This window comes from Podarcis tiliguerta (assembly GCF_965153285.1).
Source record: "Podarcis tiliguerta genome assembly, chromosome: 13".
Lineage (NCBI taxonomy): Eukaryota > Metazoa > Chordata > Lepidosauria > Squamata > Lacertidae > Podarcis > Podarcis tiliguerta.
The window spans coordinates 47,766,794-47,827,741 of NC_139546.1; the positions used below are offsets into that span (position 1 = coordinate 47,766,794).

The 60,948-nt window shown below is 48.7% G+C and overlaps 2 protein-coding genes across 2 annotated transcripts in view; both read left to right on the forward strand.

Annotated features, from left to right (window-relative positions):
* The window catches only part of CARMIL3 (capping protein regulator and myosin 1 linker 3), an 84,991-nt gene extending 70,868 nt beyond the window's left edge, over positions 1-14,123 (forward strand). Inside the window, exons 33-41 of the mRNA XM_083410027.1 lie at positions 355-685; positions 803-937; positions 1,835-1,901; positions 3,310-3,399; positions 5,104-5,237; positions 10,205-10,406; positions 11,567-11,677; positions 13,186-13,302; positions 13,417-14,123. Of these exons, the coding sequence (XP_083266153.1) occupies positions 355-685; positions 803-937; positions 1,835-1,901; positions 3,310-3,399; positions 5,104-5,237; positions 10,205-10,406; positions 11,567-11,677; positions 13,186-13,302; positions 13,417-13,547 (1,318 nt within the window). The 3' untranslated portion in view covers positions 13,548-14,123. The remainder of the gene's footprint in view (positions 1-354; positions 686-802; positions 938-1,834; positions 1,902-3,309; positions 3,400-5,103; positions 5,238-10,204; positions 10,407-11,566; positions 11,678-13,185; positions 13,303-13,416) is intronic.
* A 12,115-nt stretch (positions 14,124-26,238) lies between these two features.
* On the forward strand, positions 26,239-60,134 carry CPNE6 (copine 6). Its single transcript, XM_083410419.1, has 17 exons — positions 26,239-26,458; positions 32,377-32,537; positions 35,072-35,260; positions 37,069-37,143; positions 39,951-40,025; positions 41,209-41,292; positions 49,031-49,120; positions 50,315-50,413; positions 52,235-52,321; positions 53,912-53,971; positions 54,472-54,605; positions 54,681-54,735; positions 54,838-54,889; positions 55,971-56,104; positions 57,101-57,334; positions 58,101-58,274; positions 59,808-60,134. The coding sequence occupies exons 2-16, from the start codon at positions 32,385-32,387 to the stop codon at positions 58,221-58,223; spliced, it is 1,644 nt and encodes a 547-aa protein (XP_083266545.1). The 5' UTR covers positions 26,239-26,458; positions 32,377-32,384; the 3' UTR covers positions 58,224-58,274; positions 59,808-60,134.
* The last annotated feature ends 814 nt before the right edge of the window (positions 60,135-60,948 follow it).

A 60,948-nucleotide genomic window follows, 5' to 3' on the forward strand; every position in this document is an offset into this window, starting at 1 on the left:
TTTTTTTTTTGCTTTTTGTTGTTGTTTTTGTGTTTTTGTAACTTGTATTTTTTAGTTTTGTTCTGTATTATTTTTTGTGTAAAAACCTAATAAAATATTTATATAAAAAAACAAAAACAGAATTTGCAATCTAGACCCCCCAGACTCCCTTTTTATTGCGCCTCCACGATGGAGAATTTTGAAAGGTGCTAGTCCAGAGGGGCCCCATGGCTCTCCCCTCCGCAGCCACTGCAGCGCTCGAGAATCACAGCAGTGGATGGGACCCCGAGGGTCATCCAACCCAACTCCCCTGCAATGCAGGAATTGGAGCTGAGATTCCCCTCCCTCAGTTCCTCCGCCTTTTCCCTCTCGCAGGTACCCTCGGACGCCCAAGGGCTGTGGGGTGAGGCCGGGACCCTCCGACCCCCTCCCGCCCCTCCAGAAGAAGAGGAGGAGGGGCCTCTTCCACTTCCGCAAGCATCGCAGCATCAAGGGGGAGCGAGACCCTGAGGACCTGCCCCCCAGCCCTCCCCCGCCACCCACGGGTGGGGACGACCAGAAGCCCCCCCTGCGCCCCTCGGGCAGCCAAGAGGAGGAGAGGCGGCTGGGGCAGGGGGAGCTTCTGGGGGCGGCCGTGCCCCTTCCGGGAATGGGGGTCCACGGCCCCGGAAGTGGGGTGAAGGGTCTGCCCAGCAGGACTAGACAGGTAAAGGAAAGCTTTGCTCCCGGGAATGGCGGGAGGGTAGAAAGCAGGGGGCTGTCCAGGGAGTTCTTGCGTCTCATTTGCTCTGCTCTCTTCTCTCCCCGCCCACGCCGCAAAAAGAGCTCCAATCCTGACACGGGGAGGGCGGAGCCAGACTCCAAAGGGGCGGAGCTCCTGCAGCCGTCGCGGGTCCAAGGCGTGGCCCTGCCCGGAATGGGGCGCGCTAAGGGGTGGAGCCTGGATGCCAAGCTGGAGGTAATTGGTGGCTTACTGGGGAGGAGGCGGGGCTAGGCAAATTCGAGTTGTCAGTGGCTGCCGGCCACTTTAGCAACCTGAGGCTGTTTGCCTCTGAATGCCCAGTCCGCAGGAGAGGGAGAATGTCGCTGTTTCTATCAATATCATCAACTGGAAACCCCTTTGTGGGATTTTTGTGTGAAAACGGATCTCAGCACGTGATTATTGGGTTTGATGACTGGGAAAATACCGGTCTACAGGAAGTGGAATAGTGTTATAGTAAAATGAGGTCGCGGGCAGGATTCGAGATGAAAGCAGCAGAAGGAAAATGATAAAATAACTATAACAGAGAAAGTTTTTGTAATGGATACAGATATAAAGGTTTGGGAAGGAAAGGTTTGAGGAAAAACACTGTGGAGATGGGTACGGGAAGTCGTCTTGCGGAACAATGTAATTATTTGATATGAAGATTATTGTGAAAGCGTATGAAAAGATTAATAAAACAGTCTACAGAAAGTGGAGTAGTTGGATGTTGTCGTTGTCGTGGAGAAAATGTTTTGAATAATTCATTTTATGCAACAGACAGAATTGGAAGCCCTTTTTCTTTTCTTCTGTTTTCTTTCTTTCTTTCTCACCACTTCTCTTTTTTATCATTTCCCCCTTTTAAATCTGTCTGTCTCAAAAAGGCTTTATTAATAATAATAATAATAATAATAATAATAATAAGTAGTATGCAAAAAGGAGAGTTTCGCTGTTGCCCTGAAGTTCTGCTTGCGAACTTCCCATTGGGACCCCTGTTTGGCCGCTGTGAGAACAGGGATGCTGGACTTAGATGACCCCTCCCCTCCCCTTGGGCCTGATCCAGCCAGCGGCCTCCTCCAACATTCTTAACCCGCCTGCTTCCTCTTCCGGTTCTAGAGCGTGGACCTGGGGCGAGGAGGCAGCATGAGGGAGCAGCAGAGAAGGCGCTCTTCGGACGACTCAGGTTAGCATCCCATAACCCAACAACCCGTCTCCATCGGTCTTCGCTCCTTCCTCGCCCCCCTCCCACTGCCCCCCCCAAGCAAAACTCTTAATAAGATGCTATGAACTGGACCCAGCAAAAGACGCTTCCTTCTGCATCAGTCGGGACGTTTCATCCATCTTGAAATTTGCCTTGTTTCAATATTAACCCCCCCCCCAGTTCAGTTTTCTCGGGGCGCTTTAAATCCCAGGGGCACGATTCTGCCAAAATTAAGCCCTCTGGGGTCCTACCGAGCTCAGTGAGGGAGCTGAGCAGCCCATGGGGACTCAAAGGTGCGCAAACTAGGCTGAATTGTGCCCCAAGAATTTTAAAGTCTTGCTTGCAAAATAAATAAATGTGTGTACCCTTTCCCCCTTCCCCCCCAAAACGATCAAAACCACAGGTTTTAGAATGATCTGATTTATTATTATTATTTTGCACGGGGTGGTGGCGGTGGAATTCTTTGAACAACTTGAAGAACTGGGGAGGGGATGTACCGTATTTTTCGCTCCATAAGACGCACCTGACCATAAGACGCACCTAGTTTTTAGAGGGGGAATGCAAGGGGGGGGGGGATTCTTTAAGGGGAGCGCTGAGCAGAGCCTGTATGCATCCCAGGCTCTGCTCAGCACTCCCTTTCACAGCCCGTCACTAATGGGTAGCCCTTCTCCCTCCTCAGGGAAAAGCCCCCAAGAGCCGCACACACGCTCTTGGGGGCTTTTCCGGGCAGTAGGGGAAGGGACAGAGCGTGGCTAAGCCAGAAGCTAGAACAGCAAGAGGGAGCGCAGTGATCCCTCTCGCTGCTCTGGCTTCTGGGATAGCTGTGCAGCCATAAGGTGCACACACATTTCCCCTTACTTTTTAGGAGGGGAAAAGTGTGTCTTATAGAGCAAAAAATACGGTACAGTGGTGCCCCGCAAGACGAATGCCTCGCAAGACGGAAAACCCGCTAGACGAAAGGGTTTTCCATTTTGGAGGTGCTTCGCAAGACGAATTTCCCTATGGGCTTGCTTCGCAAGATGAAAATTGACGAAAATTTTTGAGTTTTTTTTCCGCTCCAAAACCCCTTTTTCTGAAGCGCTAAGCTGCTAAAAGCATTTTAGCAGCTAAACCGCTAATCCCTTAAGCCTTTAATAGGCGTTAATAGCCCTTAAAATGCCAATAGCGCTAATAGCGCTACTCCATCAATGGGCTTGCTTCGCAAGACGAAAAAACCGAAAGACGAAAAGACTCGCGGAACGGATTCTTTTCGTCTTGCGAGGCACCACTGTATTTGGATCTAGAATACCTACAACTGCAATTTTGGCCCCATGTTTTAAGTGTGTGCGTGCAGGACTGCGGCTCTGGCTGAGATAGAAAAATGGACTTTTCTGCTTTCTGAACCCCACAGGGCAAGCGGGGTGGAGGCCTCACCCCCCACTGCAGAGCACCAAGCCAAGCTTTGCCACCATCCGCCGGGCAGAAGCCAGCTGGGACATAGGTGGGCATGTGAGGTTTTGTGAGTTTCCTGGGTAAGGTCACTGCCGACGGCTCAGATGTGATGCTCTTCGATGTGATGCTTGGTTCTTGTTTTAGGGAGCCGCCATCACCCTGTCCCCTAAAACAAGCCGCTCCCTCGTCCAGAGCCACCTTAGCCCAGGTCTCCTGTGTCGTGTTTGTATCTACAGGTGAAACCTGGAAAATTAGAATATCGTGGGAAAGTTCATTTATTTCAGTAATTCAACTTAAAAGGTGAAACTAATATATGAGATAGACTCATGACATGCAAAGCGAGATATGTCAAGCCTTTCAGGCCAATCAAGCACAGTACAGTGGTACCTCGCAAGACGAATGCCTCTCAAGACGAAAAACTCGCAAGACGAAAGAGTTTTTCGTTTTCTGAGTTGCTTCGCAAGACAGATTTCCCTATGGGCTTGCTTCGCAAGACGAAAACGTCTTGCGCCTTTTTTTTTAAACCGCCAATGCATTCCTATGGGAAACCGTCAATACACAGTGGTGCTTCGCAAGACAAAAAAATTCACAAGACGAAAAAACTCGCAGAACGAATTAATTTCGTCTTGCGAGGCACCACTGTAATCCCATAGGCATTGAACCAGGTTTTGGTACTTTTGGCAGTGTGGGCCAAAGTCCTGCTGGAAAATGAAATCAGCATCCCCATAAAGCTCATCTGCGGAAGGAAGCATGAATTCTCCAAAATCCCCTGGTGGATGGATGCGTTGACCCTGGACTTAATGAAGCACGGTGGACCAACACCAGCTGATGACATGGCTCCCCAAATCAACACAGACTGTGGAAACTTCACATTGGGCTTCAAGCATCTGGCATTGTGTGCCTCCCCATTCTTCCTCCAGACTCTGGGTCCTTGTGGTTTCCAAATGAGATGCAAAAGCTGCTCTCATCAGAAAAGAGATTTGGGGAGCCATGTCATCAGCTGCATGCTTCTACTTCTCAGAGGTCCAATATTGCTCTATTTGCAATCCTTGTTTTGCTTCATTTACTATTCTAATTTTCTGAGATTGTTAGTTTGGGGTTTTCATCAGCTGTACCCCATAATCATCACAATTATAACAAATAAAGGCTTGACATATCTCGCTTTGCATGTCATGAGTCTATCTCATATATTAGTTTCACCTTTTAAGTTGAATTACTGAAATAAATGAACTTTTCCATGATAATTAATTTCCCAAGTTTCACCTGTATATTTACAGCATTAATTCCCCGTTCTTCAGCTAAAAAGACTCTCAGTGCGGCTCTAAGGCAGCCCCTTCCCTCAGGCGCGCAGTCTCTTAAAAAGACACAGCAAGCGAGGAAAGGCGGGTGCGGAGGAAGGAGGAAAAAGCAAGCCGAAGCACAAATCCTTAAGTGTCAGCCAATTCAGTTAGCCAATGCCAGCAGCTATCTTACCCCTTGATGAAAAGCAGTTCCTCCATTTCCCAGGAGCAGAACTGGCAGCCCTGAATCAGAATTCATGGAATCATAAGTTGTAGAGTTGGAAGGGAACTCTGAGGGTCATCTAGCTCAACCCTCTGCAAAGCAGGAATCAACAAGGCAGGGCAGATCCTGCCACCAGATTCTCTCCCCCCCCCCCCGATATCCCATTACGCTTCTACTAGGTAGAAGGAAATATTTTTTAAAAAAGGATTTGCCCCATGATTCTCATTTCCCTACTCCTGGTCGCCAACAGCTGAAGAAAGCTCGCCGAGGGAGAGCAGAGGACAGGAGCCCCTCAGAGACACCCCCCCAGAAGAAACGGACGAAAGGGCCGTTGCCGTGGCAACACCGACCTCCGAAAAGGACCGGCCGACACCGCCAGCCAAGGCAAGCAGCCCTGCTGAACAATGTAACACAACACGATGGCCAATAATAACGGCACTAAACGCTGTTTATAGACCAATACAAATGATCAGAAATACAGCCAAGGTCTCTCAGTCTTCTTCCCCAGTCACGGTAGAATAATTCAAAATTCGATATATACATAATCTGTCGCCAAATATCGCGGGAACGGAGTTTCCAGATAACCAATCTGTTTCGTTCAATGCTTCATCAGCCAATCTTGATCAATTCTTCGTCAGCCAGACTTGTAAGAATTAATATGAGAAGGATGCAGTTCAATTTGGTTTGGACTCAGTCTGACCCTTATGTTTCCCTCCCCTTATGGTTTTGATCTATGCGCTACATTTAAAATGAGGCTGCATTTTAAATTGCATTTTAACCTGTATTTAAAATTGGGTTTCCCCCCCTTATTACGTTTCTACTGTAATTTTACTGGTGTTAGCCGCCCTGAGGGGAGGGCGGGGTATAAAATTATTATTATTATTATTATTATTATTATTATTATTATTAACAACCTGAAATTGCAATATACATGCGATGAAACCTGCGTCTGAATAAAATAAAATGCATAATACAATATGTACAACTAAAATACATACCCAGTCTTACATGTAAACAAATATAAACGCTGTGGAAAATACGCTCTGAATCAGTGTTCATATGATACTGTAGTCACTGATGCTAGTATAAAGTTGTAAAGAACATAATATAGTTAGCCACAGGTGAAACTAATATACTGTACGGGGAAATTAAAGACACAGCACAACATTAACAGCAAGGATGCCTGACAGCCAGACGAAAACAGTTGAAAACAGTCCCCTCTGGGAGAGTGAAAACTGCAGGTGAACTGGACCTTTAGTACTAATTTTCTCTCTTTGCCTCCCCGCCCCCCGCCCCCAATTCAGTTGGGTTTTTGCAGAACCAAGCGAGAATGAGTTGGCTCTGCCGCTAGTTTGGCGCCATCTACTGTTGGCTTCCCTCCCTTCCCCCTTGTCGTTTAGTCGTGACCCCATGGACCAGAGCACGCCAGGCACTCCTGTCTTCCACTGCCTCCCGCAGTTTGCTCAAACTCATATTAGTAGCTTCGAGAACACTGTCCCACCATCTCGTCCTCTGTTGTCCCCTTCTCCTTGTGCCCTCCATCTTTCCCAACATCAGGGTCTTTTCCAGGGAGTCTTCTCTTCTCATGAGGTGGCCAAAGTATTGGATCCTCAGCTTCAGGATCTGTCCTTCTAGTGAGCACTCAGGGCTGATTTCCTTCAGAATGGAGAGGTTTGATCTTCTTGCAGTCCATGGGACTCTCAAGAGTCTCCTCCAGCACCAGAATTCAAAAGCATCAATTCTTCGGCGATCAGCCTTCTTTATGGTCCAGCTCTCACTTCCATACATCACTACTGGGAAAACCATAGCTTTAACTATACAGACCTTTGTTGGCAAGGTGATGTCTCTGCTTTTTAAGATGCTATCTAGGTTTGTCATTGCTTTCCTCCCAAGAAGTAGGCGTCTCTTAATTTCGTGGCTGCTGTCACCATCTGCAGTGATCATGGAGCCCAAGAAAGTAAAATCTCTCACTGCCTCCATTTCCTCCCCTTCTATTTGCCAGGAGGTGATGGGACCAGTGGCCATGATCTTAGTTTTTTTGATGTTGAGCTTCAGACCATATTTTGCACTCTCCTCTTTCACCCTCATTAAAAGGATATTTAATTCCTCCTCACTTTCTGCCATCAAGGGTGTGTCATCTGTATATCTGAGGTTGTTGATATTTCTTCCGGCAATCTTAATTCCGGCTAGGGATTCATCCAGCCCAGCCTTTCGCATGATGAATTCTGCATATAAGTTAAATAAGCAGGGAGACAATATACAGCCTTGTCGTACTCCTTTCCCAATTTTGAAGCAATCAGTTGTTCCATATCCAGTTCTAACTGTAGCTTCTTGTCCCACATAGAGATTTCTCAGGAGACAGATGAGGTGATCAGGCACTCCCATTTCTTTAAGAACTTGCCATAGTTTGCTGTGGTCGACACAGTCGACGGGCTTTTGCATAGTCAATGAAGCAGAAGTAGATGTCTTTCTGGAACTCTCTAGCTCTCTCCATAATCCAGCGCATGTTTGCAATTTGGTCTCTGGTTCCTCTGCCTCTTCTAAATCCAGCTTGCACTTCTGGGAGTTCTCGGTCTGCATACTGCTGTTGGCTTCCCTCCTTTCCCCCTTACCAATCTCAAATTGCGAGCAGGCAATTTCTTTGCTCTCATCTCAAGCCACATTGCGCTCTTCGTTTAAGCACACCTCCCTTGCGAGGGGGGTCACAGGCAAAACTAAACCTTGGTGCCTGGTGCAGACAGCGTTTCTGCACCATCTCTATTTTCTTTTATCCATTTTACCTCCTTGACTCTTTAGAGCCTATCGACTTCCTTCCCTCTCGCCTCATGGCTTTCAAAATTAACTTTTATGTCATTGCCTTTTTGTACGTTTCCCAATTCTGATTGCACTCATTGCTTAATACAGTGGTACCTCGGGTTAAGAACTTAATTCGTTCCGGAGGTCCGTTCTTAACCTGAAACTGTTCTTAACCGGAAGCACCACTTTAGCTAATGGGGCCTCCTGCTGCCGCCGTGCTATTTCTGTTCTCATCCTGAAGCAAAGTTATTAACCTGAGGTACTATTTCTGGGTTAGTGGAGTCTGTAACCTGAAGTGTCTGTAACCCGAGGTACCCCTATAACTCAAAATTTAATTAAATATAGAAAGGTAGAAAACTTCTCCTTACAAGTCTTCGGATAACCCTGAAAGTGATGTTAATTGCTTACAATAATCTTTCAGATATCGTATAAATTTACCCCAGTCCTTTTGGAATACAGTGGTGCCCCGCAAGACGAATGCCTCGCAAGACGGAAAACCCGCTAGACGAAAGGGTTTTCCGTTTTGGTGGTGCTTCGCAGGACGAATTTGCTATGGGCTTGCTTCGCAAGACGAAAATGTCTTGCGATTCCTGGGTTTTTTTTCCGCTCCCCACCCCCTTTTTCTAAGGCACTAAGCTGCTAATAGCCTTTTAGCAGCTAATCCGCTAATCCTTTAAGCTGCTAATAGCCGCTAATAGCCGCTAAACCGCTAATAGCGCTAATCCGCTAATAGGGTTGCTTCGCAAGACGAAAAAACCGCTAGACGAAGAGAGTCACGGAACGGATTCTTTTCGTCTTGCGAGGCACCACTGTACTTGATCATGTTGGTTTCGGATTTTTTCTGTCAGCTTCGCCAGTTCTGCAAAGTCCATCGTCTTCATCTGCCGCTCTTCTTTCGTTGGTCCTTCTTGTTGTTTCCATTTTGGGGCTAAAATAATTCTTGCCGCAGTTGTTGCATACATAAACAGTCTTTTATTTTCCCTTGGTACCTCTTCACACACTATACCCAATAAAAAGGCTTCTGGTTTTTAAACAAAAGTATTTTTAAATATTTTCTTTAACTCGTTATATACCATTTCCCAGAAAGCCTTTACCTCCTTGCAAGCCCACTACATGTGGTAGAAGATACCTTCCCTTTCTTTACATTTCCGACACGCATTGCTTCTCATCTTGTACATTTTAGCAAGTTTAGCTGGTCTTAAATACCATCATTTTCATAACATTTTCTTTAAGTGCACTGCATGCAGTAAAATCAATACTTTCCTTCCACAAAGACCATTGCTATTTTCGGGACGGATTCAGTCACATATCGGCTGACTCAGGTTGCATCATGAGGGTTGACTGGGAGCTGCTGCACAACGAACTCAAGAAATTGGGCTTCTTCTATTTTTGCTATGAGGAAAGTAACAGGGGAAACGCAGGGCAAAAGTGTGGCATGCCAAAGCAAGTCCTTCTCACCTCCCCATGGAGGAATTATGACAAACGCCCTTTAAACAGCCCATCTAACTTCCCAGCAGATCAATCAAGACTGACACTCAGCAAATTGGTCCCCTAGAAACACTCAGAAAAGTTTTGAGTGAAACATATGTCAGCAAAACTCACCCAACTGAAGCTGGTCCCGGCCTGCCAGATGCTGGACTACAATTCCCATCATCCCCTGACCATCGGCCATGTGGGCTGCTGGGGGTAAAACAACAACTGCAGGGGGACAGATTTCACCAGCCCCGCTTAGGAGGCTGAAAGGAACATCTCACAAATTTAAACAGGCCTTTGGCTGATGGACGTCTGATGCCCTTTCAAATGTGTTGTGGAAGGCAAGATTATTGAGTTGCCTTTGTTTTTATTACATATTCTGTTTTTCCCCCCCATACAGTCATACCTCGTGTTGCGTTTGCTTCAGGTTGAGCGTTTTCTGCTTCCTGGGGCGACCTGGAAGCACTGGAAAGGGTTACTTCCGGGTTTCACCGCTTGCGCATTCGCAGATGCTCAAAATGACATCACGTGCATGCACAGAAGCGGCGAATCGTGACCTGCGCATGCACAGACGTGGGTTGCGTTCTGCTCATGTTGCGAACGGGGCTCCGGAACGGATCCTGTTCGCAACCAGAGGTACCACTGTATTGTAATTTTTATGTTGTGAACCGCCCAGAGATCTACACGTAGAGGGCAGAATAATAATAATAATAATAATAATAATAATAATAATAATAATCAGTGCCTTTCCCGCCCCCGGTGGTACACAGGGCTACGCATACCCCTAAACACTTTGTGAACCTTTGTACTTTTGTCCATTTACTGTATTCATTTTTCCCCAATTTGAAATATAAAATGGTGATTTTCTTGAGTCAAAATGAAAGTACCCCTAAACATTTTTGAAGGGAAAAAGCAATAATAATAATAATAATAATAATAATAATAATAATTCCTTACATTGACCCTGCTGAGATTGTTAGAATCCCCTGCAGGCTTTTGCGTAACACAGAACTCTTCTGCAATATACACTTCTGACAATAAGATCTGTTTGACTCTACGATTCTCCTTTATTTTTTTGGCAGCAATTCAGGGATCTCCCGCCCGCCCCTCGGCCTCCCAAGCCCGTCGCCCTCCCCCGGGGCCGGAAGCCCCCCAGCCAGCCCGAGAGGAGCCGCAGCAACGAGGAAGCAGGCGGCGCAGGAGGAGGGGCAGTCCCGGAGGAAACACGTACGTCCCCCCCAATTGCCCAACCCCGACGCAGAGCCGAGGAGCGGGAGAACGAAGGTGACGTGAGACTGGGACGGCAGGACCCGACCGGGCCTTGTTCTCTCCCCTGGGAGTGTCTGGCGGAAGGAACTCCTTCTGGGGGCCACAGATTCTGCTTGGTCCGTGGCTGTTTCCCTCCATGCCATAAAGTGGGCTCTTGCGAACATCTCTCCAGGGTTTTTCAGCCCTACCTGGAAATGCCGTCAGGGGCTGGACCTGGGGCCTTCTTCCTGAAAAGCAGCCACCGAGCTGCAGCCCTTTCCCAAAAGTTTTTGGAGCAGCAGTGTGGGGCAGTGGTTAGAGCAGTGGTTCTCAAAGGGCGTGGCGCCGGAGAGGACGGCGAGCGTGGCAGAAAGATTCAAGGACAATCACGTAAACGTTTGCCGATCAGAAGGTCGGCAGTTCCAATCCCCGCGACGGGGTGAGCTCCCGTTGCTCGGTCCCTGCTCCTGCCAACCTAGCAGTTCGAAAGCACGTCAAAGTGCAAGTAGATAAATAGGTACCACTCCAGCAGGAAGGTAAACGGCGTTTCCGTGCACTGCTCTGGTTCTCCAGAAGCGGCTTAGTCATGCTGGCCACATGACCCAGAAGCTGTACGCCGGCTCCCTCGGCCAGTAAAGCGAGATGAACGCCGCAACCCCACAACTAGACCTAATGGTCAGGGGTCCACCTGTGTCCCTCTTTTAAATGCCTTTAGTATCAAAATATTTTGTTTTTATTGTTTGCAGAATACGGATAGATACTTTTTCCAAATGAGAGCAGGAGAGTACCGAGTGATAGCGGAGGACGATACCAGCTGCGTTGTGGTTTTTTTGTGGGGTTTTTTTGTCATGTGGCCAGCAGGACTAAGCCGCTTCTGGCAAACCAGAGCAGTGCACAGAAACGCCGTTTACCTTCCCGCCGGAGCGGTACCTATTGATCTACTTGCACTTTGACGTGCTTTCGAACTGCTAGGTTGGCAGGAGCAGGGACCGAGCAACGGGAGCTCACCCCGTCGCGGGGATTCGAACCGCCGACCGTCTGATCGGCAAGTCCTAGGCTCTGTGGTTTAACCCACAGCGCCACCTGCGCCCCTCTTTTAAATGCCGCAAGCTGGCCCAATTCCCTCCCTTGCGCGGCAGAGATGGTGGACAGGAGACGCAAGGCTTGCTGACCCTCCCGTTTTTTTCCCCTTCCAGGGGACCCTGAGGTGGGAAGGAAGGCAGCCCCCCTCAAACCAAAGAGGACGCGCCGGGCGCAGTCGTGCGACAAGCTGGAGTCGGATCGGGGCCGAAACCCAGGCTCTGGAGGTGAAGCCCTTCTTCCTACACGCACGGCTCCTACTCCCTGGCATGGGACCTGGAAGGGGAGCGGGGGGGAGCTAAAAGGGGGGGCTGCACATTCCCCCGCTGCCTGCCTGTTGCTTCCGCTGGGCTGCAAACACACCAGGCGCTTAAAGGACATTTAGAGGATGACTATTTGCCCCCCCCAAGCATCCGGCAGAGGCCATTGGAGATTGAGGCCCTTCCACCGAGAGTAGGAAAGCAAGAACGCTCTCGTCGGCTTGCTTTCCCTTGCCAGATACACTGCCCTTGAAACTGGAGGCTCGATTTTGGTGCCAGGGTAGCTGCGGAGAGGCCTTTTCCTTTCCCTCTGTGCTCAGCTCACAACGTACCCATTTGAAGCCCCCTGAGACAGGACCGGGAGAAGGGGTCAGATGCAGGCCAAAGCGGGGTCCAAACTTGCCCACTTCTCATGGGGGCCAAATGGGCACCCCCAATGGGAAGGCGACCAACAAGGCCCAAGCGCAACAGCAGTGCTGCCCCCCGCAAGCCCAGAGAGGCAGGAGTCAAATTGGGGGTGTGTGGGTACAGTGGGAGGGAACCCAGTATGTCCATGGGCTAGTCATTGGGGAGCAGGGCAGCGTGGTGCTGTGGTTAGAGCGCTGGACTAAGGCCTGGGAGAGAGCAGGGTTCGAATCCGTACTCTCAACCTAATCTCGCGGGGTTGTTGTGGCAACAAAATGGGAAGGAGGAGAACAATACAGGCTGCCGCCTTGAGCTCCTTGGATGAAAGTTGGGATATTATTAATGATGATTTTATTATTTAATGTGCTGCCCATCACACTGGGTTTCCCCAGCCACTCTGGGCGGCTTCCAGCAAAATATTAAAACACCGTAAAACATCAAATATTAAAAACTTCCCTAGACAGTCGTACCTCATGTTACGTCCACTTCATGTTACGTTCTTCAAGGTTACGTCCTGCAGTGACCCGGAAGTACCGGAAAGGGTTACTTCCGGGTTTCGCCACTCGCGCATGCGCAGAAGCGCAAAATGACATCACGTGCATGCGCAGAAGTGGAGAATCGCAACCCGCACGTGCGCAGATGCGCCGCTGCGGGTTGCGTTCTTTTCATGTTGCGAACGGGCCTCCGGAACGGATCCTGTTCACAACCAGAGGTACCATTGTATAGATCTATATCATCATCATCATTATTATTATTCCTCCCTAGCTTGCATGAATCCTTCCTTGAGGACACTTTAAATTATTTTTAAAGTGTTGCGACATCTCACGTGCCAGTGGCGGACTTTAGGCTCTCCCATATTGGTGGTGCCCTGTGCAACGCTAAAACACCCCGCCTCTCGCACTCCATTCCACAGACCGGCCGTGGCGCCCCCGCAGCACAGCCCATCTGACCCCGCTACCCGAAAACCTCCTCTGCTCACGCGCAGAACGCTTGGGCCCCACGGCTAACTTCCTCTCGTCTCTCCCTTTCTCCCCGTCCTCCTTCCCCACCTTCCTTCCCCCCCCCACCAGGTGCCAGCGACACCCCCCTGCCTGACCCCCCTCCCGCCCCCCCTGAATGCGGCCTGCACAGCTGGAACGCCCGCCCCGCTGTTTCCCACCCTCTCCTTCCTCCGGACCGGACCGCCGGTAAGATTCCAGCGCCTTCCTTTGCCCCGTAGCGTGGGGGCCGAGGAAAACGATTCACGCTCGGTTTTTTCTTCCCCCCCCTGCCCCACTCCTCTCCCCCCTGCAACTTTACAGCTCCCTCTTTCTTCAGGAACTCCCGAATCTGGGACAGAATGATGGACAGAAGATCCCTCGACGTCGCCGCAACCGCCGCCGGAAGCTGCGATGCCCTTCTATCTCCTGGTGGAACGAGTGAAGAAACATGAGAGAGGGGGGCAGAGGTTTGGGGGGGTCCTCCTCCCGCTGCCCTCAGCTCTCCCCCTCCCTCAGAAGAGGGGCTGACCTCCCGTCCCAGAGAAACTGTCCGTCGGGACCTGTTGGGTCTCCAGTGCTGCTGACCCCCTGACCCCAACCACCCTTCCTCCTTCCCCGCCCTCCTCCGTTTGTGCCTGTATCCTTCCCTCGCTTCTGGGTCGGAGCCACCCCCCCGACCCTCATGCCCCAGAGGGACTAGGGACACCGCCGCCACCCCTTTTGAAAATCGGGGGGGTGGGGGTGAGAGAGAGAAAAGCCACAATGAACCACCCCCTGCCCCCTACTGCTCCCTTTCACCCATAATACTTGGGGTGTTGTCGAAACTTGGGTGAAATATGCACCATTTTTCCCTGGCCCCCCCAACGCCTTTGCTGCCCCCCCTCCAAAGTCCTCTCCATAATCTGCCGGCCCCTCGCATTTCGCGCCTCCTCCCCTCCTCCCCTCCATTCTTACCGTTCTATTTTAAGCTTGTACAAAAGGGATAGAGAAAGAGAATCATAATAAATTATATATGGAAAGAAATAAAAGTGAGAAGCTTGTCGGGTGTTGCTGGGGCGTCCTGCCTGCTTTGGGGAATGCGCCGGGAAGGAAAAAGACCCCCCTAAAATTGTAGTGTTGGAAAAAGACCGCGAGGAATCGTTCACCCAACGTGGGGCCGCGAGTCCGAGTTTAATATCCCTGCCCCCTTGTCACCTACAGAGGCTTTCGCAAGTCCAGTGGGCAGGTCGATAATTTGAGTTTACTTCCTTTTGAGCAGGGGTGGGTCACTATGCCAAATTCAGTTTCTCGTGGAATTGTCGAGTCGGAAAGGGTCCCGGGGTCATCTAGTCCAACCCCCTAAAATGCAGGACTTACAGCTGAATCGTTCTTGGCCGGTGACTATCCAACCTCTCTCTAAAAACCTCCGGTGAAGGAGAGTCCCCCACCTTTGCAGGTTCTCTCAGTTTTGCATTTTTCAGCCCCCCCCCCATTTTTGCACCTGTTTGCAATTTATATACTTTTTAAAAAATTCTCACGCCCTCAGTCTTTTTGTGCAAATTTCTCCTACTGTTCTATATGCAACTTGGCCTTTTGGCAAGGCGATTCGCCCTGATACGTTGCCTTTTCGTCTGCTTCCACGGAGCTGCGCATTGACAGGCACGCTTTTGCCCTGGTGCACACACATCTTTGTACGCCTCGCTTGGCCAGAGAACGGCGTTGCAAAATTCGGACCGGTGCAAATTTCAAAGGTTCCCTGTATGTCGCTTCGCACGTTGTTCTGGTGTCCTTGAGATGCAAACTGAATCAAAGGCCTCTACTTTTGAGCAAGGTCTGTCACCGCTGATTAAATGGCTATTGAGCTAACTTGGGGGTGAAAAGCCTGCACTGAAAATTCTGCCTACCCCAGTTTCCTTTTTCCAAGATAAGAAGAGCCCTGCAGGATCGGGGCCTGTGGCCCATCTAGTGGTAAGCCTGCAATCAGGATTCGAACACAAGACCGCTCTCCAGCCACTGGCATTCAGAAGCATCTCTGGCCCTGAGTGCGAGTCCTTGTGTTTACAAGAGGAGAAACGCTTTCTTTCGTCTGCGAATAATTATATAAAGTTCTATCGTGTCGCTGCTTACTCTCCTATTCTCCAAACTAAAACATGGAGGAAAACTCTGGCCAAAAGCAATCGGACACTGGGGGGGGGGGGCTCATCCCTGAGCCTCCTTAGTGGCAGCAGTCAGAAAATAAGGCATATTTTGCTGCCTCTGTTGATTCCTTCTTGTGCCGTCCAGCACAGCTTTTCTGGGTATCATAGAATCATAGAGTTGGAAGAGACCACAAGGGCCATCGAGTCCAACCCCCTGCCAAGCAGGAAACACCATCAGAGCACTCCTGACATATGGTTGTCAAGCCTCTGCTTAAAGACCTCCGAAGAATGAGACTCCACCACACTCCTTGGCAGCAAATTCCACTGTCGAACAGCTCTTACTGTCAGGAAGTTCTTCCTAATGTTTAGGTGGAATCTTCTTTCAGTCCAGCCCGAAGGACGATGAGAAAATTGCTTTCTTGACTGTGCTGTCACGGCAGCTGAATCCACCTCACACCCATCAAGTAAGACCAAAAAAAATATTTACAAGTTCCTGGTTTCCCAGGCCTGGTTAATCCCACCTCTTTGTCCCGACCAATAACCTAATCCATTCCTGGATGGTTTGCTGTTGTCCACAGGATTATACTTGTCTGGCACCCATTTGCCAGGATGCCAGTGATTATCTCTTATGCTGCTGTGTACATAATCCTATGTTTCAGGGATTATGGTTGTCTTTTTCCAGTTCCCCAAGTCCCCCCTTCGGTAGCCATCTTTTCCCTGAGTCAAAGAACTGCTGGAAATTGTGTGGTGTCATGCATTACGTGGTGCTTTGAGGAGACATTGTATGTGAACAAACGGGGGTGGGTACACACTGCGTGCTGGAGGGGCAACCCCCCCCTCCAATCATTATAAAAATTCCTGTAACAATGTGACCAGAGGAAATAGCTTTGAAAACGAGAAGGGCGGTAATACAAAGTGAGGAAAAAGTTTTTCCCCTCTAGGTCAATGGTCCCGCTAGCTAGGGATGATGGGAATTGTAGTCCAACGACAGTTTGAGACCCAAGGCTGGGAAACCCTGATCTAGGCTCTAGATCTGGAAGAGATTGATGCACTGAGAGGGACTCACATCCAGTGCCCCCATTCCGCCCCCTTGCCTCCTAGCACTCCCCCCAGTAATGCCACTGTCCCCCGGGATAGGTTGGGGGTCGCACTGCCCACTTTCGGAAATTGTAAACTGCCCCCAGCTCTGTAGGTCTAGGGTTGCCATGTGTCCTCTTTTTTCCAGGACAGGTCCTCTTTTCCAGGCTAAATTTATTTCTGGGTGGGTTTTTTATGTATACATATTTGCCAAAATGTTTTTGGCTATACTTTCTGGGTAAGACCTAGACATAACTGGTGGTTGAAGACTTGCTTTCCTCTCCTCTTCTCCTGCCCCCCTCAGCAATATATCGCAGCTTCTATCGCCTACATATTGTAAAGGTAAAGGGACCCCTGACTCTTAGGTCCAGTCGTGGCCGACTCTGGGGTTGGGGCGCTCATCTCGCTTTATTGGCCGAGGGAGCCGGCGTACAGCTTCCAGGTCATGTGGCCAGCATGACTAAGCCGCTTCTGGCGAACCAGAGCGGCGCTCGGAAATGCCCTTTACCTTCCCGCCAGAGCGGTACCTATTGATCTATTTGCACTTTGACGTGCTTTCAAACTGCTAGGTTGGCAGGAGCAGGGACCGAGCAACGGGAGCTCACCCCGTCGCGGGAATTCAAACTGCCGACCTTCTGATCGGCAAGCCCTAGTCTCTGTGGTTTAACCCACTGCGCCACCCACGTCCCTTCCTTTGCAGATAAAAAAAGGTAAAGGGACCCCTGACCATTAGGTCCAGTTGTGGCCGACTCTGGGGTTGCTGCGCTCATCTCGCTTTATTGGTCGAGGGAGCTGGCATACAGCTTCCGGGTCATGTGGCCAGCATGACTAAGCCACTTCTGGCGAACCAGAACAGTGAACGGAAATGCCGTATACCTTCCCACCAGAGTGGTACCTATTTATCTACTTGCACTTTGACATGCTTTCGAACTGCTAAGTTGGCAGGAGCAGGGACTGAGCAACGGGAGCTCACCCCGTCGCGGGGATTCGAACCGCCGACCTTCTGATTGGCAAGCCCTAGGCTCTGTGGTTTAACCCACAGCGCCACCCGCGTCCCTTAATTCATACCTAATTCAGCAGGGACCCAGAGACCAACCCCTCCCCCCAAATTTGGCATTTGATTAAACATCACGGTGCCCATTGCTGAGTGCATGGGTGGGTGCAGCTAACAGGCCCCAAAGAAGAGCACCCTTCCCCAATCTGGTGCCCTTGAGATTACTGGGGTTGCAGCTCCTTCCAGCCCCAAACTTCTGGAATACTCTGAGCTTGGGAAGGCTGGTTGAGAGATAAACAACATGATTGCAATACTGCCAAATGGCCAGCAGGTGGCAGGAGCGGTATTGTTAAAAGGAAGGCATAGTCCTGTCTGAGAATTTGTTCTGCATTCTTCCTTTCAGGTTTTTTCTCTCCCTCTCTCTCTTTGAGATCTCTTCTTTTCCACTTTTTTCTTTCTCTCTCTCCTTCTGCTCCACTTACTCTTAAACATGTTCTCTCATGGGACCCTCAGGCCATCACGGAGCAGAGAAAATGGCCTCAGACGATCTCAGTACAGGCCCATATTGCATACTCTGGCCGGCAGTCACTCTCTCCAAATCTACCTGCAAACTGATTCTTTGAACAGAGGGACAGTTTCCGTTCTCTCCGTGTCTCTTGGTTCCAGCATTAAGCCCAGTTCTCCACATTATGGCGGCAATTTACAAATTCTCTTCTAAAAACTCCTCACAAAAATTCTTCAGCCTTTTTGTGCAGATTTCTTCTGGTAACCCCATTTTTTCGTATGTAGCTTTGACTAAGGGACACATTGTACAGGCAATTTCTCCTAACAGAATGCATTTTTTCTATTTTATTTTCTTCAGTGCGTTCATTATTTTATGCTCTCATTCCAATATATTCATTTTGCAAACCCTTGTTGGCTGGAAACTGCACAGCAAATTTTGGATAAGTGCGGATTTTGAAGGAAGGCTGCGTTTTGGAGAGTGCAAATTGGATCAATTTGGCTTTAAATGCAAACTTTCTGTGGAGGAGGCACACAAAGAAGGGCCTCAGAAGATGATCACAGAGTCCCGGTCGGTTCATATGGAAAGAAGCAGTCCTTGAGGTATTGTGGTCCTGAGCCATTTAAGGCTTTATAGGTCAAAACCAGCACTTTGAATTGGCCCTGGAAACTAACTGGCAGCCAGTGTGGTCTGACCAGGATTGGTGCAAAATGCTCAAACTGTCTTGCTCCGGTGAGCTGCAAAATTTTGCACCAGCTGAAGTTTCCAAACCTCCTTCGGAGGCAGCACTTTGTATAACACATTTCAGTCATCTAACCTAGAGGTTACCAGAACGTAGGTGACAGACATTAGACTATCCTTTGTTATAACGTAATTTTTTATTGAATTTTCAAAAATTTAACATATATACTTTAATACATAATAAATTTGTCTTTTTGCGAGTTCCTACCCCATTTTCCAGTGTTTTAATTCCCCCCACTGCTGCACAATGCCTTATTTTCCTTATCCCGACACATCAATACTTATTTTCTAATTCCTTCCGTTGCTCATATTTCAAATCCTGCTCTCAAGTCCATCACGCTATAGCAGGGGTCAGCGAACTTTTTCAGCAGGGGGCCGGTCCACTGTCCCTCAGACCTTGTGGGGGGCCGGACTATATTTTGAACGGAAAAAATGAACGAATTTCTATGCCCCACAAATAACCCAGAGATGCATTTTAAATAAAAGGACACATTCTACTCATGTAAAAACATGCTGATTCCCAGACCGTCCATGGGCCGGATTGAGAAGGCGATTGGGCCAGACCGGCCCCCGGGCCTTAGTTTGCCTACCCATGATCTATAAAGGTAAAGGTAAAGGTACCCCTGCCCTTATGGGCCAGTCGTGTCCGACTCTAGGGTTGTGCGCTCATCTCGCTCAAGAGGCCGGGAGCCAGCGCTGCCGGAGACACTTCCGGGTGACGTGGCCAGCGTGACGAAGCGGCATCTGGCGAGCCAGCACCAGCGCCGCACATGGAAACACCGTTTACCTTCCCGCTATAAAGTGGTACCTATTTATCTACTTGCACTTAGGGGTGCTTTCGAACTGCTAGGTGGGCAGGAGCTGGGACCGAACGACGGGAGCTCACCCCGTCGCGGGGATTCGAACCGCCAACCTTGCGATCAGCAACTCCTAGGCACTGAGGTTTTACCCACAGTGCCACCTGCGTCCCATGATCTATAGCATTTCCTTAAATAGTCCAAAAAGGTCTTCCATTCCTCCACAAAGCACTCATTGTTCGATTCTCTTATTTTAGCTGTTAACTTCGGCCATTTTGCAGAGTCCAGCACCTGACTTATGTGTTCTTCTTTCTCGGGCACCTATTCTTCCTTCGATTTTTTGTGCATTGAGAATCCTAGAAGCTGTTGTTACATGCACAAAGAAGTTAGGCTATCCTGATTGAAATGGGACACTCTTGCAACAATCCCTTCCCAATCACCAACCTCAACTATCTGGGTACTTTTTTCCCCAGATAGGCAGATATTTTGCCGCTGGAGCAGAGTGACCCCCCCCCTCCCTCTCCAAACTCAAGTTGCATAATATCTAAGGCAGGCCAAGTTATTTTGGCACTGGGACGCCAGTCATTCCCCCAAGTGCCTGTCTCACTCCCAGGTGGGGGGAAAATACAAATACAGCAATAATTAGCAATTTGCTGCCTTTTGCTTTCAGAGGTCTCAAACCATCTGCCTGGGGTGGCTGCTTCACTCATAGAGACGGCCCTAAAAAATCAACATATATATCATTCCTGCCAGATTTCCTAGGCTCAGGGGCAAAATCTCAGCCCCCAAAACTCTCCATTTAGGTCTTTGGACTCTCCCCACCCTCTAGCCTCTCTCCTCAGGCCATGCCCCCTCACCGATCCAGCTTCACACTGTCCCTGACCATTTTTTCACATGGCCAAAGTGTTCTCGAAGCTACGAACATGAGTTTGACCAAATTGCGGGAGGCAGTGGAAGACAGGAGTCCTGGCATGCTCTGGTCCAGGGGGTCACGAAGAGTCGGACACGACTAAACGACTCAACAACAACATGCTGAAACTGTAAGCCAGCAGCAAGTTTGCCCATGGCCCCTTTAAGAGCAGCTTAATTTGGGACACCCTATGGCACAGGAAAAGGGATGTGCGTGGTGCTGTGGGTTAAGCCACAGAGCCTAGGACTTGCCGATCAGAAGGTCGGCGGTTCGAATCCCCACGACGGGGTGAGCTCCCGTTGCTCGGTCCCTGCTCCTGCCAATCTAGCAGTTCGAAAGCATGAAGTGCAAGTAGATAAATAGGTACCACTCCGGCGGGAAGGTAAACAGCGTTTCCGTGCGCTGCTCTGGTTTGCCAGAAGTGGCTTAGTCCTGCTGGCCACATGACCCGGAAGCTGTACGCCGGCTCCCTCGGCCAATAAAGCGAGATGAGCGCCGCAACCCTAGAGTCGGCCACGACTGGACCTAATGGTCAGGGGTCCCTTTACCTTATGGCACAGGAAGTAGCTTTGGCGGCTTAAGGGGTTTTTGTTGTGGTCCTGGCAAATTTGGGACGATTGAGGGCTTGGTCACTGCTGTATAACAGTCCCTTTGAACCAATCGGAACAAATGTGCAGCTATTATGCAGCCTCTGTGATATAATTCAGCAAGCAGATCAGGGCGAACGCTCAATAAATAGGTCATTTGTTTGGGCCAGGCCACAGCCGCGAGCGAGCTTTTGAATTTTTCAAGACCCTTCTGAAACTGGAGGTGGAACAACATGAGAGCGTACAATGAGCGTGCTGGATCAGGCCAAGGACCCATCTAGTCCAGCATCCTGTTCTCGCGGTAGGCAGCTGGATATTCCAGCGGGAAAGTCGCCAGCAGGATCCGACCACAGGAACCAGTGCCGGATTTACGTATAAGCTAAACAAGCTATAGCTTAGGGCCCCACTCTCTTGGGGGCCCCCAAAAAATTTAAAGGAAAAAAACTGGATGTACATTTCCAAAATATAAGATAAAAAAACAAATAATATAAAACCTACATACAGCAACAGTCTTTTGTGTTGTGTAGGCTCCTGTGATGTAAGTCATGGGCCCCACCTGCTAGCCTGCTCCCTAAAATATCACTGGTTTGCTCCTTTCTATACACAGTGGTACCTTGGTTCTCAAACTTAATCCGTTTCGGAAGTCTGTTCCAAAACCAAAGCGTTCCAAAACCAAGGTGTGCTTTCCTCTAGAAAGTTATTGCCAAATGCCAATGCGTTTGCATTATTAAGTTTGTTATGAATAAAAAATAATTTTAAGTTGGTGCTTAATAATTATTTTACTATTAATATACTTCTTCTTAATTGTTTTTCACTATTAATACACTTCTTCTTAATTGTTTTTCACTATTAATATACTTCTTCTTAATTGTATTTCAGTTCAACAATTAGTTTGATAAAATACATATTTTGTTATGAGCAAATGGCTTTAGATTCTTGTTAGGTCCATAAATGACCATATAGCATATATTCAACACAAAAAAACAGTGGCAATTTGTTGTCAGCAAAGGACAGCTGGACATATAAAGGGCCCCATTACCTTCAGTAGCTGAGGGCCTCATCAAACCTAAATCCGGCCCTGACAGGAACCATGTCTCCTCCTGAGGTTTGCAGCAGCTGTGATTCAGAAGCATCTGAATTTGATTTTGTAGAGGTGCAAAGTAAGACTCTGAACACAAGGCTCTTGTTTTCCTTCTGCTTGCCCTGTCTCCTGCCAGCTTCAAAACCAAGAGCAGGGTGTTAGGCCCTTCTAGATAAAGATAATAATAATAATAATAATAATAATAATAATAATAATAATTTTTATTTATACCCCGCCCTCCCCAGCCAAGGCCGGGCTCAGGGCGGCTAACAAGCAATAATAAAAACAAGTTGTGAATGATTTACAACTTAAAAACGAAATTAAAATACAACATTAGAATATTGAAACATTAAAATATTAAAATGTAGCCTCATCGCAGGAGGAGAGAGGAAAAGAAAAAGAGAGGGAGGGAATCAAATTGGCTCCAAGCCAAAGGCCAGGCGGAACAACCCTGTCTTACAGGCCCTGCGGAAAGAAATCAGATCCTGCAGGGCCCTGGTCTCATGAGGCAGAGCGTTCCACCAGGCTGGAGCCAGAGTTGAAAAGGCCCTGGCTCTGGTTGAAGCCAATCTAACTTCCTTAGGGCCTGGGACCACTAGGGTGTTGCTATTTATGGACCTTGAGGCTCTCCGTGGGGCATACCGGGAGAGGCGGTCCCGTAGGTATGAGGGTCCTAGGCCGTGAAGGGCTTTAAAGGTCAAAACCAGCACCTTAAATCTGACCCTGTACTCCACCGGGAGCCAGTGCAGCTGGAAAAGCACTGGGTGAATGTGCTCCCATGGCAGATATGCTCAGGAAACCATAAGTTGTCCTGCAAGAGGTTCATGAATGCCGGAGACCCTGTCTCGCAGCACTCGAACCCGGGTCACCGAATGAAGCTGAGCGTCAGAAGGTTTGGGACAAATAAAAGAAAGCGCTTTTTCACATGCAGTGACTAGGGTAGAGCAGGAGACTCTTAATCTCAGGGTTGTGGGTTCGAGTCCTCCCTTCTCCCCTTCCCCACCAATGTGATGTCACAGCATTAAAAGCTTCCTTAAACAGGGCTGCCTTCAGATATCTTCTAAAACTCAGCTAGTTGTTTATTTCCTTGACATCTGGTGGGAGGGTGTTCCACAGGGCGGGTGCCACCACCGAGAAGGCCCCCTGCCTGGTTCCCTGTAACTTGGCTTCTTGCAGGGAGGGAAGTGCCAGAAGGCCCTTGGAGCTGGACCTCAGTGTCCAGGCAGAACAATGGGGGTGGAGACGCTCAATGAGGCTTTGAGACCCATCGGCTGCCCTCACCTGGCTTAGCTGGCCGCTTGAAGCTGTTTCCCAGGGTGTGGCCACTGTCACATGCTGGCAGCTTCTAGAAACCACAGGTGAGAGCTGAGTGGGGACCAAAGGCAGGCAAACCACCCCAGAACAAGCATGACATGTCCCCCACTACAGGGACTACCCCTCCCCTAACACCCCATATACCCCATATATGTGAGGTTGTTGTTGTTGTTGTTGTTGTTGTTTTCTTCTTCTTCTTCTTCTTCCTCCTCCTCCTCCTCCTCCTCCTCTTCTTCTTCCTCTTCTTCTTCCTCCTCCTCTTCTTCTTCTTCTTCCTTTTCTTCTTCTTCTTCTTCTTCTTCTTCTTCTTCTTCTTCTTCCTCTTCTTCTTCCTCTTCTTCTTCTTCCCCTTCTTCTTCTTCCTCTTTTTCCTCTTCTTCTTCCTCTTCTTCTTCCTCTTCTTCTTCCCCCTCTTCTTCTTCTTCTTCTTCTTCCCCTTCTTCCTCTTCTTCTTCTTCCTCCTCCTCCTCCTCCTCCTCCTCTTCTTCTTCTTCCTCCTCTTCTTCCTCTTCTTCTTCCCCTTCCTCTTCTTCCTCCTCCTCCTCTTCTTCCTCTTCTTCTTCTTCCTCTTCTTCTTCTTCCTCCTTTTGTTCCTCCTCCTCCTCCTCCTCCTCCTCCTCTTCTTAGAATCATAGAATCATAGAGTTGGAAGAGACCACAAGGGCCATCGAGTCCAACCCCCTGCCAAGCAGGAAACACCATCAGAGCACTCCTGACATATGGTTGTAAAGCCTCTGCTTAAAGACCACCAAAGAAGGAGACTCCACCACACTCCTTGGCAGCAAATTCTTCTTCCTCTTCTTCTTCCCCTTCTTATTCTTTCTCTTCTTCCTCTTCCTCTTTTTCTTCTTCTTCTTCCTCTTCCTCTTCTTCTTCTTCCTCTTTTTCTTCTTCTTCTTCCTTTTCTTCTTCCTCTTCTTCCTCTTCTTCTTCCTCTTTTTCTTCTTCTTCCTCTTCCTCCTCTTCTTCTTCTTCCTCTTCTTCTTCCTCCTCCTCCTCCTCCTCCTCCTCTTCTTCTTCTTCTTCTTCTTCCTTTTCTTCTTCTTCCTCTTCTTCCTCTTCCTCTTCCTCTTCCTCTTTCCCCAACATGCCACTTCTTCACACCAATTGCCAATTTTCATGCCTGCCCCCCCCCCCCAGTCTGGGGTCGCTCCTTGTGGAGTTCCTCGCTACCCCTTTTTGCCTTAACCCTCCTGAACAATTAGGTATTGTCGGCAAACTTGGCTCCCTCGCAGCTCACCCCTGGCTCTGGATTATTTATGAACAAATTAAAAAGCACAGGCCCCATTTCCTATCCTTGGGGGAGCCTCTCCTTTCTACGTCCGTCCATGGGGAAAAAAAACTCCATTTATTCCTGCTCTCACTGCTTCCTGCTGCTTAACAAATTACTGATCCACAAATGGAGCTTCTTCTTTTACCCCACGAATGCAAGAGTTTGCTCAGGAGTATTTGCTAAGGGACGTAATTGAATTTTCCTGCGAGATGTATTATGTTCCGAATTCGATTCGCTGTCAGAAGCGGACCCATCGCTCCGACCTGCGTGGAAGAACCTTCCCCCTGCTGTTTTCATTGCTATCCCCTGCTATCCTGGCAGCAATTTATCAGCACAGCACGGCGGGGAGGTCTGTTCTCCAAAGTTAGATTAATGCTCAGCCTGCCAGCTGCGCCTAGGTGCTCGGAGACTTTGTAATGAAAGCAACTTTATTAGCTCAGCCCAGCGTTTTTTTTGTGTGGGATCGCCTCAGATATATGGAAACGCAAATCTGAAACAATCCCATTCCAGAAAAAATATGTGTGCCGTTAAAAAGTCTTTTGTCCCTATTGTCTTTTGTCATGGGATGACCTAATGATCTACTATTAGAGAGAAAAAAACTATTATTATTATTATTATTACCACCTTCCTGTCCAAGGTCACTCAGGGAGCTGCATGGCAAGGTGGGGTTTTGAACCCTGCTCCCCCAGGTCCCTTGTCTGACACTCTAACCACTAGACCACACTGCCTCTCCTCTTTATGTCCGTTCCCTGCACAGCGTTACGGATCTCCAGCGGGTGCCGTCAGGCTAAGGACTTTGGGGAATAAATCTGCAGTCCCACTCAGCAGAATGAGCAGAACCCCCCCCCCAACACAGCAGGGCAGCTGTCCTGCCATATTGTGATATGAGGAGGGCTGGGGGGGTGGGGAGGGGGGAACCGGATTCAGTTAGCATTTAAAGGCAACCCTACACCCAATCCCGCTTCCCCGAACAACACACAGACCGAATACATACAGTTGTCCTTCAGAATTGGCACCCCTCTGGGTTTTGCAACGCTGTTCTCCATACAGCCCGGTAAATGTGCACAAAAGTGCATTTATTAGGATAAAGCATTCATTTTTTAAAAAAATGCATGCGTTAGTGAAAATAACATAATCGAAATGCATCCCATTTGGGAAGGGGAATGCTATGCAAAAGGGAAAAAAAGTATATAACGGGCAAAATTGCATAATAGAATTGGGAAACATTTGCACAAAGATGCTGAGTTTTCACAAGGACTTAAACAACAACAACAAACAAAGAAACCCAGAAATCCTGATGTGGAAACGTGAAGAACTGAATTTACGATTGGGGAAATGGGGGAGGAGGAAAAGCTGAGGACGAGCCAAAAATTGGCAGATCAACTCTCTCCCGGGACGCAAGTCAAGCGATATCACCTTAGAAGCACAGACACACATCAAGACTGTGATGTCCGGAGCCTAAAAGCACCCAAATGTTTCACTGCTTGATCGTTTCTGTCTCCCCTTATATATATATCTATTTCCCCTGCGTCTTTAGAACAATTTTGTGCGGTTTTTTTTCCCACACCGGAACGGCCAAGACGGCGCGGAGCGTCCCAAGCCCAGATCTTTTCCGCCCAGAAGTGCCTCTGATCTTTCCGCCCGCCTTGCGGAGCCAGAGGTGTCCCATCGCCGCTGCCACCGCCAGGCATGGCTCTGAGTGAGTGTGTGGCCTCCCCCTCCCTTACACTGCGGAGTCTAGGAAGGGGGAGGAGCCAGAGAAAGACATGGGATGGAGGGAACGTGACAGCAGCAGAAAAAGAGAGAGAGAGCGCGCACGAGACGGCAGGAGGAGCGAGGAGGTGGAGGGGAAGACGACAGAGCCACAACAAGGACTTGCCGGGGAGAGAAGAGCCGCTCAGCAGGAGAGGAAGGAAAGGAAGACAGCAGCCCAGAGGACCTCCTTCCATCCTCCGCAGCCTTCTGCCAAGGTAACAACTGCCTCCTTCTGTCTCAGCCAGCCCTGCAGTGGTACCCAAGAAAAGCCATTTCCCCCGCCCACGAGGGATGCTCCGGGAGCTGTCCCTGGTGCTGAAAGGATGCTCCGCAGCGCACTGCCCTGTCTGTGCGGGTGCTGCTGCTGCTGCTGCGACGCGTTTGGCAGAGTTGTGGGATGTTGCGCGTGTCCCGGGACCCCTCCCCCAGGAAGGGGTGCCCCTCGGGTGGGGAGGAACCCCTTCCCACGTAGGAGTCCCTGTGGCTGCGTGTCTCTTTTCACGGGGCTGTGCCTGGTTATCTGGGATCGTGGCGCCTTCCCTGCCCCACGCCTCCAGCCACGAGTCAGGTCATGCGTCGCGCAGCTGCCTTGCGCCCCCGTGTCTCGTGCGCCCGCCTGGGGCCAGTGACGTATGTCACAAACTTGAGCACCGCCCTTGGCATGTTTCTGCACCTTTCCCTCTGTGTTGGTGTTGCGCGAGCCCGTCCCTGTCCTGCGTGTGTCTGGCACTGCGATCCTGTCCATCTTTAGGAGATCCTAACCATGTGCGTTACGCATGCCCTCTCGCCTTGCAGGGCAGGGCTCAGCTGTGTTGCTGCCCTGGGTGTGGCAGAACCGAGCCCTGCCTAGGCTTGCTCGCCCCTTTTCCGAGTCCCTCTCCTTGCCCACGGAAAGATTATGAAAACAGCCCCTCCCCTCTCCTCCCTCCCTGTGTCCCGGTCTCTTTCGGTGCTGCGTGGAACTGCACTTAGTTCTTCCCAGTCTCCAGGCAAACCTTTCAGGATCACCCAGAGATTCGAAAGCAGGAGTTTGCAGGCAAAACTTTATTTAACTTAGACAATGGCCCTGAACTCAGGTCGGGTTTTGCAAAAATTATATTGATATATGAAAAGTATTAGACAGATTCTGGGAGGGTTCATAATCCTTCTCCTGGAAGAGTGAAAAAAATGGAGCCTCCACATTCAGTCGCAGTAGAGCTCTAGAGACAGACAACAACAAAATGCAGGGGGTTATTGCCACCTTTCTGGCCTGCTTGGGAGCACCTGGGATGGCTGGGTGTCCCCTTCAGCAGGATCAGAAAAGGGGTCCTACTTTGTGCCTTCCTTGGGTGCATGTTGGTGTCGTGCTTTGTGACAACACTGCACAGCTACAAGGGATGTCTGTTTCGCATTTTGTCAGGTCTCTTCCTCGTGTGTGTGTGTGCTTTATGTCGTTCCTCCTTTCTGATGTGGGTCCTTGTGATTTTGGGGGTCTCCGCTGACCACACCTGCTCTGCCCCCTTCCCCCGTGGCCACGTGGCTTCTCCCCACCTCCCACCGTGGCCTCCCTCTGCTTCTCAGAGACATACCGCCCCTTATTCCAATTGCTTGGTGTGGACCCGTCTCCCACGGTTTCGTCCAATCCTTGCCTTTTCAGCCGCACAACAATCCAAGCTGAGAGGCGGCATCCGCCCCAGTGAACGAGGATTTGAACCCGAGTCTTTCTGGACCCGGTTCGGCCTTGATCCACTCTGTCAAACTGCCGTCCGGTTTTGCACAGGTGTTGGTCTTATACACAGTGTGTGTGTGTGTAGTTTTCTTCCGTGTGGGCTGGTGAATTTCACTGCATCTCTCCACATTCTGAGGTGTGTGGCTTGCCCATAGTTATTCTCCCAGTTGATCCTCAGCTTGTGTTACACTCAAGTCTCTAGTCCTCTTGGTGCCTCTGCATAGGGTGTGCCTGGACTTCGAATTGTGCAGTCCCAGCACCTTAGACGTCGCCTCCTTCAGACCATCAGTTGTCAGTCACCTTGTGTGTTCCTCAACAGTGCTGGTGGGGTTGTCACATACCCTCAATCTATCATGTCCTTTGGGGAAAGGCAGTAGCTCCGTGGAGAGCAGAAGGTCGCAGGTTCATTCCCTGGCCTTTCCAGGAAGATTTGGGAGATGTTCTCTGCCCAAAACCCCAGAGAGCTGCTGGAAATCAGTGTAGACAGTATGGGGCTAGATGGACCAATAGTCTGAATCAGGAGAAGGCAATTTCCTATGTAGCTATCACACTTCGCTGTGTAATCTTTGCTTGCCCCGGGCTGTGTGTACTCTACCCACAAATAGGAGTTCCTTGGTCTACAAAGTGTACAAAGTAAGTCAAGTGACGTTTCATGGCATTAACCTAGATTTCATCATTAGAGGTGCATGAGTGCAAGCTTCGGGGTTCCACAGAGCTCTTTGGCAAGGGGATACTGGGGTAGGGAATTGATTCTCCATGCAACGCTGAGATTTACTGATGGCATTGACTGCCGCAAGCTGTTGTGCTGGCCTTGGAAATGGGATTTTTCCAATGATTGCATCAATGGAAATTAGCTGGGACGGCTAAGAGATTGTTATGCATTGGGGGGCAGCTGTGGTGGACAATTATAGGCCGTCTCCCTCTGTCAGGCCAGGCTCATGAGCTGCCCAGCAACACCTGACAGGCCTCTGGACCAATCGGGAGGAGCCTTTCCATTCTCATGAACTCAGCCTGACAAAGCGTTCTGTGGCCCTCCGAAGCTTGCATACCCAGACCCTAACAGAAACAGTTCCAATTGCAGCTACAATTTCCAGCTTTTAGTCTGCTGTGCTACACGCCTCATCTCTTGGTCCTTGAACTCTTTAGACGCGGTGCCATTTGGATGTGTCTTGAGAACATTTGCCTCCTTGCAACAAACTTGGTGGGTTGCCAGACTCTCCTCTCTGCATGGGCTGGGGCTGCCCTGTTCCTGTTAGGTTTCCAAAAAAATCTCCCTGGTGCTGTTGAGTTAGGCAGAACCTTCAAAGCCAAAAGTGGTCCAAGTTCCTTGGCAACTGAGCATCCATATGTTCCACACCAGCACAGCCTCTAAGAGTAGCAGATTGTGGAATTGCCACAGCACTGAAACTGCCCCCAAACAAGTCTTTTCGTTCCAGACACGCTGATCCTCAAAAACTGCAATTGTCTTGTGTCTCTCGATGAGAAACTGCTCTGATTCTGCCTCTGTTCGGGCAACAGAGCATAGGCTGAGCTCTGCAGTTGAATCAGGCCAAAGGCCCACCTATCCCAGAATCCTTTTCTCACAGTGGCTGGCTTGAAGTCTATATGGAAGACCCGCAAGCACAACAGCCATCTCCCCTCCTGCGTTTCCCAGCAACTGGCATTCAGAGACTTCTCCTCCAGGAATTTGTCTAAATTCCTCTTTTAAAGCAATCCAACATGGCGGCCCTTGCTGCTTCATGTGGCAGTGGGTTCCACCGCTTATGCTCTGTGTGAAGAAGGAATTCCTTTTGTTGTCCCGCTCAGCTTCCTTTGAGGACGCCCATGGGTTTCTACTCTTGTGGAAGAGGAAGAAAAAACTCTTTTCCTTTGCTTTCTCCACACTGTGCAGAAGTTTGAACATCTCATATCCCTTGCTTGCCATTCCCCCCCCCCCAAAAAAAACCTATATATATATAAAAAACCCCACCCAAATGTTGTAACCTTTGCTCAGAGGGAAATCGACATTGCTTAAGGAGGTGGGGACTGGCAAGCAGTTCTGGCCGTCTGCTCGGATCGTTCAGAGACACGACAATTTCCTCTTCACCCTGAGGAGTCGTGCCAGAACAGGGACTCATGCAGAGGTGGACAGAGGTGCTCCCCTGTTTTCCCCCTCAGACATTTTACAGAACGAAGTGGGGCTTTGCACCGCTCTCAGCTCAACTTCCTTGGGGTATCTGAGTTTGGAGCAAGCACCCGAGCTCCTGGTCTCTGAGGGCCTGGTCCAATGCTGTAACTGCTATGCACACTGCTGCACAAATGCACCCAAACCACACTGCGGCCTGAAATGAGTCGAGAGAGCCAGTGTGGAAGAACAACAGTGTCGTTTGGTGTAATGGTTAGAGCGTTGAACTACGACTCGGGAGACCAGGGTTCAGACCTGCACTCTGCCGTGAAACTCACTGGGTGACCTTGGCCATTCCCTTCCTCTCAGTCTCACCTACCTCGCAGGGCTGTTGTGGGGGGTCAAATGAGGAGACCGATGCACACCGCCTTGAGAAAAAGGTGGGATATCAGTGCAATAAATTATAACAATAATCCAAGAGTGCCGTGCTACTTTAAATTCTTCGTCAGCCACTGTCGTGCTAGGAAGGGGTTTTGAACTGGGCGGAGATCTCTCTCTTGTACACCAAATCGGTGTGCAGTCAGCCATGTGGTACAGCACACACCCCCCCCCCCAAAATACACAGACACCAAAATCTTCATGCATTTGGAAAAGCAGGACAGGGGGAGGAGGAGCTGAGCAGGAAGAAGAGGCAGCGAGCCAGGAAATGACATTTTTTCGTGCAGCCGAGGTTCCCTTATCACAGAACCTGAGCACTGTAGCAAAGCGCTGGTCCCCGGCGCATCAATGCGCCTCGCAGCGTCCGTAAAACCTTTTCCAGGAAATACTCAGTGGGCACAATTCCCCCTTCTTTCTTTTCTGCTGAGCCTGGCTGCGGTGCCTCAGTGCAGGCTCCGAGCAAGCTTTGCTGGATCAGACCCAAGGCCTGCTTGGTTCAGCTTCCTGTTCCCCACAGCGGACAGCCGAGCATGACAGGGAGGCGACGGCACCCCTCCGCTGTTCTGCACCGTTCAGGAATAGAATGCTTCTAAACCTGGGGCTTCCATCTGACCAGCTGTCCCACTAGCCACCAAGTCTTCGTGTTGTTATGAATGTGTGTGTATTGCTTTTACAAATGCAAAGGTCTACGGCGGCCCTTGAAACTAGACCCACGGCGTCTGCTCAGATGTCCCTCTCGCCCCCCCCCGCCCCCCCGTGGCTCTCTGCTCCTCCCCACACAGGCTGGAGCCTCTCGCTTTGACCTGACTCAGGTCCCTAGTGGGAGCCAAACCAGCCGTCCAGGCCGCAGTGTAATAAATCAGGGCTAGAGCTGACTCAGCACCCTTTGCTCCCAGAAGCTCCCCTGCCAGTTTGGAACGTGTCAATATATATTTTCCTCCCAAAATTCTGCATCCAGAGCAGGGCGGATGGTGAAGGGAGGGGGGCAGACTGGGGGAACGGGGCGGGAATCTCCATAACACCCCCCACACACCCCGACTTGAAAACCTAGAAGCTTCTTTTCAGTGCCATTTTTCTGCTCAGACTTCTGAGCATGCACAGAGCCCCATCGGCGTTGCCAAATCCGCCTCAGGAGAAATTATTTGATTCTCACCCCCACAGGCCACCACCTATGTTTGACTCACAGCACCCCCTCCTTTTAGCACCCCCTCAGATTGGACCTCCGTCCCCCTCAGAGACTCTCATATGCAACTTCAACCCTCCTTTTTTGGCAAAAAACCCACCATTTTTTGATTGCCCACACCTCTGAAGAGCCCTGGCACTGCCCGAAACAGAATTTTGAGGCACTTGGATGAAAAATGCTTTCTCTGAACTTTTACCTCGGTTTGTTGTTGTTTTTTTGCTGGGGTTCCCAAAGGCATCTGTTTTCTGCCTCGAAAGCTCAGCTGTGGGGAAGGATTTTGAACAGAAGTGGAAAGGCCTTTCTGAGGGAGCAGGTGAAGGGCCCGTTTCTCTCACTGGGGAGGAACTGAGGAGTGTTCCTCCCCACCCCACAAGCCAGGAATATATTTTGGGGGACAGATTAGGTGGAAGATATTTCCAGATTGACACGAGCCCCCTTTTTCGCTCGATTCTAAAAAACTGACCTCTGCCATTCTGGCTGTGTGCAATTGACTGTTTGGCTCTCCCATGAGAATCTGGACATTTTCCATTCCTCTCCTTTCTTGTTGTCCTATTCCTTCGCTCGGACCTCTCCCAGTTCCATCCATTCTTTCCCACCCACCCAGCTCCCTGTTCCGTTAAGCAATATCCTTCTGCTTGTGTCCGCCCGCCAATCTCTTCCCCTTCTGCCCTTATTCCTTCGACCCCTTGACCCCACTCAGGACCCGCCATGTCGGAAGGGGTCGACTCTCAGCCCGTGGCGCTGGGCGCCAGCCGAGTGGAGCTCAGAGTTTCCTGTTGGAGCCTGTTGGAGCGCGAAGATGCCACCAAACCCGACCCATGCCTGGTTCTTCACCAGCTCAGCACTGGACAATGGAGCGAGGTAAGAGCGCCGCTTTCGACTGGGCTGATGACCTCTGAGGGTCCCTATTTTCTTTTTAAAAATCATTTCTATTGATTTTCCAATCATAATAATCCAATTAAAATAAAAAACTAAGATAAAAAAGACCAAATTATAATCCAAATAAAAAACTAAGATTAAAAAAAGACCAAATTATAATCCAAATTATAATTATTGATTTTTTGGAGCTCCCCACAGCCTGGACCTCTGAAGCATATTTCCACATCTCAGTTCTGTCTCTCCCATATTTTCCACATCTCGATTTTAAGCTTTAAAATTCTCCGTCCCTGGCTCCACGATTCTCAATCATGTCAAACATCATATATCCTTTCACCCGTCGAATACAGCTTTATTTGTATATACATATTTTTCCGACTGCCTTTTTACCAGCGCAGCCACCTCTGACTCCATCTCAATCCGGGATGTTGTCCAAGTCTGTTATATGAAGTTTAATGGCGCAGCAACTCCCAATCATTAATTGTCCAAACCTTCCTTTTGAGCTTTAATGAACCAGTACCTTCCACGTTCAATTGTTGAGCAAAACTGCTTGCAATATTGCAGTGTAAATAAACTGCATTCCACAAATATCAGTCATTTGGCGATCGATCAGCCTCCAGAGGCTGATTGAGGGTCCCTATTTTTCAGGGACGTCCCTGATTTAGAGAAGCCGTCCCGGTTTCTAATTTGATCCCGGAATGTCCCGCTTTCCCTTAGGATGTCCCTGTTTTCCTTGGAGGGTATGGAGCTATCTGACCCCTGAGCCGTCGGAAGGCAAACTAGTACAGAGAAGGTTTTTTGAAATGCTTAATGTTTTATTAGTATGTTTTTTTATATATTGGGAGCTGCCCAGAAGCTGGTTGGGGCAACCCAGCAAGACGTGTGGGGTATAAATAGTAAAATTATCATGATGGAAGGGGACGCCCCTATTTTCGTCAGAGAAATGTATGTGATGAGTGGGAACTGTAACACTTTGTTGCAGTGCGCAGGGCTTCGTGTTTAGACATCTCTCTGTGCTTAAGGTTTCCCTCCCCCTTAATATTATCTGCAAACCTTGTGGGGTTTCCCCCAGATTCCCAATTCTGGCTATTGGTCACAGAATCATACAGTGGGAAGGGACCCTCAAAGGGCATCTAGTCTGACCCGCTGCCATGCCGGAATCCTTTTTGCCCAAACATGGGGCTTGAACCCACGACCCTGAGATTAAGAGTCACATGATCTACCGACTGAGCTATCACAGAGTGCGATGCTTTCGTTGAGATTCCTGCATTGCAGCGGGTCAGAGTAGATGAGCCCCGGGGTTCCCTTCCATCTCTGCAATTCTATGATTTACAATTCCTCACCTGTGCGTGGCTGATGTTTCCGTTTGCCTACGCATAAACTCCACACACGTCCACTCCGATCTGCAGATCAGGCACTTTTGCAAGCCCCACAAAGCATTTATTCCGTGGCTGCAGGAATGCCACGAGTACCAACAGTAATAATATTGATTCGGAAGCTGCAGCTGGCGCAGAATGCTTCAGCACAATTGCTGACAGGAGCGAGGCCTTGTCAGCATACAGCACCTGTGCTCAGAGATCTGCCACTGGTAGCCGATTTTGCTACTTAGCCAAGTTCAAAGGGTTACTTTTAGGATATAAAACCCCTGAGATTACAGGTGAAACATCAGACCTGTTTTGCACCTGTCAGATTTTAGTGTGGCAGCACCTGTACTTCGGAACTCCTTGCCACTTGATATCCCGCAGGTGCCTTCCCTCAACTCTCTTCGGCACCTGCTAAAAACATTTTTGTTTCAGCAAGCCTACCCGGATATTTAGAATGCTGGTGTGTGTTTTAATCTGATTTTAATTTTTTAAAAGGTTTTTTTAAATAGTTTTAAACTGTTTTCGCAGAGAAGTTTGTTGTTTTCGTAAACTGCTTTGAGGCGTGTGGTTTTTTTCAACGATCAAGCAGTGTACAAATATTATGAAATTAATAAAAATAATAATATTATCAGCAGCATCTTGACCTTCTGTTTATAAAGCACTCTGAGCAGATTTCATCAGAAAGAAAACCACAACAGCACAAAGTACAGATTTAAAACATTGCTGTCTGAAAGCAGGAATTGATTTGTAAATATCCCTTTTGATCCTTTTTCACCCATTATGATTATATCTGTAATATCAGCGATTTGAAAAATGGCAACACAGCCATTTTCAAGAAGAGCATAGGGAGGAAGTTGATTAGCTATTGGGATAAAATGTACCCATGGATGAGTATTTAAGTGAACATTTTAGTACTGGGGAGAGGTAATAGATAGTTAACTCTTATAGCAGTTTTATTATTTTATTGCTTTTAAAAGCTGCCTTGAACTCCTTGGAGGAAAGATGACACAAACAGGGAATAAACAGGGAATAAATTCAAGTTAAATCAGTTCAAAACGGCAGCTGAATCTCATGAGCTAGAGCTCATCTAGTCCAACCCGCTGCAAAACCTCCTCCCGAAACTCCCTCCTTCCCCCTTTCTGCCTCTCCTCCCAGGTGGGGCGCTCCGAGGTCCTCCGCGGCTCCCAAAACCCCGTCTTTGGTCATGTCTTTGCCCTGGACTACTTCTTCGAAGAGATGCAGATATTGAGGTTCGACGTTTTCGACGCCGATGGAGAGAGCGCAGAAGACGTGGGGTCCGAAACGGGGGTACTCCTGGGCACCATCGAGTGCACCTTAGGCCAGGTAAGGCTAGTTTGACCCCATGGGGGGGGGTAAACCTTTCTCTCGCTGTATTTTTGGGAAATAGAGGCCCAAATGTCAATTTATTAGGATTTCTCCAAAGGGTTGTGGGTGGGTGGGGAAGGGACAGTAGGAGCAGCAATGTCATCTGCCCGGGGGGCAGCACTCGAGAAACTCATGGGCTTTGCTTGCTCCGGCAACCAAATGCGGCGATAACGAGGCTTTCAAGTTTCGCGGCGTGGTTTGCTCGTTTCACTTTCAAATAGGCAGCGTAGTTTCGTGCAGCCGAGGCACAATCTACGTGCCCGAGGTTTTGAGAACGCCAATAGTTAAAGAGCTGGTTTTCAAAACGTGTGTAAAATTTAATCATTTCACTATTTTGGAGCTAGTATAAATGATCGAAATAGTGTTCGATATGTTGGAGCAGAGGCTTCAACAGGGGTTTGACTTGTTTTCCGTTTCGTTTAAAGCTTTCCGCTTTTCCTTTAGTTGCTAAACACAGATAATCCATTTCCTGTTCTGAAATTCCCAATTCCCTTTCTGTATAAACAGTTACTAGGTTCCACTTATTTATACTAAAAAAAAATTATACTAATCTCCTCTTCCTAAGTGTGGCTGTTTGCCGAACAATATTTAAGTGTCCCAATACCTCCCTTACTAAAATCTGATCTATTAGGCTTCTGGTCTCCCCAAGCCTTTGGATAAAGGATTCCTGCTGGATTTATGATGCCCAAAGCTTGATCTTGCTGACTTCCTTCTAAATAGTTTAAACATTGGGGGGGGGGGGGCAGCTAATGTAATGTCCAGCTGATTACCTAGAATAAACCCAGAAAGCTTTCAGCATGTTTAAACTCTTCTTGGGAATGTGGCTTGTATTTTTATGAACCGCCCTGAGATCTGCGGATGATGGGCGGCGTACAGATTTAATAAATAACAATAATAACAATTGCCCTTAGGCCCCGGATGAAGTGCAGTTGGTTAGTCACTCATGAAGACTAGAAATTTGTTGGATCACTTTTTAAAAAGGAAAGTGGAAATTTCCAGGGAGCTCAATCGTATGCTAGGTTTTGAACTCTGGGCAAGTTTTCTTGCCATATGCATGGGCTTGTTTGTGGACCTGTTTATTGAGCGTTCATCCAGATTTGCTTGTACGACATTTGCAGGCACGTCAGATGATGCCAGCTATTCATTAATCCCACAGTTTCCAATGCATTTTCCCATCACTTTCGTTACTGCAAGAAGTCTGACGGTGGGATATTAATATTAATGTTAACCAATATTAATTCTACAAGCTGAATTTGTTGGTATACAATCCGTGTCTCACCTGAAAACAGCAACAGTCTGGAAACCCCTGTAATTTGGGACACGGAGACTCTTTCCACCTCCCTTTTCATTCTTTATTCTCCCTCCTTTCCTTTCTCGTCTCCTTCTTTCCTTCCTTCCTTCCTTCCTTCCTTCTCTCTCTCTCTCTCTCTCTCTTTCTCTTTCTCTTTCCCTCCTTCCTTCTACCGTCCTTCCTTCCCTCTCTCTTTCTCCCCTTCTCTTCATCAGCCGATGTGGATTTTAATTTGTTTAGTGTTTTTAACTTCGATGTTTTAACGCATTACGAATCTTTCCTGGTTTTATGGTTTTTATCTTTTTCCGTAAACCGCTTTGGCCTAGCGGTGTATACATTTTAAACAAGCAAACTGGCAAATAAACATGTCCCTCTCTTCCTTCCCCTGAAGCACAGTTAATTCTCTGCTTTTCTTCCCTCCTTCCTCGCCTGCCTGCCTGCCTGCCTGCCTGTGACTCAACTGCCGGCTCCCCAGATTGTCTCCCAAACCAAGGTCACAAAGCAGCTGCAGCTGACAAGTGGAGAGATTGTGGAGAAGTCAACCATCACGGTACAGAAATCGGTCGGTCGGGGTGTGTGGATGGGATGGGAGGAGGATGGGAGAGCCTTTTGAGGGACAAAGAAGGACAAAGACACTCAAAGGACAGGCAGGAGACAAAGAGCCAGGAGGGAGCCTCTTTTCTGTGTCTAAACGTCAGCCTTGGAATCTGCGGGACGCAAGAGCGCTCCTGAGCATGCACAGAGTACAATTGGCTACCTGGAGTCCGCTGGGGTTAGAATGATAGAATCACAGGTTTGTAGAGTTCGAAGTGATCTCAAGATTCATCTAATCCAACCTTGCAGGGGTGTTGTGAAGGAGATTGGACCAGAACACTCGGGAAATGCCGAATGATGAATGCCTTGCCCTTCCTTTTCCAAGGACCTGGTTTTTTAAAATAATAATAATTTTTTATTTATACCCCGCCCTTCCCAGTTCAAAAAGACCAGGCTCAGGGTGGCTAACAACAAATTTAAAACACTTAATTGATGCAACAAAAAACAGCATAAAATACAGTATAAAGCGTAAGTAACAATAAACTCAGAATTCAAAAATCCATTTAGGGGGGGGAATCCATCCAATAAACATTAGATGATCACCAGGGCTAGCTGGCTAAATTAGTCCTATTTGGGCCAGCGAGGAGACCAGGGGAGAATTAGCTGTGGGATCCCAGAGCGGGTAATCTTCATAAAAAGGGGAGGGAAGGAAGGGGAATAAAAGATCAGGCTAAGTTCAAATTGAAAGCCAGATGGAATAGCTCTGTCTTACAGGCCCTGCGGAAGGAAGTTAAATCCTGCAGGGCCCTGGTCTCATGGGACAGAGCATTCCACCAGGTCGGAGCCATCACTGAAAAGGCCCTGGCCCTGGTGGAGGATAATCTGACTTCCTTAGGGCCCCGGACCTCTAAACTATGATTACTCATGGACCTTAAGGTCCTCTGCAGGGCAGACCAGGAGAGGCGGTCCCGTAAATACGAGGGCCCTAATCCACAAAGGGCTTTAAAGGTCAAACCCAGCACCTTAAACCTGACCCGATACTCCACCGGGAGCCAGTGCAACTGGTAAAGCACTGGGTGAATATGCTCCCATGGCAGGGACCCCGTGAGGAGCCTCGCTGCAGCATTCTGCACCCTCCTGTCGAGAAACTAGGCACTTCAAAGCCAACGCAGGAACCTGCTTTATCCTGAACCAGACCACCAGACCATTTAGCTCAATGTTGGACACACTGTCGTGACAGCAGGATTTTTGGCAGGAGTCTGTCCCAGCCCTGCCTGCCGCTGCTGTTGGTTTTCGAACCCGGGACCCCCTGCATTCAAGGCAGAGGTTCTACCCTTTAGCTACAGCAGTTTCTCTCCCCTCAGGAGGCCCAGGGAGCTAAACCTCCTTGTTCCAGCGCACCAGGAGGGTTGCGCTTCCTATTGTGGGCCTGGCCAGCACATCTGCAGTCGCCAGGCAGAACATTCCCATCGCCTCTCGTCCCCTCAGACACCAGCTTCACCGGTGCAAGTCCTCCCAGTTTATCTATTGCACATTTAAACCCTATATTTTAATGTTTCGATGGGTTTTCTTTACTGCGTATTTTAATTATGGGTGTCCCAGGCGTAGTCAGAGGGACGCAGGTGGCGCTGTGGGTTAAACCACAGAGCCTAGGACTTGCTGATCAGAAGGTCGGTGGTTCGAATCCCTGAGACGGGGTGAGCTCCCGTTGCTCGGTCCCTGCTCCTGCCAACCTAGCAGTTCGAAAGCACGTCAAGTGCAAGTAGATAAATAGGTACCACTCCGGCGGGAAGGTAAACGGCGTTTCTGTGCGCTGCTCTGCTTCGCAAGAAGCGGCTTAGTCCTGCTGGCCACATGACCCGGAAGCTGTACACCGGCTCCCTCGGCCAATAAAGCGAGATGAGCGCCGCAACCCCAGAGTCGGCCACGACTGGACCTAATGGTCAGGGGTGGGCGTAGTCAGGGGGCAGAAGGGCAGCTGGCCCCCTAGATCAAGTAAGTAAATAAAAACACTCAACTAAAAGTAGAAATTGCAGAAAGATTTTGACAGATTCTTCAGAGCGCTTGAGAGCAAAAGAAAGTGATTTAAAAGAACTGCTGTTGAGACATTTCGCTCCAAATCTGCTAGATGGAGCTGGACAGAGGATAATAACAGGGGGGTGTTCTGCCTCCTCACAACATATAATAAATCCTGGGCGTTGAATGCTTGTCAGATTGGTTTTTAAATGTGGAAACTGTTCACCTGTCTTGGCATTAAGTGGCGTGCACATTAATCCAGCTGTCGTTTGTCAATATGGGCAGGAATGGAATATAGGAATATAAATGAGTTGGGTGACTCTGGTGCCTTGAAGCCCGAAGGAGTTTTTTGCCCTGGCTGCCTGGCCATAACTTCAATTTCCACCCACCTCTGCGGTTTGGCTTACTTACACGAGGCTTCTGGAATCACCTGCTCTGATTTCCAGAGCCAAGCTGGCCTGCTCATGGTGTGCTTGTTTGTTTTGCATTACGCTGATAGCCTGCCTTTCCCCAAGGAGATCATGGCTCCCCCCTCCCCCATTTCCCTCCTTTACAACACCCCTGCAAGGTAGGTTAGCTGAGAGATAATGACCGGCTAAAGGTCAGCCGCTGAGTTTTTGAACATGGGTATACGGCGACTCTCCTATATTTAAGCACAGTCTATAGGGAGGGGGAACAGGGCCAGGGGTTTGGGGGGGGGCATTTGGCACGCTGCAAGTTTTTTTATGGTAGTCAGAAGGCCTGTGTTCAAGAAAACAGAATGAAGGCTTTGAGATGTTTATCCACCTGGGATTTGTATCGCCGCAGATTGAAGCGGAGGAGGTCTCCAGAACCAACGAGTTTGTGCAACTGGAATTTCATGGGCAGGAGCTGGACGACAAGGTAGGTAAAAAGCAAAGTGCCAGCCTTGCAAAAAAAAAAAAGTGGTTTTTCGAGTTCCACAGAACTCTTCTTCGCTTTGAGGAATGTATTCAGTGGTCTGTGTTTGCCTGAGCTTGAGTCTGGACTGAGGATTCTGAGCTCCCGTGTTCTGATTGGATACATGACGTCCAATCGCAGAACATTTCAGGTTTTGGGCCTCTGCCATTGGCCATTCAACTCTTGAGTCGTGATTCGCAGTGTGGAAGTTTAGACAGCCAATCACGTTGGGAGTGGGAGTGGCCCAGGCTTTCAGAAATGTATATAAGCAGTTGCTTTGCCTCTGTTTCCCAGTAATGTAGTTCAGTAAAGGTTCTTGCTGTTATCATTGTGTCTTGCCTCGTGGGAACCCACCTACACTTCACGGGAAACAAGGATGGGATGCTAGGCTAGGTATGCAGCCCTGGCTAGCTTCCACAAGCTGAAATCACTGCTGAGCTGAAATCATAGACTGTAGCTATAAGGCAGATCACACAGAGCAGAGCTTTGTGGAACCCAAAAACTGGCAACATTTTTGAGATGTTTGGGGTTGGTCCAATAGACAGGATTATCTCATCAATCATACATTTCTAGATGTGGAAGTGGAGAAAGGGGGAGATTTGGTCGTCTGTTAGGTATATTTGCATAAAGTCACACTAAAATCCTGATGAATGTTCACGAGGACACTTTTTAAAAAATCACAAACTGAATTTATGTGTTTACTGATTTAAATAAGCATAAAGGATATTGCCTGCCCCCCCCCCCCCGCTGCCGCTGCCACCCTTGATGTATGCTAGATTATGGATCTTTTGAGCTAATTCTTGAAACACTGTAAAGAAAACATAAAGGAGAAAGAAATAGTTAAGATTATCAGTATGCCTCGTTACTGAGCTGTCTTAAGCTGGTTATGTTAATGACTCAGCCTCTACATCCGCTTTCCTTCATTTCATTTTTCGTTTGTACTTGCAAAAAATAATAATAATAAAGCCTTTAAAAAGAAAGAAAGAAAGCTGATGTGGAAATCTGGAGAAATGAATGTAAGACTGGGAAAATGAGAAGCTGATAGAAACTGAAATTGACTGATTAAGCCCCCCATCCCTAGCCAAACCTCAGCTCTGCCCTGCCCCATAGCATTCAGACGACTGAACCCTCTCCCTGATCCTTGTAGGATTTCTTCAGCAAATCCGATCCTTTCCTGGAGATCTATAAGGTCAACAGCAACGAGAAAGAACACCTGGTCTGGAGGACAGAGGTGAGCTATTATGGGCTGCATGGCGTGCTTAGCGGCAGAGGACTAAGGGGGAGTTTTAGGAACTGGCTGCTTTTAATGAGGGGGCTGGTTCTGTGCTGTATATGCAGTTTTAATTCTATTAATGCTTAATCATTTTTTAATCTCCCCCCCCATATCTTTAGCTGTTCTTGTTTTATCTTTAAGCTGCCTTGAGTCCCTGTCAGGGACCCTGTATTTATATATATAGAGATGTGGGTGGCGCTGTAGTCTAAGCCACTGAACCTCTTGGGCTTGCCAATCTGAAGGTCGGCAGTTCGAATCCCCGCAATGGGGTGAGCTCCTGTTGCTGTGTGCCAGCTCCTGCCAACCTAGCAGTTCGAAAGCACGCCAGTGCAAGTAGATAAACAGGTACCACTGTGGCAGGAAGATAAAAGGCGTTTCTGTGCGCTCTGGCACTGGACAAGGTCCTCTGTGCCCCAGTAGCAGTTTCGTCCAGCTGGCCACATGACCCGGAAAGCTGTCTGTGGACAAACGCTGGCTCCCTCGGCCTGAAAGCGAAATGAGCGCCGCAAAACCATAGTCGCCTTTAACTGGACTTAACCGTCCAGGGGTCCTTTACCTTTACCTTTACCTTTACCTTTACCAGGTGTGTGTGTGTGTATTTCAAGAAGTAGAAATCTGAACACAAAGAAGTTGTTGAGCTTCTTCTTTTTTTTAATAACTCCCCAAAAGTCACTTCCTGGTTCTGTTGGCAAAACCCCCCGATATTTTTGAAATCCCCCCACCCCAATTCCACCACTTGAATCCTGGACAATCCAAAAATATCTGGATGTATGTCAACCCTATAATACTGCAATCATCATCTTCCGATTCATCCATGGGCTGGGAAGATGAAATTGCACGTAAGGTGGAGAAGGATGACTTGAAGGCAGGGTGTGTGTGAAAAGATCTTTCGATGTTTGGGTGGTCAAACCATTGAAGGCTAATGGATCCATATTAACCAGTTGCGTTGGCATAAACAGAATCTTTGCCAAAGACGGCAGCTGCCAGACAACCTTTGAATCAGAATTTATTTTCCCACGCAATCTGCCGTGGAGACACAGCCGCTGAGCCGATCCACACATAGCTTTGCCTCCCTCCCCTTTTAAATATGGGAATATATAAGATTAGGGACACAGGAAGTTGGCTGACCCTAAACCACACCCTTTTGGTCCATCTAGTTCAGTGTAGTTGACTCTGATAGACAGCAGCCTTCTTAAGTAAGTTGGCAAACATTTGCAAAACAATAGCAGCAGCAGCAACAACACGGCTAAGGTTGTTGTTACTGGTGGTGCTGGTTTATATTATCTCAGTTTGTCCCGCAGTTTCTCCACAAGGATTTTCGCCCAAGTATTTATTTTCTTTTACTTTAGAAAATCCATGTGCCTCTTGATTGTACTCAAACCTCTTAAGCAGTTTACAAGAAATATTAGAGGTTTCGATCAAAAACAGTTAACAACACATAGAGAGATAATTTAAAATTGTTACCGGAAAAATCCGAGGGCTCCCTTGGACAAAAAGTAAAGACACCAACCAGAGTAAATTGGAGCAAATCAGCAGCCTGTAGGCTTGGCCTTTATTGAACTGTTGCAGCAGGGTGTTCCCCTCACTCGCAGGAGAGAGGAAAAGACCCAGAACAATGGTGTGCAAGACCTTATAAAAACTTTTGAAATTCCCCTCCTCTAGGTCAAGCCCACCCCCAGAAACATCATGCATACATTACAGAAAGGGGGGGTTGAGGGAGGAGTTGTGGTGGTAACCTGAGTGTCCTGTCACCTGGCTGGTTCCTCCTTTCTCCCCTCCCCATGAGTACTTTCCAGGTGACAAAGGGGAGATTGCAGTTTCCTGCCCCCTGAGGGGAAATCCAATCACTGTTCTTTTGTTATAGTCCGTGTTGAATCCACTCGTGTATGCAGTCTGTAGTGTGGTGGATGGGTTTCTGTCTAGGACCATCAGGGTTGGCATAGCAACTGGGCAGGGCTCCTGTGGATGTGCTCCTATGCTCAAGGGATTATGGCTGCCCTGTATCAAACCTTCCCCATTTTGTAGTCCTTCCTTCATGGAGTAAAATAAAAGTGGAACAGTGCAAATCTGATGTATGGTTGATTTTCTATGAATTTATAACAGAAGTGTAGCGTATGTAGTGTGTGAGTGTGAGTGTGTGTGAAGTCTGTACAAACTGAATGATGGGGGGGGGGGTTTCCTGCTACAAAATGAACAGCAAACGGTGTTTTAATCATGTTTTTTTAAATGCTGCGAACAGTCCTGAGATCTACGGGTGAAGCTGTATACGAAATAAACAAACAAAAGGGATTGAAACTTGTCAACATCTATGTATCTGGTTAGGTTTGCCTAGGCAAAAATGTTTCTAAAAAATACAGTGAAGGCCCCTGCTTGATATCAATAAGCAGTGAGTTCCATGGTGCTCATTCCAGCACACAAAAAGGTTGATTTCTTGCAACTGCAGAATAAGTACCTTATTTACTTGAGTCTAAGCGCCATCGAATCTAATGCATGCCTCAATTTTCAGAACCTTGAAACCAAAAAAGTATTTGCTGGCGAATGTGGCATCGAATCTAATGCGTGCCTTAATTTACGCGTTGTAATTTGGCACCCAAAAGGTGTGCATTACATTTGAGTAAAGACAGTATTTTTAGGGCTTGTAAAAGTGCCAGTTTTGCAGATACAGTGTACAACAATAAGGACTAGAAGAAACTTGGTACTTTCAAAATGTTCGGCCTCCGCTAATAGACCTCAGTACAGTGAAACTTTTAAACTACCACCATCGGCTCCAAAAAGTATTGCTCTCCTTCCAGTCTCCAAAAATTCCCTCCATACTGGTTAGGCGTAAAGCGTTTCTGGCCACCTGGGGCATCTTCCCAACAAGAGTCTTTAATGACACCAGGATTAAACCTCTCTTCCGCAGCACCGTACAAAAAGGTAGCTGCCCGCCAGACAGGCGCAACTCAGTCTTGAAACTCAAGTTGTCCACCCGGGAACCTCACCCTCCCTCTCAGCCCAAGCTTCCTGGTTTATCTACTCCAGCAACAAAGAAGCATGACCAAAGCGGGCCCAGCCATCTGGATATCTCAGAGGAGAGGGACCTTATTTCATCCTATGGCGAGTTGCCATTAGTAGAACAGCAGGAAGTTATAAACAGGCTTGATACACTCAAGCAGCATCTTACACATGTACTTCAAGAGAAAATCTCCTCAAATCCTGGACATAGCAACCTATTAAATCAAAGGAAACCAGTTATGAAGGGGCTAACACCCCAGAAACCCCTGCCAAATACTGGGACTCCAATAACGGATGATTTGGCAGTCTGCCTGGCGGAAGCTCCTCATACACCGTCGCAACGCAGACCCCCTTCACCTCTACTAATAGATCTGCAATCAACTACCTCGTCCTCCGCCTTAAAGAGTAACGCGCCAAATACACCTCATCCTGGTAATCTGTCAATGTCCTATTCTTCTATGCCTGACCTGGAGTCTTCATTCAGTGCGGTCCAGTCAAATGACTCTATATCCTCGTCCTTTGCCAGTCAACCTCTTTTGGTAGAACCTCATTTATCCGCAACCTTTTCAAGCCAATATATAAACGTTAAGGAACCCACTGTGCAAAGAGACAACTCAGGTTTTACTGAAGACCCTGCTGGTCACATCAATCAACTCACCACCCCTTCGATACCTTCGGCAGTACCTCGCCTGGAGCTGTCTCAGACCCCTGGCAATGTCCTTCCCACCAGCAACCAGAGCAATTGACTAGCACATAGTCCCTCCTCAAATTGCTTTAATGTGCTATCCTGGAATGTGGCAGGATGGACGTCCAAACAGGATGACGGGGATATGAAAGAGTTTTTAGCGAAATTCCAGATTATGGGTATACAAGAGACCTGGTGCTTAGAATCTTCACCCCCCCCATCCCTACCGGGCTATGACGCCTTTGTGATTCCTGCGACCAAAACACACTTGTATGGGCGCCCTAGTGGAGGCCTGGTAACATTTGTTTCGCAGGAGCTTCAGCTTAATATCTCTCCTATCTTTTGGTTAGAGAGTAATTACATTCAAACTTTGCACATCACTAACAGCTCGCTTGGGGAATTCATATGTGTAAACTTGTACAATCCATCTACCTACTCCTCCTCTCATTCAAATCAGCTTTGGGAGGATTTAAGATTTATTCTAGATAAATCTGGGGCTGAATTTCCAAAGTCAGAGATCCTTATAATGGGGGACTTCAATGCCAGAATCGGAGCAGATATAAGCTTATTCACCGATAAGTCGCAATTATTCATAGAAGAGGAGTGGTTTCCTACGTGGAATTCACAGGACAAGACCATTAATAGGGCTGGCATCATACTGCTGGAGTTCACTATAAACTGTGGGCTGCACAGCTTGCACGGCACACCCAAAGACTGGTCCGGGGGATACTATACTTTTCTAGGATCTAGAGGGGCAAGTGTTATAGATTACATCTGGTCCTCCTCAGCACTTAATGATGAGGCATACTGTTTCAATGTGTTCAACAGAACCGAAAGTGACCACCTTCCAATTGCCATCTCCTTTCACCACACACAGCTGGGGCCTCCCAGCTCACCACACCCCCAGGATTCATTGACCTTGGCCCCCGGACGCAAGAAGTGGGACATCTACCTGGAGCAAGACATAAAAGTCCTCCTAAATTCCCCTGAGATCCTAGCCCTGAAAGCTCAGCTGTTAACAACGAATGTGAATCATTTCTCAATTTTCCAGCAAATTCTAGTCTACTTGCTCCCTTCGCTTACGAAACCTTCCCGTGCGATTCTATCCTGGAAGAATCAAACCTGGTTCGACCAAGAATGCAAACAGTGCAGAAGTAGGCTTAGATTTCTCCAGTCAGACATGAAATCAGACAGCACTCAGAGCAAAATCAGGGAGTTAGCCCAATTTCGTTCATACTATAAGAAGCTGCTCCAACATAAGAAATTGCTCTTTGCGAAAGAACGCTGGTCGGCTCTGTCAGTGGCCATTAAAACCCGTGACGACAAGAAATTTTGGAATTTAATTAATGCAGGTCTAAGACCCCCCTCATTCATTGTTAATAACATCACAGCAGCCAGCTGGCACTCTCACTTTGCTCAGCTGTATTCCACCTCAGATTCTGACGTAAATGTAGTCACCACCCTTCCAGCATCTGCCTTGCCCACCTGGGAGCCAGTCTCCCCAGAGAGATGTACTCAACTAATTAGCATGCTATCAGGGGATAAATCCCCGGGGGAGGATATGATACCACCTGAGGTATTCTTATCGAACCAGTCGTGGTGGGCCCCTATCTTAGCATCTCTCTTTACCACCATTAATGCTACTCTTAAGATTCCACCTAACTGGAAACAGAGCATAGTTATCCCAATACATAAAAAGGGGGACCCACAAGATCCGCGCAACTACCGACCTATCAGCCTGTTGGACATATCATACAAGGTTTACTCTAGATTCTTGCTAGAGAAATTAATTGAGTGGGCAGAAGAAACAAAGCTATTCCATCCGGAACAGGCTGGCTTCCGCAAAGGTCATAGCACATCTGGCCAATGTCTTGTTCTACTTACCCTGATTGATAAATACCTAAACAGGTTCAACTGCAAACTACACGCGGCTTTTGTGGACCTGACCTCCGCCTTTGACTCCATTCCCAGAGATAGGCTATGGCAGAAGCTTAGTCATACCAGCATAGATAAGAGACTCCTCCTCCTTCTTATGGAAATTCATAATGACATATCGGCCAGAGTAAAATTCGGCCCTCTGGGAGCTCTTTCTGATTCTTTTCCTCTGAATAAAGGGGTCAAACAGGGCTGCCTCTTGGCCCCTTTTCTATTCAATTTCTATATCAATGACATCGTCACAACTATGAAGGCCCTAAATCAATCTGCCCCCTCCTTACAACAGCTCAAGATCCCCATATTACTCTATGCGGACGACATGGTGATACTGTCATTAACCAAGCTGGGCTTAAACAACATGCTCAGAGGGCTCATGACATATTGTGATACCAACTCCCTTAAAATTAATTTCGCCAAAACCAAAATTCTTACTTTTGGCATGAAAACTCGGAAGTCACTCTGGAATTTTGAGGGCCATTCTATTGAACATTGTTCAGCATTCAAGTATTTGGGTATCATTTTTCAGCATGGGCTTAGCTGGTCAGCTCACCTAAATACAACCATCCTGGCTGCCCGCAGAACCATCAAAGCCTTGGAGAAATTCTATTATGCAAAAGGCGGCCAGCTGGTTCCACCAATCAGAAAAGCATTTATCAGCAAAGTCCTCCCGATGTTACTGTATGGGGTTGAAATCTGGGGGTGGAATTTAAAAACACTACAACGGCTGGAGATTCTACAAAACTCTTTTGCACGGAAGATACTGGGTCTCCCCAAGGGCTCGGTTGCAGCACAGTTAAGAACAGAACTGGGCCTCCCCTCCATTGTTGCGAGAGCCCACATTAGAATTATTAGCTTTTATTGTAAATTAATCAATGCCCCAGGTCCCCTACTAGCCAGGCAAGCCTTTTTAACGTGTTCTCAAAGCAATAAATGGTCCAAGGCCATGGTGACTATTACTGCACGCTACTCTCTCCCAAATCTTGACTCGCTGTCCTCTTGGGACAAACATAAAATCCGGGCCTGGATTCTTACAAGAGACGAGGCCATGGACCGGGCACAGTCCACCTCAGCTCGCCTCTCTATGTGGCTCCCTAAAGTGAAAGTGGTAAGATCACTTGCCAACTACTTGATAGACCTGACGGAGCCCAACTTGAGAAGAGCGTTTACTATGGCCCGCTTCCATTCTATACCCACGGCCTTCCTGCAGGGGATTTATTCTAAGACCCCTATTACCCAGCGTCTATGTCCATGCACAATGAATGAAGTAGAGGACTTCATACATTTCTTTTTCTACTGCCCTATTTATGAGCCAATAAGATCTAAGCTCCTCCTTTTGATCCCGTCCACCATTACATCTAAGGAAGACTGTTTGAAATCGCTTCTTGTGGACGCAAATCCCCAAATCTCACGTGGGGTGGCAATATTCATAGTGCAGGCTCTGAAACTCAGGGCTACTCTGACAGGGTAGCGTGCCCTAGACCTGGACCTGTTTTAATCTTTTTATTACTTTTAACTCAATATGCTGAGTCTGTTCTGGGGCCATTTTGTGCTTTATATATACCCGCATACTAGTTTTTGGGCGCTGGCTACTATATCTTTGCATTATTGTCTTCGGGTAACTTAAATGTCACTACGCCAGCCAAAACACCTGAATTTTGCTGGGTTGCTTGTCTCTAGTTTGTCTTTTTTTCTTTTTTGTATTGTCTTATTTTGCTATGGCAGTTTGCTAATGCAATAAAGGTTTGAAATTGAAAATGTTCATGACAATCACTCAGCAAGATGAGAAGGCAGCAGATACAGTGCTTAAACAAGCTGCTTCATGTAAGATAAGAGTCTCAAGGTCCAAAACAAAACATCCTGGCAAGGCTGGCTCAATACAACTCTCTGTGAAGGGTATCCTGGAATTTTGGTGCAGCCACCAAAAAGTCCCCGTCGCTTTATGCTGGCCTGGACAGGAGAGTAGAGATCCATTTTAGGGAGAGGAAGTTGTGCAATGTGAGTGACAAGAGGGCGGGAACGACTTTGGTTCCAGTTTGTGGGTCTACTTGATTTTTGTGCATTTCCCTTCCCATCATGCACCAGGTGGTGAAGAACAACCTGAGTCCCCGATGGCAACCTTTCCGTGTCTCCCTGCAGTCCCTGTGCAGCTGCGATCCGGGGAAAAGCATCCGGGTGAGGTTCCTCTGGAGCGCGGGAACTCCAGGAGAGTCAAAGGGGTGGGGCCGGGGGTTAGGGCCGGGGGTCAAGGACCTACGGGGAAACAGGGGCACATTGGGACCCAGGCACCCAGGGTAAAAATAATGTTATTTTTATTTTTATTATATTTATATAGGGTTGTAATAGGGGTGGCATATTTCAAAAAGTAAAATTCCTGACACCCGTTGAGCTTTTTTGGGGAAACCATGCATTCGGGTTTTCCCTGACATTTTGCCAATTCCTCCTTGATGCCAGTTTTATGCCCGAAAACCAGGACTTGTCAGGAATTTTCCTGATTTATGGCAAGCCTAGGCTATAAGGTGGCATGGCGTGGTATACCACCCCGGGATATTTTGATGATATGAAGCATATAAATTTAATAAATAATAATAAGTTGTTATAATAATAATAAATAATGGCTGGACTTTCTCTGTGTGTGCATGTTTCTGTGTGTTGCATTCATGATTTCAGGTGTTGGGACAGGTATAAATAAAATTCTTCTTCTTCTTCTTCTTCTTCTTCTTCTTCTTCTTCTTCTTCTTCTTCTTCTTCTTCTTCTTCTTCTTCTTCTTCCTATCTTAAGCACACTTCCCCAGGGGATTAGAACCCATCGCACTTAAGTCCATATGCTTAGGAACATTTGCATAAACTTGGCTGAGCAAAGAGCATTCAATTAAAATTAAAATTAAATTAACATGTTCGCATTCTGTCAGTACAGTGGTACCTCTGGTTAAGTACTTAATTCGTTCCGGAGGTCCGTTCTTAACCTGAAACTGTTCTTAACCTGAAGCACCACTTTAGCTAATGGGGCCTCCCGCTGCCGCCACACGATTTCTGTTCTCATCCTGAAGCAAAGTTCTTAACCTGAGGTACTATTTCTGGGTTAGCAGAGTCTGTAACCTGAAGCGTCTGTAACCTGAGGTACAACTGTATTGCGGAAACCTTTTCTCCTGGGATTAGAAGCCACAGGCAATTAGAACAGACAATTTCAATCATTCTGGGTCTCACATCGGGATTTCCCACAATACTGATGGGACTTGAACTTGTTTGTTGCATTTTTTAAATATATTTTTTGTGTGTGGGGGCAGACAAACCACAGGAGCAGGTATCCCCAGGGCGCCTGGTTCCTCTTCTCATCCTCTCACCTGCTTTCTCCTCCTCTCCTCCTAGTGCATCATCTACGACCACGACTCCAGCGGGAAGCACGACTACATCGGCGAGTTCAGCACCACTTTCCAGGAGATGCTTCAGGCTTCCTCAGGGGATGAGGTAGTTTGAGCGGTCAGCTGGGATGCCCAGGGGTGTGGGTGTGGGGCAGCGAGGAAAGCGGAGAAGAGCGAAGACAGGTCGTGCGTAAAAACGGAATTCAGTGACGGCCCCTTAGTTATGGGAGGGGGCGTGTCCTGTGCGAGAGGGAGGCCACGCCCACTTTGGGGCACATCCACTGCTGATATGCGGCAGGTGAGCTGTGGCTGATTGGGTCTCCCGTCGCAAGAAGGCCAGCCAACTCTGGGTTGAGCCTCGAAGTCTAACACCTGTACTGGCGAATGCCAGAATCCAGGAATCTTTGAATACAGGAATCTTCCCAGTCCTTTTCTTCTTGCCCCCAATAATCCCGGAAAGTGTGTATTTTTGGGGGGGAGGGAATGATGCAAAGGGACGCAACAGAGGAGAGAGACTAGTTGGCACGTATGTGGCCAAACACCTGCCTTCTATATGGCTGGGATAAAAGGTAAAGGCACCCCTGACCATTAAGTCCAGTCGTGGCCGACTCTGGGGTTGCAGCGCTCATCTCGCTTTACTGGCCAAGGGAGCCGGCGTACAGCTTCCGGGTCATGTGGCCAGCATGACTAAGCCGCTTCTTGCGAACCAGAGCAGCGCAGGGAAACACCGTTTACCTTCCTGCTGGATTGGTACCTATTTATCTACTTGCACTTTGACGTGCTTTCGAAGCGCTAGGTTGGCAGGAGCAGGGACTGAGCAACGGGAGCTCACCCCGTCGCGGGGATTCGAACTGCCGACCTTCTGATCAGCATAGCTTGGATATTACTGTGCAAAGGCCAGAGTCGCACCGGTTGCTCTGCCCCTTTCATTCTGGCCCCGCCCCCTCTGCCCCTGGCCCCGCCCCCCTCTGGCAAGCACCTCCGCCGTTCTTGGGCAGAGAAGTTTCCCCGCTCTGGCCCAGGTGCCCGGTTTGGGAGTTCGCCGGAACCATCTGTTCCCTCCTTTGGCTCAGTGGGTCAATGCGTCTGGCTGTTACCCAGAAGGCTCGCGGTTCGAGCCCACCTGGCAACAGCTGTGAGCAGGATTCCTGCATTATTCTACATTATTCTACATTTGATTGGGAGCCGCCCAGAGTGGCTGGGGAGACAACAGCCAGATGGGCAGGGTATAAATAATAAATTATTATTGTTATTATTATTATTATTATATTCTGCCTGCTTCGCCAGCTCGAGGAGCTGAGCGGTGGCCTCTGTGAGCCCCTGGACGGATCCAGCAAAGCTCTCCTTTGACTCTGGTGGTCTGTATAATAATAATAATAATAATAATAATAATAATAATAGTAGTAGTTTATTATTTATACCCCACCCATCTGGCTGGGTTTCCCCAGCCACTCTGGGCAGCTTCCAACAAAGTGCAGTGGTGCCTCGCAAGACGAAAAGAATCCGTTCCGGGAGTCTTTTCGTCTTGCGGTTTTTTCGTCTTGCGAAGCAAGCCCATTGACGGAGTAGCGCTATTAGCGCTATTGACATTTTAAGGGCTAAAAACGGCTTTTTAAGGGGGGGGATTAGCGTTTTTGCTGCTAAAATGCTTTTAGCAGCTTAGCGATTCAGAATAAGGGGTTTTGGAGCAAAAAAAATTTTTTTTTCAGCATTTTTCGTCTTGCGAAGCAAGCCCATAGGGAAATTCGTCTTGCGAAGCGCCTCTGCAGACGGAAAACCCTTTCGTCTTGCGGGTTTTCCGTCTTGCGAGGCATTGTATTAAAATTAAAATACAGTAGTCTGTTAAACATGAAAAGCTTCCCTAAAGAGGCCTGCCTTCAGATGTCACGCGGTGCTCAGATAACCCTGTATCCTTCTCTCCCGGCAGGTGAAATGGGAATGTATTAACCATAAATATCAAGAAAAGAAAAAGCATTACAAGAACTCTGGGTATATTGTCCTCGCTCAGTGCAAGGTAAGTTGGCAGTACGGAGGTAGTCATTATCGTGACACGCAGACAACCTAGGGCATTGTTTTTGGTGTCTGTCTGTCTCAAGGGATAATGGAGTGTGCCTTTGGGGGTGAAGTCAAACCGCTGTTTTAGTAACCCCAAAGTGACCTCCTTTGGGCACAAGCCTGGGCAGTGTGTCTGGAGGTCCTGGGCTGCCCAGATGACAAGACCCCCCTCTTGGCCTGGCTGATGTGGTCCAAAACAAAACAGAGCAAGACGTTTGGCACCAGCTTGGCTGCAGGAGTTGCCGGAAGGAGGCGTACAAGGCGTCATCCAACAGTTTTAGGGACTCCACTTTGGATTTGTGTAGGGTTTACACCTGAGCCTTTTCTTCTCCTGAAGATATCCTGCAAGGCTGTGGAGGTTTAGGATCAGAGTTTTCCTTCTCCTAGATGGGCTCCACAATAACACTAATAATACGATTTAACATAGAAATCACCTTCTTGACCATGGGTAGGCAAACTAAGGCCCGTGGGCTGGATCCGGCCCAATCGCCTTCTCAATCTGGCCCGCAAATGGTCTGAGAATCAGTGTGTTTTTCCATGAGTAGAAAGTGTCCTTTTATTTAAAATGCATCTCTGGGTTATTTGTGGGGCATAGGAATTCGTTCATTTTTTCCCTCCAAAATATAGTCCGGCCCCCCACAAGGTCTGAGGGACAGTGGACCGGTCCCTGCTGAAAAAGTTTGCTGACCCCTGTTCTTGACCGTCAGACCCACCCTTGGTCACCTCCACTCAACCAATTTTTGTACGCAGAGAATGTGGTCTAGGGAATATTGAGCATTCAAAAACAACCCCCCCCCCAAACCAGGCAATTGCCTTTGAAGTTCTTAAGCTGGGAAGCGCTTAATTAGTGCAAAGCGATTCAAGCCTTTGGTGATGCTCTTGAGAACCTCAGCAATTGCAAACCTTGCCCTCTTCCTAAAGCGTTGGTTCTGTTTTCAGGAACAGATGAGTCAAGTTGCTGGTTATTGTTTGGGTGGGTGGCTGCTGGAGCCTCAGTGCAGAACCGGGGATTGCTTCATCCACCAGGGCAAGGGAGCTGGACCTTTGGGGCTCCATCACTCCCATCTAAACAATATACCGTATTTTTCGCTCTGTAAGACGCACCAGACCACAAGACGCACCTAGTTTTTGGAGGAGGAAAACAAGAAGAAACATATTCTGAATCTCAGAAGCCAGAACAGCAAGAGGGATCGCAGCGCAGCGAAAGCAGCGATCCCTCTTGCTGTTCTGGCTTCTGGGATAGCTGCGCAGCCTGCATTCACTCCATAAGACGCGCACACATTTCCCCTTACTTTTTAGGAGGGAAAAAGTGAGTCTTATAGAGCAAAAAATACTTTATTTTTCAGAAGACGCCTGAAAGAAGGCAAGGACAGTTCCTCCAAAACTTCTAGTGGCAGGGAGTTCCACAGGGTGGGATCTGCCACACTGAGTCCCTAGGGAAGGCTGACCAAACCTGAGGGGTTGTGAGTGGGGAGCCACCAGAAATGAGCTTGGGGGAATTTGAAAATGGCTGAGAGTATTCCTTCCCCCCCCCCTTATCCCTTTGCAGATGGAGAAAGTTCACACCTTCCTGGATTACATCATGGGTGGTTTACAAATTTCCTTCACGGTAAGAAAAAGAGAATTATTAATTTGGTAATATTATTGTTTATGAAAAGTATTCCCCCCCTTTTTTTCTTTAGTTTGCATTTTGGAAAACATGTATATAAATGTGTTTATAGTGTTAAAAGAAAAGAAAAGAAAAAGGGAATTAGAGGGCCGAGAGGGGGTGGACGCCTCAGGGAACATCTACCTTGGTGTAAGGAACAAGTTACGTTCAATGAGTGTGCAGTGTGTGTATCTTTGTGCACAATGTTCACCAGAGCACACGGTCTGTGTGTCCGTTTACACGGCAGCCGAGCTGCACAGATCGACAACGTTCCACTCTTTGCACGTCTCCAAATTTTGGGGCGCTGTTCTCTGATCAAGTAACGTGAAGGGAAGTACAGGTTAGGGAGCAACCGTCTCAAGCCTCCCCCGGCGAGCTCGTTGGCAAAACGGGGGTGCGACCCCGGATTTTGTCAAGAGGACACCATAACCCCAGTGCCCTCTGCTTTCTCGCTTGCCCAGGTGGCCATCGACTTCACAGCCTCCAACGGAGACCCGCGCAGCGAACACTCCCTCCACTTCATCAACCCCAAGGAACCCAACGAATACCTGAAGACCTTGTCCTCCGTGGGCGAGATCTGCCAGGACTATGACAGGTACCGTTTGCGCTCTGCACGCGGGCAGGAAGCCGTGCCGCTCGTTCCTCCGTGACCCAGATTTTTCTCTTCCAGCGACAAGCAGTTCCCTGCGTTTGGCTTCGGCGCACGGATTCCTCCAGACTTTGAGGTAAACCCCAGGGGATTCTGGGATCAGATTAGACGGGGCTGGCGGTGAGTCATCCATCCTCTTCTGTTCTCGCTCGTGACCTTTTTCTCCTCCTTTTCCTAGGTGTCTCACGATTTCGCCATCAACTTTGAGCCGGACAACCCGGAATGTGAAAGTACGAAGCTCAGATGCGTTTAGGAAAGGCGGAGGGTTTATAGCCTTTCTCAACAGGGGGATATTTTAGGACAGAGGTTGAGACTGAAAACCTTGGGCTTTTGAGGGATCGGGGTGTGGGAAGGAATGTAATGACACTGGAGAGGAAGAAAGCTCTAGAGGCCTTAGAGACACTGAGGTCCAGCTCCGAGGGCCTTCTGGCGGTTCCCTCACTGCGAGAGGCCAAGTTACAGGGAACCAGGCAGAGGGCCTTCTCGGTGGTGGCACCCGCCCTGTGGAATGCCCTCCCACCAGATGTCAAAGCGATAAACAACTACCTGACATTCAGAAGACATCTGAAGGCAGCCCTGTTCAGGGAAGTTTTTAATATGTGACATTTCAATTTTTCATCTTTGTTGGAAGCCGCCCAGAGTGGCTGGGGAAACCCAGCCAGATGGGTGGGGTACAAATAATAAATTATTATTATTATTATTATTATTATTATTATTATTATCATTAAGAAATAAAACAGGGGTGTCCCCAGGTCCTTTGTGGGGAGTCTTTTAAACATAGCATGTGTACAGAGCCTCTGCTGCAAAGACTTGGGCGAGGATAGGCCATCGTTTTCCAACCTGACGCCCGCCCATGATCTGACATGGTTGCCCCAGTCACTGTGGGCGGCTTCCAACATATATAAGAAACATAATTAAACATTAAAAGAAACTTCCCTCTACAGAGCTGCCTTCAGGTGTCTTCTAAAGGTTGCATAGTTACATATCTCCTTGGCTCGGGGGGTCAGATAACTGCCTATAATTTTCTCCGTTGAAAATAGGGATGTCATAAGGAAAAGCGGGACATTCCGGGATCAGATCAGAAACTGGGACGGCTTCTGTAAATCCAGACTGTCCTTGGAAAATAGGGACACTTGGAGGCTCTGGGACCTGCGCCAAATGCATAATGCGCCTGGTGCCTAGTTAATTTTGAACACTGTTTGGCCACTGTGAGAACAGGATTCTGGACTAGGTGAATGTTCTCACATTCGTGGTATAGAAGCATTTCTGTCACCTGAGCTCCTTCATTTCCTGTCCATTCGTCCCCCGCAGGGATCGCTGGCGTGATTGAGGCCTACAAACGCTGCCTGCCCCAGATCCAGCTCTATGGCCCAACCAACGTCGCCCCCATCATCAACAAGGTGGCAGCTCCTGCAGCTGAGGAGGAGAAAACAGGGCTGCCAACGGTACGTGAAGATGCGCCGGGGGGCATTGGGGCAGGAATATTTGGATGCGGGCGGCGCTGTGGTCTAAACCACTGAGCCTCTTGGGCTTGCCAATCAGAAGGTCGGCAGTTTGAATCCCCGCGACGGGGTGAGCTCCCATTGCTCTGTCCCAGCTCCTGCCAACCTAGCAGTTCCAAAGCATGCCAGTGCAAGTAGATAAATAGGTACCTCTGAGGCAGGAAGGTAAACGGCGTTTCCGTGCACTGCTCTGGTTTCCGTCACGGTGTCCCATTGTGCCAGAGGCGGTTTAGTCCTGCTGGCCACACAACCTGGAAAGCTGTCTGTGGACAAACGCCGGCTCCCTCGGCCTGAAAGCGAGATGAGCACCACAACCCCATAGACACCTTTGACTGGACGTCCAGGGGTCCTTTACCTTTACCTTTACAGTGGTACCTCAGGTTACAGACGCTTCAGGTTACAGACGCCTCAGGTTACATATTCTGCTAACCCAGAAATAGTACCTCAGGTTAAGAACTTTGCTTCAGGATGAGAACAGAAATGGCGCAGCGGTGGTATGGTGGCAGCGGAAGGCCCCATTAGCTAAAGTGGTACCTCAGGTTAAGAACACTTTCAGGTTAAGAACGGACCTCCGGAACGAATTAAGTTCTTAACCTGAGGTACCACTGTATTTGGAGCAGAGGGAAGGAGCCCAGGGGAGGCTCTGGCTGAGTTTGGGCCTGGGTCCAACCCACTCGCCTCTCTCACCGCCAGTGTGGTGTAGTGATTAAGAGCGGTGGACTCGTAATCTGGGGAACCGGGTTCGATTCCCTGCTCCTCCACCTGCAGCTGTTGGGTGACCTTGGGCCAGTCACACTTCTCTGAAGTCTCTCAGCCCCACTCACCTCACAGAGTGTTTGTTGTGGGGGAGGAAGGGAAAGGAGAATGTTAGCCGCTTCGAGTAGTGATAAAGCGGGATATCAAATCCAAACTCTTCTTCTTCTTCTTCTCTCTCCGCAGAAGTACCGTGTGCTGCTGATTCTGACGGACGGCGTGGTGAGCGACATGCCTGAGGCGTGTGACGCCGTGGTCCGGGCCTCCCGCCTTCCCCTCTCCATCATCATCGTGGGCATTGGCAATGCTGATTTCTCTGACATGCGAGAGCTCAATGGGGACCGCGGAATGCTGGAGTCCGACGAGGGCCGGGCCGTCCGCGACATTGTCCAGTTTGTGCCGCTCCGTGAATTCAAGAAGGTGAGGGAGCCTCCCTGGAGACTTCAGGACGCAGACATAAAAAGAGGTCCTTCTTTGCGTGGTTAGACTATGGAACTAGCTGCCAAAAGAGACAGTGACAGCCACCAACCTAGATAGCTTTTTTCTTATATAATATTTTTTATTAATTTTAACATATAAATTATAAAATGTACCACAAAACTTATCACTTATACAATCTTTTTAGACTTCCATCAGCACCTCTGATGATCCACCGTTTTAACCACTTCTTATGCATTTCACAGCGGGTGGCGCTGGGGGTTAAACCACAGAGCCTAGGGCTTGCTGATCAGAAGGTCGGTGGTTCGAATCCCCGCGACAGGGTGAGCTCCCGTTGCTCGGTCCCTGCTCCTGCCAACCTAGCAGTTCGAAAGCACGTCAAAGTGCAAGTAGATAAATAGGTACCGCTCTGGCGGGAAGGTAAACGGTGTTTCCGTGTGCTGCTCTGGTTCGCCAGAAGCGGCTTAGTCATGCTGGCCACGTGACCCGGAAGCTGTACACCGGCTCCCTCGGCCAATAAAGCGAGATGAGCGCCGCAACCCCAGAGTCGTCCACCAATGGACCTAACAGTCAGGGTCCCTTACCTTTACCTGCCTGCCAGGGCCCAGTGGGAGTGTCTCTCGCAGTGTTCTCTGTAGCAAACTTGCAGGAAAACTCTGTGAGCTTCAGCCCCTGCCGTGTGCCCTATCTAGCAAGGCACAAATTGTTGGTTTGACTGCATTTTTAAATATATTTTTCCCTTGTCTAGGCTCCACCCAACGCTCTGGCCAAGTGTGTTCTGGCTGAGGTCCCTAAACAGGTGGTGGAATACTATGGCAGCAAAGGCATCGCGCCGGCAACACAGAGGTCCTCTTCCCCTCTGCCCCAGTGAGACCCACGCGCACCTTTCCCCCCATGGGCATGGTCTGTCCAGCACCTTAATGTGAGTGTGCGGGGGCAGGAAGCAGATGGAGATAACGGAGACATGGGAAAGATGGAGATTGATGGGAGAGTGGGAGGGTGTTGACAGGAGGAAGAAGACGACGGAAGCTTTGATCCACAGATGGGCTGAGAGATGAGATTCGGTGAAATGACAAAATGGGCCCAAGCGCTTGAATTTCAACAAGTGTGTGTGTGTGTGTGTGTGTGTGTGTGTGTGTGGATGGGTCCTGGATTCAAATCCCTCCCTATAGCCAGGAACACTACCTCGCAGGCTTGCAGTGAGTGGAGAATGAGGCAGCAACTACACAAGCTCATTTATTTTATTTATTACATTTAAATTACATTTACATTTATATTATAAGGGACGCGGGTGGCGCTGTGGTCTAAACCACAGAGCCTAGGGTTTGCTGATCAGAAGGTCGGCGGTTCGAATCCCCGCGACAGGGTGAGCTCCCGTTGCTCGGTCCCTGCTCCTGCCAACCTAGCAGTTCGAAAGCACGTCAAAGTGCAAGTAGATAAATAGGTACCGCTCCGGCGGGAAGGTAAACGGCGTTTCCGTGCGCTGCTCTGGTTCACCAGAAGCGGCTTAGTCCTGCTGGCCACATGACCCGGAAGCTGTACGCCGGCTCCCTCAGCCAGTAAAGCGAGATGAGCGCCGCAACCCCAGAGTTGGCCGCGACTGGACCTAATGGTCAGGGGTCCCTTTACCTTTACCTTTACGATCTCTTCCAAGGATCTCGAGGTCATGCACGTGGTTTTCCTCCTCCGCATTTCAGCCCCACAACAACCCTGTGAGGTAGGTCAGACTAAAGAGACGGTGACTGGCCCAAGGCCACACCCAGTGAGCGTTGTGGCCATAGCTGTCAACTTTTCCCTTTTCTTGTGAGGAATCCTATTCGGAATAAGGGAATTTCCCTTAAAAAGTGGGGAAACGTTGACAGCTATGATTGTGGCTGAGTGGAGATTTGAACCCGTTACTCGATCCGCTACACCGTGCTGGCTCTCCTTCGAGGAAGGGTGGGAGATCAGCCTGAGGAATCAAAACCAGAGGGTCTTTGGGGAGGCGGTGACAAAATGGCAGGTATGTCCCAAGATGGCTGCCTTTGAATTGGGGACCACTATCAGTTGGCGGACGACTGGAACGCCAGACGGGAGGCGAGTTCTAGAGATGGGTGGGCTGTTTTGTCACCCCCTGTTTCTACTTGCATACATGATGCCTCTGATGCAAACAACCGGCCACCCTGCGGCAATCATGGCCGCTGGTGGAAGCGAGGCAGCGTATTTTCCCACAATGCCTCAGAACGAAGCGCTGGGGAGGGGGCACAAAATGGTGTCCGCAGGCAGGAGGGCACCCATGGAAAAGGGGGCCTACTGTACGTCCCCTCCAGCTGAAGACTCCCTGAAACCTGGACCTGCCCCCTGGAGGGGGTGGCTATCACGTGGGTCCCCCTTTTTGGAGACATGCGCGCAGACATGCGCTCAGCTGGGCTGACAGATTCTCTCCTTTCTTCCCCTCCCCTCTTTCTCTGCGCAGGTGCCTGTTTCTCTTTCCCCACACCTTTGTCTTCCAGCCCTCGGCCCTGTAGGCGCCCTCCAACCCTCCCCTCTGCCTCTTCAGGTGGGGAAGAGAGAGAATGAGAAAGAAAGAAAGAAAGAAAGAGAAAGAAAGAGAGAGAGAGAGCGCACTTCGCCTCTGGCCTTGGGCCTCCACCCACGACTCAGGACGGCAGCGGGAACAGCATTCCATCCAGAGGTTCCCAGCTGTTCCCCATCTTCCTCCCGCCCCCTCACAGATCCTCACCCCGATAAGCCTGCGACTGTGACTCCCATCTCCTTTAATAAACCAGCTCTCTTGAACACAGCTTGTCTCCCCCCAAAAAACTGGGCTCTCTTCTTTCCCCCGCCTTCTTCTCTCCTCCTCTAATCTCTCGCAAAAGTCTAGAAAAACGGGAGACGGTCGCTGCCTATTTTCCCAGCGGTGAACGTTCATATTTTTTTTATTGATTAGAATCATTCGTGGGCTTTCTTTCCTTCTTGCAAAAAGTTAACTCAAAGGCATTTACAGCCAGCAGCTCTGCTTCACTGGAGACCTTTAAACAGGTCAGGGATTCCTTAGCCGTGATTCCTGCATTGTGACAGGTTCAGCTAAATAATAATAATAATTTTATTATTTATACCCCTCCCACCTGGCTTGGATTTCCCCAGCCACTCCGGATGGCTCTCAACAGAACACTAGAAACAGAATAAAACTTCGAACATTAGATGACCCTCAAGGGTCCCTGATTCTGCGAAATAATGCATGCAACATAAAACGAAAACAGAGTGAAATTTAATTTAGTGGAGAGATTATTGATATTGGCCTGCAAATGTTGGCAATCCCATTTCCTGGCATTTGGCAGGAGCGCATGCCTTTGTTCCGGAGGCAGTGGTCTCAGAGGAGATGTGCTAAGCAAACCATATTGGGATCGGGACCCAGACGGGAGATGGGGGGCTGGGAGGGAGAGAGAGCACCCTATAGGCACCATCAGGGGTTGTAAATAGGGGAAATAAACCTATTAAGTGGTAGCAACAATGGCTTAGCATTAATTAATTAGATTCTTGTGCTGCAGGACACAGGAGGAAAACTCTTTTCTCACTCTCTCTTGCACCACGTCTTGTTTTATAAACTCCTGATC

Bases quoted from the DNA above. Each gene is read 5' to 3' on its own strand.
- CPNE6 (XM_083410419.1), top strand. From the start codon at position 32,385: ATGTCGGAAGGGGTCGACTCTCAGCCCGTGGCGCTGGGCGCCAGCCGA. The intron at 35,261-37,068 runs GTAAGGCTAGTT...CCGGCTCCCCAG, and splicing joins TCGAGTGCACCTTAGGCCAG to ATTGTCTCCCAAACCAAGGT. The intron at 50,414-52,234 runs GTAGTTTGAGCG...CTCTCCCGGCAG, and splicing joins AGGCTTCCTCAGGGGATGAG to GTGAAATGGGAATGTATTAA.